The 72,089-nt window shown below is 46.5% G+C and overlaps 1 protein-coding gene across 1 annotated transcript; it reads left to right on the forward strand.

Moving 5' to 3' along the window:
- Window positions 1–20,098: 20,098 nt before the first annotated feature.
- Window positions 20,099–25,873, forward strand: LOC143803955 (uncharacterized). The gene is made up of 4 exons (XM_077281704.1): window positions 20,099–20,349; window positions 20,431–20,587; window positions 20,713–20,894; window positions 25,812–25,873. Exons 1-4 carry the CDS (start codon window positions 20,235–20,237, stop codon window positions 25,871–25,873), a joined length of 516 nt encoding a protein of 171 aa, XP_077137819.1. The 5' UTR covers window positions 20,099–20,234.
- Window positions 25,874–72,089: the final 46,216 nt, after the last annotated feature.

The raw sequence follows: 72,089 nt of genomic DNA on the forward strand, positions 1-72,089 counted from the left end.
ATTGGAGGTGCTGTCTTGCCCTGCGGCCAGTGTATTATCGGAACGTGTCTTTAGTGCTGCAGGTGGTGTACTAACTGACCGTCGCATGCGACTATCCTCCGATAACGTTGACCGGCTTACTTTCCTGAAAATGAACAAGGCCTGGATCTCGCCGGAATTTGCCACTCCTCCTCCTGATTGAATAATTAGGTCACTGTATACGTTATCCAGGTCTCCTGTTGTGTTCATCTTTCTACCACCTGAACTTAAATTCCTGGGCTCCAACACCGCCAGTTGAGGCTCAGACGTGCCGTCTGCACAGTCAAAACATACGACCCAGTGTTATTGGGTTTCAGTAACGTCAGCTGATCCCCAGCTGTGTAGCCGGCAATGTGTCATGCGACCGCCACGCTGACACAACAACTGAAATGTAAGGGAATCTGTCCCCCCCCCCCCAAGGCGTTTGTTACTGAAAGAGCCACCTTGTGCAGCAGTAATGCTGCCCAAGGAAAAGGTAGCTATTTTTGTTTAGCTCCTTGCACACGCAGAACTTAACACTTATAAAATGTGTCCACTGATACCGTAAAACCGTCCCGGAGGTGGGACTTTCCTTCGTAATGTGACGCAGCCCAGCCGTCATTCCTACCCCCCCGGCGCCGCGCACCGGCTCCTCAGCGTTGTTTTATTCCGTCCAGGAGCCTGCGCTGTTATGTTATCCCGTGGCCAGGCACACTTAGCGCTGCCCGTCTTCTGGCATCATTTGGTGTCTGGATGGCTGCGCCTGTGCGGCCGCGCTGGCAGAGAGCCCGCCTCGCAGTGTCTTCTGATTTAATCCCACTGGGGGCCTGGGATCCATGGACATGCGCAGTGCATATCTGAACCTCCACCTCTCACTCATTTCCCTATGGCTTCTTCAGACTGTTCGGTGTCAGCTGGTCCCTAACAGCATGCCACGGCCGTGACACCGCACAGTCTGAAGAAGCCATAGGGAGATGAGTGAGAGGTGGAGGTTCAGATATGCACTGCGCATGTCCATGGATCCCAGGCCCCCAGTGGGATTAAATCAGAAGACACTGCGAGGCGGGCTCTCTGCCAGCGCGGCCGCACAGGCGCAGCCATCCAGACACCAAATGATGCCAGAAGACGGGCAGCGCTAAGTGTGCCTGGCCACGGGATAACATAACAGCGCAGGCTCCTGGACGGAATAAAACAACGCTGAGGAGCCGGTGCGCGGCGCCGGGGGGGTAGGAATGACGGCTGGGCTGCGTCACATTACGAAGGAAAGTCCCACCTCCGGGACGGTTTTACGGTTGCAGGGGACACATTTTATAAGTGTTTAGTTCTGTGTTTGCAAGGAGCATGATGAAAAGAGCCACCTTTTCCTTTTGCATCTTTTGTGCTGCACAAGCTGGCTCTTTCAGCTACAAACGCCTTGGGGGGGGGTTAAAGGTTCCCTTTCGACTTTCTCAGGCTTCGGCCTACATTGTGTTCCTCTGCTTTTCCACCTGTCCCTGGGCTCCAACACCGCTAGTTGTTGCCTGGTAGTGCTGTACGCACAGTCCCAACAGTCGCTCCTCTGTTATTGGGGTTCAGTAACGTCAGCTGTTCCCCTGCTGTGTGTGTGGCAATCCCTCCTACCTCCTCCAACCTCCTCCTCCTCCACCTGTCCCTGGGCTCCAACACCGCCAGTTGCCGTCCAGAAGTGCTGTACGCACAGTCAACAGTCGCTCCTCTGTTATTGGGGTTCAGTAACGTCAGCTGTTCCCCTGCTGTGTGTGTGGCAATCCCTCCTACCTCCTCCTACCTCCTCCAACCTCCTCCTCCTCCACCTGTCCCTGGGCTCCAACACCGCCAGTTGCCGTCCAGAAGTGCTGTACGCACAGTCAACAGTCCCTCCTCTGTTATTGGGGTTCAGTAACGTCAGCTGTTCTCCTGCTGTGTGTGTGGCAATCCCTCCTACCTCCTCCTACCTCCTCCAACCTCCTCCTCCTCCACCTGTCCCTGGGCTCCAACACCGCCAGTTGCCGTCCAGAAGTGCTGTACGCACAGTCAACAGTCCCTCCTCTGTTATTGGGGTTCAGTAACGTCAGCTGTTCCCCTGCTGTGTGTGTGGCAATCCCTCCTACCTCCTCCAACCTCCTCCAACCTCCTCCTCCTCCACCTGTCCCTGGGCTCCAACACCGCCAGTTGCCGTCCAGAAGTGCTGTACGCACAGTCAACAGTCCCTCCTCTGTTATTGGGGTTCAGTAACGTCAGCTGTTCCCCTGCTGTGTGTGTGGCAATCCCTCCTACCTCCTCCAACCTCCTCCAACCTCCTCCTCCTCCACCTGTCCCTGGGCTCCAACACCGCCAGTTGCCGTCCAGAAGTGCTGTACGCACAGTCAACAGTCGCTCCTCTGTTATTGGGGTTCAGTAACGTCAGCTGTTCCCCTGCTGTGTGTGTGGCAATCCCTCCTACCTCCTCCTACCTCCTCCAACCTCCTCCTCCTCCACCTGTCCCTGGGCTCCAACACCGCCAGTTGCCGTCCAGAAGTGCTGTACGCACAGTCAACAGTCCCTCCTCTGTTATTGGGGTTCAGTAACGTCAGCTGTTCCCCTGCTGTGTGTGTGGCAATCCCTCCTACCTCCTCCTACCTCCTCCAACGTCCTCCTCCTCCACCTGTCCCTGGGCTCCAACACCGCCAGTTGCCGTCCAGAAGTGCTGTACGCACAGTCAACAGTCCCTCCTCTGTTATTGGGGTTCAGTAACGTCAGCTGTTCCCCTGCTGTGTGTGTGGCAATCCCTCCTACCTCCTCCAACCTCCTCCTCCTCCACCTGTCCCTGGGCTCCAACACCGCCAGTTGCCGTCCAGAAGTGCTGTACGCACAGTCAACAGTCCCTCCTCTGTTATTGGGGTTCAGTAACGTCAGCTGTTCCCCTGCTGTGTGTGTGGCAATCCCTCCTACCTCCTCCAACCTCCTCCAACCTCCTCCTCCTCCACCTGTCCCTGGGCTCCAACACCGCCAGTTGCCGTCCAGAAGTGCTGTACGCACAGTCAACAGTCGCTCCTCTGTTATTGGGGTTCAGTAACGTCAGCTGTTCCCCTGCTGTGTGTGTGGCAATCCCTCCTACCTCCTCCTACCTCCTCCAACCTCCTCCTCCTCCACCTGTCCCTGGGCTCCAACACCGCCAGTTGCCGTCCAGAAGTGCTGTACGCACAGTCAACAGTCCCTCCTCTGTTATTGGGGTTCAGTAACGTCAGCTGTTCCCCTGCTGTGTGTGTGGCAATCCCTCCTACCTCCTCCTACCTCCTCCAACGTCCTCCTCCTCCACCTGTCCCTGGGCTCCAACACCGCCAGTTGCCGTCCAGAAGTGCTGTACGCACAGTCAACAGTCCCTCCTCTGTTATTGGGGTTCAGTAACGTCAGCTGTTCCCCTGCTGTGTGTGTGGCAATCCCTCCTACCTCCTCCAACCTCCTCCTCCTCCACCTGTCCCTGGGCTCCAACACCGCCAGTTGCCGTCCAGAAGTGCTGTACGCACAGTCAACAGTCCCTCCTCTGTTATTGGGGTTCAGTAACGTCAGCTGTTCCCCTGCTGTGTGTGTGGCAATCCCTCCTACCTCCTCCAACCTCCTCCAACCTCCTCCTCCTCCACCTGTCCCTGGGCTCCAACACCGCCAGTTGCCGTCCAGAAGTGCTGTACGCACAGTCAACAGTCGCTCCTCTGTTATTGGGGTTCAGTAACGTCAGCTGTTCCCCTGCTGTGTGTGTGGCAATCCCTCCTACCTCCTCCTACCTCCTCCAACCTCCTCCTCCTCCACCTGTCCCTGGGCTCCAACACCGCCAGTTGCCGTCCAGAAGTGCTGTACGCACAGTCAACAGTCCCTCCTCTGTTATTGGGGTTCAGTAACGTCAGCTGTTCCCCTGCTGTGTGTGTGGCAATCCCTCCTACCTCCTCCTACCTCCTCCAACCTCCTCCTCCTCCACGTGTCCCTGGGCTCCAACACCGCCAGTTGCCGTCCAGAAGTGCTGTACGCACAGAGCCAAACACCTCGCCAATGTGTTAGTGGGGTTCAGCACCGCCAGCTGTTCCCCTGCTGTGTATACGGCAACGTGTACTGCGACCGCCACGCAGACACAACAAGTTAAATGTAAGGGAACCTGACCCCCCCCCCCCCCAGGCGTTTGTTACTGAAGGAGCCACCTTGTGCAGCAGTAATGATGATGCAAAGGGAAAAAGTGCCTCTTTTCGTGATGCTCCTTGCACATGCTGAACCAAACACTTATGAAATGTGTCCCCACACAGCGTTACACCGTCCGGTAGGTGGAACTTTCCTTTGTCGTGTGACGCAGCACAGCCATCATTTTTACCCCCTTGGCGCCGTGCGCCCCCTCCTCAGCGTTGTTTGAATCTGTCCCGGAGCCTGCGCTGTTAGGTTAGCCCTTGGCCATGCACACATGTTGCGCTGCCCGTCTTCTGACCTCATTTGGTGTCAGGCTGGCTGCGCCTGTGCGGGTGCGCTGGCCGAGATCCCGCCTCGCAGTGTCGTCTAATGTAATCCCACCGCGGGCCTGTGATCCGTGCCCGTGCGCAGTGCATATCCTCTCCTCTCACTCCCCTCCCTACGGCTTCTTCAGACTGTGCGATGTCAGCTGGTCCCTAATAGCATGCCACGGCCGTGACACCGCACAGTCTGAAAAAGCCGTAGGGAGGGGAGTGAGAGGAGAGGATATGCACTGCGCACGGGCACGGATCACAGGCCCGCGGTGGGATTACATGAGACGACACTGCGAGGCGGGATCTCGGCCAGCGCACCCGCACAGGCGCAGCCAGCCTGACACCAAATGAGGTCAGAAGACGGGCAGCGCAACATGTGTGCATAGCCATGGGCTAACCTAACAGCGCAGGCTCCGGGACAGATTCAAACAACGCTGAGGAGGGGGCGAACGGCGACAAGGGGGTAAAAATGATGGCTGTGCTGCGTCACACGACAAAGGAAAGTTCCACCTACCGGACGGTTTAACGCTGTGTGGGGACACATTTCATAAATGTTAGGTTCCGCATGTACAAGGACCATAATTAAAAGAGCTAAGTTTACCTTTTCCAGCATTAGTGCTGTACACAATGGCTCTTTCAGCTACAAACGCCTGGGGGGGGGGGGGTTAAAGGTTTCCTTTCAACTTGCTCGAGTGCAGGCTTCGGCCTACACTCCGCTCCCCCTGCTCCTCCTGCTGACCCTGGGCTCTAACACCGCCAGTTTTTGCCCAGATGTGCTAGCTGCACAGAGAAAAACACCAGCCAATGTGTCAGTGGGGTCCAGCACCGCCAGCTCTTCCCCTGCTGTGTAGCCGGCAACGTGTCCTGCGACCGCCACGCAGACACAAGAACTGAAATTGAAGGGAACCTGTCCCCCCTCCCCCAGGTGTTTCTATGTTTTACAGCTACCTTGAACAGCAGTAATGCTGCATGTGTTCAAGGTGGCTCAGAAACTTATTCTCCTTGCCCATGTTGAAGTGAACACGTCTAAAATGTGTCCTCTGTGACCATTAAAACGTCCCTCAGGTGTGATTTGACTTTGTATTGACACACGCAACAAGCTCCTTGGTAACGCTGCCCGTCTTCTGGCATCATTGTTTGGCTGGCTGCGCTTCTGCGGCCGCCCTGACCCACACAACAGCCCTCGTTGTCTTATTTAATGGGACTGCGAGGGTGTGATTGATGGGCAGGATCAGTGCATCAGTTCGCCTGTCCCTCCTCTCCTTCCGCCTTCTTCGGACTGTGCGGCTTCATGGCCGTGGCATGCGATAAGGGATCAGATGACGCCGCACAGTCTGAAGCGGGTGTAAGGACCCGAGTGTGAGAGGCGAACATATGTGCTGCGCCAGGCCCTGAATTCCAGCCCCGCAGTGTTTTAACAATGTTAAGACACTGCGGGTCTGGGATTCATGGTCATCGCGAACCGCACCGGCCGACATTACATGATGCCAGAAGATGGGCAGCGCTAACGGCGCTAGGCCAGGGGATAACACGACAGCGCAGACTCCTGTACAGCAAATAACAACGCTCGGGAGGCTGCACCCAGCACCAAGGTGGGATTCTTGACACCTGTGCTGCGTCTCATTACAAAGGGAACTCTCGCCTCCATTACACAGTTTGACTGTATAAAGGGCTAAATGTTATACGTGTTCCATTCAGCGTGTGCAAGGAGAGAAATTACAAGAGCAACCTTTGACTTGCGCAGCACTGCTGCTGCATAAGCTGTGGCTCTTCTACTTTGTAACCCCTGAGGGGGGGTTAAAGGTGACTTTTGAAATCGGTTCAATTAGGCTTCGGCCTACACTCTGCTCCACCTGCAGAGCCCGGGCTCCAACAACGCTAGTTGCTGTCCGGAAGTGCTGGCTGCACAGAGCCAAACACCTCGCCAATGTGTCAGTGGGGTCCAGCACCGCCAGCTGTTCCCCTGCTGTGTAGCCGGCAACGTGTCCTGCAAAAGCCACGCAGACACAACACACCCAAAGCTGCCGCCTGTGCAGGCTTCGGCCTACACTCCCCTCCCCCTGCTCCTCCTCCTCCTGCTCCTCCTCCTGCTGTCCCTGGGCTCTAACACACCGCCAGTTTTTGCCCAGATGTGCTAGCTGCACAGAGAAAAACACCAGCCAATGTGTCAGTGGGGTCCAGCACCGCCAGCTGTTCCCCTGCTGTGCAGCCGGCAACGTGTCCTGCAAAAGCCACGCAGACACAAGAACTGAAATTGAAGGGAACCTGTCCCCCCTCCCCCAGGCGTTTTTACGTTATCCAGCCACCTTGTACAGCGGTAATGCTGCATGTGTGCAAGGTGGCTCAGAAACGTATTCTCCTCGCACATGTGGAACTGAAAACACGTCTAAAATGTGTCCTCTGTGTGACCATTTAACCGTCCCGGTGGTGTGACTTTCCTTTGTAATGACACGCTGCAACCCCCTTGGTAGTGCTGCCCGTCTTCTGGCATCATGGTTTGGCTGCCTGCGCCTCTGCGGCCGCCCTGACCCGCACAACGCCCCTCGGTGTCTTATTTATTGGGACTGCGAGGGTGTGATTGATGGGCAGGATCAGTGCATCAGTTCGCCTGTCCCTCCTCTCCTTCCGCCTTCTTCGGACTGTGCGGCTTCATGGCCGTGGCATGCGATAAGGGATCAGATGACGCCGCACAGTCTGAAGCGGGTGTAAGGACCCGAGTGTGAGAGGCGAACATATGTGCTGCGCCAGGCCCTGAATCCCAGCCCCGCAGTGTTTTAACAATGTTAAGACACTGCGGGTCTGGGATTCATGGTCATCGCGAACCGCACCGGCCGACATTACATGATGCCAGAAGATGGGCAGCGCTAACGGCGCTAGGCCAGGGGATAACACGACAGCGCAGACTCCTGTACAGCAAATAACAACGCTCGGGAGGCTGCACCCAGCACCAAGGTGGGATTCTTGACACCTGTGCTGCGTCTCATTACAAAGGGAACTCTCGCCTCCATTACACAGTTTGACTGTATAAAGGGCTAAATGTTATACGTGTTCCATTCAGCGTGTGCAAGGAGAAAAATTACAAGAGCAACCTTTGACTTGCGCAGCACTGCTGCTGCATAAGCTGTGGCTCTTCTACTTTGTAACCCCTGAGGGGGGGTTAAAGGTGACTTTTGAAATCGGTTCAATTAGGCTTCGGCCTACACTCTGCTCCACCTGCAGAGCCCGGGCTCCAACAACGCTAGTTGCTGTCCGGAAGTGCTGGCTGCACAGAGCCAAACACCTCGCCAATGTGTCAGGGGGGTCCAGCACCGCCAGCTGTTCCCCTGCTGTGTAGCCGGCAACGTGTCCTGCAAAAGCCACGCAGACACAACACACCCAAAGCTGCCGCCAGTGCAGGCTTCGGCCTACACTCCCCTCCCCCTGCTCCTCCTCCTCCTGCTCCTCCTCCTGCTGTCCCTGGGCTCTAACACACCGCCAGTTTTTGCCCAGATGTGCTAGCTGCACAGAGAAAAACACCAGCCAATGTGTCAGTGGGGTCCAGCACCGCCAGCTGTTCCCCTGCTGTGCAGCCGGCAACGTGTCCTGCAAAAGCCACGCAGACACAAGAACTGAAATTGAAGGGAACCTGTCCCCCCTCCCCCAGGCGTTTTTACGTTATCCAGCCACCTTGTACAGCGGTAATGCTGCATGTGTGCAAGGTGGCTCAGAAACGTATTCTCCTCGCACATGTGGAACTGAAAACACGTCTAAAATGTGTCCTCTGTGTGACCATTTAACCGTCCCGGTGGTGTGACTTTCCTTTGTAATGACACGCTGCAACCCCCTTGGTAGCGCTGCCCGTCTTCTGGCATCATGGTTTGGCTGCCTGCGCCTCTGCGGCCGCCCTGACCCGCACAACGCCCCTCGGTGTCTTATTTATTGGGACTGCGAGGGTGTGATTGATGGGCAGGATCAGTGCATCAGTTCGCCTGTCCCTCCTCTCCTTCCGCCTTCTTCGGACTGTGCGGCTTCATGGCCGTGGCATGCGATAAGGGATCAGATGACGCCGCACAGTCTGAAGCGGGTGTAAGGACCCGAGTGTGAGAGGCGAACATATGTGCTGCGCCAGGCCCTGAATCCCAGCCCCGCAGTGTTTTAACAATGTTAAGACACTGCGGGGCTGGGATTCATGGTCATCGCGAACCGCACCGGCCGACATTACATGATGCCAGAAGATGGGCAGCGCTAACGGCGCTAGGCCAGGGGATAACACGACAGCGCAGACTCCTGTACAGCAAATAACAACGCTCGGGAGGCTGCACCCAGCACCAAGGTGGGATTCTTGACACCTGTGCTGCGTCTCATTACAAAGGGAACTCTCGCCTCCATTACACAGTTTGACTGTATAAAGGGCTAAATGTTATACGTGTTCCATTCAGCGTGTGCAAGGAGAAAAATTACAAGAGCAACCTTTGACTTGCGCAGCACTGCTGCTGCATAAGCTGTGGCTCTTCTACTTTGTAACCCCTGAGGGGGGGTTAAAGGTGACTTTTGAAATCGGTTCAATTAGGCTTCGGCCTACACTCTGCTCCACCTGCAGAGCCCGGGCTCCAACAACGCTAGTTGCTGTCCGGAAGTGCTGGCTGCACAGAGCCAAACACCTCGCCAATGTGTCAGGGGGGTCCAGCACCGCCAGCTGTTCCCCTGCTGTGTAGCCGGCAACGTGTCCTGCAAAAGCCACGCAGACACAACACACCCAAAGCTGCCGCCAGTGCAGGCTTCGGCCTACACTCCCCTCCCCCTGCTCCTCCTCCTCCTGCTCCTCCTCCTGCTGTCCCTGGGCTCTAACACACCGCCAGTTTTTGCCCAGATGTGCTAGCTGCACAGAGAAAAACACCAGCCAATGTGTCAGTGGGGTCCAGCACCGCCAGCTGTTCCCCTGCTGTGCAGCCGGCAACGTGTCCTGCAAAAGCCACGCAGACACAAGAACTGAAATTGAAGGGAACCTGTCCCCCCTCCCCCAGGCGTTTTTACGTTATCCAGCCACCTTGTACAGCGGTAATGCTGCATGTGTGCAAGGTGGCTCAGAAACGTATTCTCCTCGCACATGTGGAACTGAAAACACGTCTAAAATGTGTCCTCTGTGTGACCATTTAACCGTCCCGGTGGTGTGACTTTCCTTTGTAATGACACGCTGCAACCCCCTTGGTAGCGCTGCCCGTCTTCTGGCATCATGGTTTGGCTGCCTGCGCCTCTGCGGCCGCCCTGACCCGCACAACGCCCCTCGGTGTCTTATTTATTGGGACTGCGAGGGTGTGATTGATGGGCAGGATCAGTGCATCAGTTCGCCTGTCCCTCCTCTCCTTCCGCCTTCTTCGGACTGTGCGGCTTCATGGCCGTGGCATGCGATAAGGGATCAGATGACGCCGCACAGTCTGAAGCGGGTGTAAGGACCCGAGTGTGAGAGGCGAACATATGTGCTGCGCCAGGCCCTGAATCCCAGCCCCGCAGTGTTTTAACAATGTTAAGACACTGCGGGGCTGGGATTCATGGTCATCGCGAACCGCACCGGCCGACATTACATGATGCCAGAAGATGGGCAGCGCTAACGGCGCTAGGCCAGGGGATAACACGACAGCGCAGACTCCTGTACAGCAAATAACAACGCTCGGGAGGCTGCACCCAGCACCAAGGTGGGATTCTTGACACCTGTGCTGCGTCTCATTACAAAGGGAACTCTCGCCTCCATTACACAGTTTGACTGTATAAAGGGCTAAATGTTATACGTGTTCCATTCAGCGTGTGCAAGGAGAGAAATTACAAGAGCAACCTTTGACTTGCGCAGCACTGCTGCTGCATAAGCTGTGGCTCTTCTACTTTGTAACCCCTGAGGGGGGGTTAAAGGTGACTTTTGAAATCGGTTCAATTAGGCTTCGGCCTACACTCTGCTCCACCTGCAGAGCCCGGGCTCCAACAACGCTAGTTGCTGTCCGGAAGTGCTGGCTGCACAGAGCCAAACACCTCGCCAATGTGTCAGTGGGGTCCAGCACCGCCAGCTGTTCCCCTGCTGTGTAGCCGGCAACGTGTCCTGCAAAAGCCACGCAGACACAACACACCCAAAGCTGCCGCCTGTGCAGGCTTCGGCCTACACTCCCCTCCCCCTGCTCCTCCTCCTCCTGCTCCTCCTCCTGCTGTCCCTGGGCTCTAACACACCGCCAGTTTTTGCCCAGATGTGCTAGCTGCACAGAGAAAAACACCAGCCAATGTGTCAGTGGGGTCCAGCACCGCCAGCTGTTCCCCTGCTGTGCAGCCGGCAACGTGTCCTGCAAAAGCCACGCAGACACAAGAACTGAAATTGAAGGGAACCTGTCCCCCCTCCCCCAGGCGTTTTTACGTTATCCAGCCACCTTGTACAGCGGTAATGCTGCATGTGTGCAAGGTGGCTCAGAAACGTATTCTCCTCGCACATGTGGAACTGAAAACACGTCTAAAATGTGTCCTCTGTGTGACCATTTAACCGTCCCGGTGGTGTGACTTTCCTTTGTAATGACACGCTGCAACCCCCTTGGTAGTGCTGCCCGTCTTCTGGCATCATGGTTTGGCTGCCTGCGCCTCTGCGGCCGCCCTGACCCGCACAACGCCCCTCGGTGTCTTATTTATTGGGACTGCGAGGGTGTGATTGATGGGCAGGATCAGTGCATCAGTTCGCCTGTCCCTCCTCTCCTTCCGCCTTCTTCGGACTGTGCGGCTTCATGGCCGTGGCATGCGATAAGGGATCAGATGACGCCGCACAGTCTGAAGCGGGTGTAAGGACCCGAGTGTGAGAGGCGAACATATGTGCTGCGCCAGGCCCTGAATCCCAGCCCCGCAGTGTTTTAACAATGTTAAGACACTGCGGGTCTGGGATTCATGGTCATCGCGAACCGCACCGGCCGACATTACATGATGCCAGAAGATGGGCAGCGCTAACGGCGCTAGGCCAGGGGATAACACGACAGCGCAGACTCCTGTACAGCAAATAACAACGCTCGGGAGGCTGCACCCAGCACCAAGGTGGGATTCTTGACACCTGTGCTGCGTCTCATTACAAAGGGAACTCTCGCCTCCATTACACAGTTTGACTGTATAAAGGGCTAAATGTTATACGTGTTCCATTCAGCGTGTGCAAGGAGAAAAATTACAAGAGCAACCTTTGACTTGCGCAGCACTGCTGCTGCATAAGCTGTGGCTCTTCTACTTTGTAACCCCTGAGGGGGGGTTAAAGGTGACTTTTGAAATCGGTTCAATTAGGCTTCGGCCTACACTCTGCTCCACCTGCAGAGCCCGGGCTCCAACAACGCTAGTTGCTGTCCGGAAGTGCTGGCTGCACAGAGCCAAACACCTCGCCAATGTGTCAGGGGGGTCCAGCACCGCCAGCTGTTCCCCTGCTGTGTAGCCGGCAACGTGTCCTGCAAAAGCCACGCAGACACAACACACCCAAAGCTGCCGCCAGTGCAGGCTTCGGCCTACACTCCCCTCCCCCTGCTCCTCCTCCTCCTGCTCCTCCTCCTGCTGTCCCTGGGCTCTAACACACCGCCAGTTTTTGCCCAGATGTGCTAGCTGCACAGAGAAAAACACCAGCCAATGTGTCAGTGGGGTCCAGCACCGCCAGCTGTTCCCCTGCTGTGCAGCCGGCAACGTGTCCTGCAAAAGCCACGCAGACACAAGAACTGAAATTGAAGGGAACCTGTCCCCCCTCCCCCAGGCGTTTTTACGTTATCCAGCCACCTTGTACAGCGGTAATGCTGCATGTGTGCAAGGTGGCTCAGAAACGTATTCTCCTCGCACATGTGGAACTGAAAACACGTCTAAAATGTGTCCTCTGTGTGACCATTTAACCGTCCCGGTGGTGTGACTTTCCTTTGTAATGACACGCTGCAACCCCCTTGGTAGCGCTGCCCGTCTTCTGGCATCATGGTTTGGCTGCCTGCGCCTCTGCGGCCGCCCTGACCCGCACAACGCCCCTCGGTGTCTTATTTATTGGGACTGCGAGGGTGTGATTGATGGGCAGGATCAGTGCATCAGTTCGCCTGTCCCTCCTCTCCTTCCGCCTTCTTCGGACTGTGCGGCTTCATGGCCGTGGCATGCGATAAGGGATCAGATGACGCCGCACAGTCTGAAGCGGGTGTAAGGACCCGAGTGTGAGAGGCGAACATATGTGCTGCGCCAGGCCCTGAATCCCAGCCCCGCAGTGTTTTAACAATGTTAAGACACTGCGGGGCTGGGATTCATGGTCATCGCGAACCGCACCGGCCGACATTACATGATGCCAGAAGATGGGCAGCGCTAACGGCGCTAGGCCAGGGGATAACACGACAGCGCAGACTCCTGTACAGCAAATAACAACGCTCGGGAGGCTGCACCCAGCACCAAGGTGGGATTCTTGACACCTGTGCTGCGTCTCATTACAAAGGGAACTCTCGCCTCCATTACACAGTTTGACTGTATAAAGGGCTAAATGTTATACGTGTTCCATTCAGCGTGTGCAAGGAGAGAAATTACAAGAGCAACCTTTGACTTGCGCAGCACTGCTGCTGCATAAGCTGTGGCTCTTCTACTTTGTAACCCCTGAGGGGGGGTTAAAGGTGACTTTTGAAATCGGTTCAATTAGGCTTCGGCCTACACTCTGCTCCACCTGCAGAGCCCGGGCTCCAACAACGCTAGTTGCTGTCCGGAAGTGCTGGCTGCACAGAGCCAAACACCTCGCCAATGTGTCAGTGGGGTCCAGCACCGCCAGCTGTTCCCCTGCTGTGTAGCCGGCAACGTGTCCTGCAAAAGCCACGCAGACACAACACACCCAAAGCTGCCGCCTGTGCAGGCTTCGGCCTACACTCCCCTCCCCCTGCTCCTCCTCCTCCTGCTCCTCCTCCTGCTGTCCCTGGGCTCTAACACACCGCCAGTTTTTGCCCAGATGTGCTAGCTGCACAGAGAAAAACACCAGCCAATGTGTCAGTGGGGTCCAGCACCGCCAGCTGTTCCCCTGCTGTGCAGCCGGCAACGTGTCCTGCAAAAGCCACGCAGACACAAGAACTGAAATTGAAGGGAACCTGTCCCCCCTCCCCCAGGCGTTTTTACGTTATCCAGCCACCTTGTACAGCGGTAATGCTGCATGTGTGCAAGGTGGCTCAGAAACGTATTCTCCTCGCACATGTGGAACTGAAAACACGTCTAAAATGTGTCCTCTGTGTGACCATTTAACCGTCCCGGTGGTGTGACTTTCCTTTGTAATGACACGCTGCAACCCCCTTGGTAGCGCTGCCCGTCTTCTGGCATCATGGTTTGGCTGCCTGCGCCTCTGCGGCCGCCCTGACCCGCACAACGCCCCTCGGTGTCTTATTTATTGGGACTGCGAGGGTGTGATTGATGGGCAGGATCAGTGCATCAGTTCGCCTGTCCCTCCTCTCCTTCCGCCTTCTTCGGACTGTGCGGCTTCATGGCCGTGGCATGCGATAAGGGATCAGATGACGCCGCACAGTCTGAAGCGGGTGTAAGGACCCGAGTGTGAGAGGCGAACATATGTGCTGCGCCAGGCCCTGAATCCCAGCCCCGCAGTGTTTTAACAATGTTAAGACACTGCGGGGCTGGGATTCATGGTCATCGCGAACCGCACCGGCCGACATTACATGATGCCAGAAGATGGGCAGCGCTAACGGCGCTAGGCCAGGGGATAACACGACAGCGCAGACTCCTGTACAGCAAATAACAACGCTCGGGAGGCTGCACCCAGCACCAAGGTGGGATTCTTGACACCTGTGCTGCGTCTCATTACAAAGGGAACTCTCGCCTCCATTACACAGTTTGACTGTATAAAGGGCTAAATGTTATACGTGTTCCATTCAGCGTGTGCAAGGAGAAAAATTACAAGAGCAACCTTTGACTTGCGCAGCACTGCTGCTGCATAAGCTGTGGCTCTTCTACTTTGTAACCCCTGAGGGGGGGTTAAAGGTGACTTTTGAAATCGGTTCAATTAGGCTTCGGCCTACACTCTGCTCCACCTGCAGAGCCCGGGCTCCAACAACGCTAGTTGCTGTCCGGAAGTGCTGGCTGCACAGAGCCAAACACCTCGCCAATGTGTCAGGGGGGTCCAGCACCGCCAGCTGTTCCCCTGCTGTGTAGCCGGCAACGTGTCCTGCAAAAGCCACGCAGACACAACACACCCAAAGCTGCCGCCAGTGCAGGCTTCGGCCTACACTCCCCTCCCCCTGCTCCTCCTCCTCCTGCTCCTCCTCCTGCTGTCCCTGGGCTCTAACACACCGCCAGTTTTTGCCCAGATGTGCTAGCTGCACAGAGAAAAACACCAGCCAATGTGTCAGTGGGGTCCAGCACCGCCAGCTGTTCCCCTGCTGTGCAGCCGGCAACGTGTCCTGCAAAAGCCACGCAGACACAAGAACTGAAATTGAAGGGAACCTGTCCCCCCTCCCCCAGGCGTTTTTACGTTATCCAGCCACCTTGTACAGCGGTAATGCTGCATGTGTGCAAGGTGGCTCAGAAACGTATTCTCCTCGCACATGTGGAACTGAAAACACGTCTAAAATGTGTCCTCTGTGTGACCATTTAACCGTCCCGGTGGTGTGACTTTCCTTTGTAATGACACGCTGCAACCCCCTTGGTAGCGCTGCCCGTCTTCTGGCATCATGGTTTGGCTGCCTGCGCCTCTGCGGCCGCCCTGACCCGCACAACGCCCCTCGGTGTCTTATTTATTGGGACTGCGAGGGTGTGATTGATGGGCAGGATCAGTGCATCAGTTCGCCTGTCCCTCCTCTCCTTCCGCCTTCTTCGGACTGTGCGGCTTCATGGCCGTGGCATGCGATAAGGGATCAGATGACGCCGCACAGTCTGAAGCGGGTGTAAGGACCCGAGTGTGAGAGGCGAACATATGTGCTGCGCCAGGCCCTGAATCCCAGCCCCGCAGTGTTTTAACAATGTTAAGACACTGCGGGTCTGGGATTCATGGTCATCGCGAACCGCACCGGCCGACATTACATGATGCCAGAAGATGGGCAGCGCTAACGGCGCTAGGCCAGGGGATAACACGACAGCGCAGACTCCTGTACAGCAAATAACAACGCTCGGGAGGCTGCACCCAGCACCAAGGTGGGATTCTTGACACCTGTGCTGCGTCTCATTACAAAGGGAACTCTCGCCTCCATTACACAGTTTGACTGTATAAAGGGCTAAATGTTATACGTGTTCCATTCAGCGTGTGCAAGGAGAGAAATTACAAGAGCAACCTTTGACTTGCGCAGCACTGCTGCTGCATAAGCTGTGGCTCTTCTACTTTGTAACCCCTGAGGGGGGGTTAAAGGTGACTTTTGAAATCGGTTCAATTAGGCTTCGGCCTACACTCTGCTCCACCTGCAGAGCCCGGGCTCCAACAACGCTAGTTGCTGTCCGGAAGTGCTGGCTGCACAGAGCCAAACACCTCGCCAATGTGTCAGTGGGGTCCAGCACCGCCAGCTGTTCCCCTGCTGTGTAGCCGGCAACGTGTCCTGCAAAAGCCACGCAGACACAACACACCCAAAGCTGCCGCCTGTGCAGGCTTCGGCCTACACTCCCCTCCCCCTGCTCCTCCTCCTCCTGCTCCTCCTCCTGCTGTCCCTGGGCTCTAACACACCGCCAGTTTTTGCCCAGATGTGCTAGCTGCACAGAGAAAAACACCAGCCAATGTGTCAGTGGGGTCCAGCACCGCCAGCTGTTCCCCTGCTGTGCAGCCGGCAACGTGTCCTGCAAAAGCCACGCAGACACAAGAACTGAAATTGAAGGGAACCTGTCCCCCCTCCCCCAGGCGTTTTTACGTTATCCAGCCACCTTGTACAGCGGTAATGCTGCATGTGTGCAAGGTGGCTCAGAAACGTATTCTCCTCGCACATGTGGAACTGAAAACACGTCTAAAATGTGTCCTCTGTGTGACCATTTAACCGTCCCGGTGGTGTGACTTTCCTTTGTAATGACACGCTGCAACCCCCTTGGTAGCGCTGCCCGTCTTCTGGCATCATGGTTTGGCTGCCTGCGCCTCTGCGGCCGCCCTGACCCACACAACGCCCCTCGGTGTCTTATTTATTGGGACTGCGAGGGTGTGATTGATGGGCAGGATCAGTGCATCAGTTCGCCTGTCCCTCCTCTCCTTCCGCCTTCTTCGGACTGTGCGGCTTCATGGCCGTGGCATGCGATAAGGGATCAGATGACGCCGCACAGTCTGAAGCGGGTGTAAGGACCCGAGTGTGAGAGGCGAACATATGTGCTGCGCCAGGCCCTGAATCCCAGCCCCGCAGTGTTTTAACAATGTTAAGACACTGCGGGGCTGGGATTCATGGTCATCGCGAACCGCACCGGCCGACATTACATGATGCCAGAAGATGGGCAGCGCTAACGGCGCTAGGCCAGGGGATAACACGACAGCGCAGACTCCTGTACAGCAAATAACAACGCTCGGGAGGCTGCACCCAGCACCAAGGTGGGATTCTTGACACCTGTGCTGCGTCTCATTACAAAGGGAACTCTCGCCTCCATTACACAGTTTGACTGTATAAAGGGCTAAATGTTATACGTGTTTCATTCAGCGTGTGCAAGGAGCGAAATTAAAAGAGCAACCTTTGACTTGTGCAGCACTACTGCTGCATAAGCTGTGGCTCTTCTACTTTCTAACCCCTGAGGGGGGGTTAAAGGTTACCTTTGAAATTGGTTCAAGTAGGCTTCGGCCTACACTCTGCTCCCCCTGCAGAGCCCGGGCTACAACACCGCTCGTTGCTGTCCGGAAGTGCTGGCTGCACAGAGCCAAACACCTCGCCAATGTGTCAGTGGGGTCCAGCACCGCCAGCTGTTCCCCTGCTGTGCAGCCGGCAACGTGTCCTGCAAAAGCCACGCAGACACTTGCTCTTGTACCTTCTGCTCCACATCCTGGTTCCAGTACCGTCAGCTGGTTCCGGGCAGAGCCTTTGGCTTAGGTGCCTCCCTCTGGGTATCCGAGTTCCACCAACGTCAGGTGGTCCTTGGTAGTGCTTTCAGGCACGGGTACCTCCTGCTTAGTAACCGGGTTCCAGTAACGTCAGCTGGTCCTCGGTAGTTCCATTGGCTCTTGGACCTTCGGCTACCCATCCGGGTTCCAGCACCGTCAGCTGGTTCTCGGCAGTGTCTTTTGCTCTTGTACCTTCTGCTCCCCATCCTGGTTCCAGTACCGTCAGCTGGTTCCGGGCAGAGCCTTTGGCTTAGGTGCCTCCCTCTGGGTATCCGAGTTCCACCAACGTCAGGTGGTCCTTGGTAGTGCTTTCAGGCACGGGTACCTCCTGCTTAGTAACCGGGTTCCAGTAACGTCAGCTGGTCCTCGGTAGTTCCATTGGCTCTTGGACCTTCGGGTAGCCATCCGAGTTCCAGTTCCATCAGCTGGTTCTCGGCATTTTCTCAGCCTTCTTGTACCTTCTGCTACATTTCCAAGTTCAAGAGACTAAACACGATGACCCGGAAGAACACCCCTAAGATGACGACGACACCAGAGACGACAACCACCGTGATGACGACGACCCTGGAGACGATGACCCTGAAGACCACCCCGATGACGACGACCCCGGAGACCACCCCGATGACGACGACCCCGGAGACGACGACCCTGGAGACGACGACGACCTGGAAGACCGAGAAGCAGAAGAACAAGAGGCTGCAGAACAAAGAGCAGAAGGACATTAAGCATAACACAAAATATCAGAGCAAAAAAATATTATGTAAATTATAAGCAGAAGAAGACTAAGCAGTGTATGGGGGTGAGTCCGTTCCTCCTCGTGGTGCCCCTGGATAAAGCCTGATGCTGCAGGCCAAACTGAACGCGGACAAATGTAACTGGTTTGTGACAGGCAGAACGGAAGGTGTAATCTTCAAACTTTTATAGATAACAACTACGGGAATGCCTGTCACAAATAAGAATATGATGAAGAAGTTGAATATGATGAAGATAATAGTAAAATAAAAAGAATATGAACAATGTAACCCAAAAAATAATAGGTAGAAGATGAAGAAGAAGATGAATAAGGTGAAGAAGTTGATGTCAAAGAAGCTGATGATGAGGATAATTAAGAAGAAAGCGTGGGAGAAGTAAAAAAGAAGGTGAAGGGCGTGGAAGTAGTGAAACATCAATATCTGACATAAAAAAAAAAAAAAATAACATAGTCAAATTCTTTCTAACGCCGAACTTCATAAAAAAAAATTAAAAATCCTGCTATTCTATTACATTGGGCTAAACCTCTGTCCCTTTAATATCTCCGCCACGTCCCCCAATACATCCTACATTATTCTTAGTTGTTTTCCTTCATGTAGAATGAACCTACAAGTTTATAAAGGGTTTATTTTAATTCCGATATTTTCGTCCCATTGACTTGCATTGGGATCGGGTATCGGTATCGGATTGGATCCGATATTTTGACGGTATCGGCCGATACTTTCCGATACCGATACTTTCCGATATCGGAAAGTATCGCTCAACACTAGTTATAATTAGTGTTGAGCGATACCGTCCGATACTTGAAAGTATCGGTATCGGAAAGTATCGGCCGATACCGGCAAAGTATCGGATCCAATCCGATACCGATACCCGATACCAATACAAGTCAATGGGACTCATGTATCGGACGGTATTCCTGATGGTTCCCAGGGTCTGAAGGAGAGGAAACTCTCCTTCAGGCCCTGGGAACCATATAAATGTGTAAAAGAAAGAATTAAAATAAAAAATATCGCTATACTCACCTGTCCGACGCAGCCGGGACTTCAGCGAGGGAACCGGCAGCGTTGTTTGTTTAAAATTCGCGCTATTACTTGGTTACGTGAATTCCCGGCTTGTGATTGGTCAGGTCGGCCATGTTGCCGGGACGCGGACCAATCACAGCAAGCCGTGACGAAATTACGTCACGGCTTGCTGTGATTGGTCCGCGTCCCGGCAATATGGCCGCCCTGACCAATCACAAGCCGTGACGTCACGGGAGGCTGGACACGCGCTCATTTTAAAATGGGCGCGTGTCCAGCCTCCCGTGACGTCACGGCTTGTGATTGGTTGCGCCGCGGTCAACCAATCACAAGCCGGGAGGCTGGACGCGCTCATTTTAAAATGGGCGCGTGTCCAGCCTCCCGTGACGTCACGGCTTGTGATTGGTTGCGCCGCGGTCAACCAATCACAAGCCGGGAGGCTGGACGCGCTCATTTTAAAATGGGCGCGTGTCCAGCCTCCCGTGACGTCACGGCTTGTGATTGGTCAGGGCGGCCATATTGCCGGGACGCGGACCAATCACAGCAAGCCGTGACGTAATTTCGTCACGGCTTGCTGTGATTGGTCCGCGTCCCGGCAACGTGGCCGACCTGACCAATCACAAGCCGGGAATTCACGTAACCAAGTAATAGCGCGAATTTTAAACAAACAACGCTGCCGGTTCCCTCGCTGAAGTCCCGGCTGCGTCGGACAGGTGAGTATAGCGATATTTTTTATTTTAATTCTCTCTTTTACACATTTTAACATTAATGTTGTTGCGATACCCGATACCCGATACCACAAGAGTATCGGAATCCCGGTATCGGAATTCCGATACAGCAAGTATCGGCCGATACCCGATACTTGCAGCATCGGAATGCTCAACACTAGTTATAATCTTTCCCTTTTTATTCTTTTTTTTTTTTTGTTAAAAGGCTTCACAGCGTGCTCCCGAACAGGATGAGGAAGAGGAGGAGGGCATAGATGTGGACACCCTCATCCAAGCGGTCCAAAGTCGGGAGCCGCTATGGAAGATGTCGGACCGCCGCCATGCTGACCAGTACATCACCCGACGGCTATGGGAGGAAGTGTGCAATGCTGTTATTGATAACTGGGAGGAACTCGATGCTGGGGCCCAGGATCTAGCACGTAAGTATTCACAGTTCATTAACGTGTGTTAGCATGATTTAATGTGTTGTATAGTAACCAATTTTTGCTTTCTCTTTCCAGGTAACAGGGTTATCGTGCGGTGGCGGTCACTGAGGGATCGCTTTAAGAGGGAGTTCAATAAGGAGATGCAGGCCCCGAGTGGATCTAGAGGACGCAGGAGCAGGTATAAGCATTCCAGAGCCATGTCGTTCCTCCGGTCGACGCTGCTGAGCAGAAGGTAAATATTCAACACCACAAGTTTTCAGTCAAACTGTTAAAATGTGTAACCTTCTATTTTTTTTGGCAGTAAGGGCAATTGTAATATCAAGATACTAATTTTTTTGTTTGTTTCTTCTTTAACAGTACTGTCAGCAGCACTCGGGAGCCTGCATCAGAGTTGCACCCCTCTGGAGCGATCCCTCAGGGGTCCGCCACCGGGGACCACGTCGACCCTTCTGTGTCTGCACCTTCCCTTTTGTGTGATCCCTCGGCCCAATCCACCAGCGCTGGAGCAGCAGGGTGGACTTCGTCACTTGAAGCTGCAGGTGATGAGATGGAGTTCCCTTTACCCCACCCCTCTGACACTGCCGCAACATCTAGACCACCTTTGGGGTCAGGACGGCAGCGCCAGAGAGGTCAGGAAAGGAGCTATGCGCCTGAATTTTTGCATTTGAATGCAGCCTTCCAGAATGCCATCAAGCTTTTGGGTGAGCAAACGTCTGCTGGTTACAATATGCTTCACAAAAGCATATTGGAACTCAGCAGTCATCTGGATAGGATGCAGTCAGATGCAAACCAGTCACCAAGACACTGCTTTTTTCAGTCAGTCCTCAGCCACATGGAGAATCTAACTCCTGACCTGCAGATGCATGTGATGCAAGGCTGCCACACTTCCCTAGTGCAGGCGATGTCCCAAGCCCCTCCACCCACCCTTCATGTTTCAACACCTTTCCCCTCTCAAGTCGCCGTCTATCCTCCCGTCCATCCTCCTCCCGTCCATCCTCCTCCCGTCCATCCTTCTCCCGTCCATCCTACTCCTTCGCCATACCTTTCTTCCCCCCTCAGTATTTCCCAGTTCCTACCTTCCCCTTTCCATTCTTCCCCTTTAACTTCACCGTTCCCAATCCCACCAACACCTTCACCATACCTCCCACAGACCACATCTGTACCTCAACTCCCTGCCCAACCTCATGTTTTCACCACCCATTCCACTTCTGTTCCTCCCCGTGATGTCCTGTCCCCCCTATCGACGTGGCCCGCCCTGTCAGCCCCTCCGCTACTATCTCCACCCCAAATTATGAGAACCTTTAAAAACTTTATGTAAATAAATAAAACTTTTTGTGGTTTAAAAACAATTTTATTGTCTCTCTTTTAAAAAAAAAAAAAAAAAAAAAACTGTATTAAAACCATCCAAGGTTATGGTAATAGTAAACATTACAAAATGTTTAAAGGGTACCGGTACAAAACATACAAAATACTGCAAGGTTAACCAAACAAAAAAATGGTATTTTTACAAGTTTGAAAAAATTTTTTTTTACACCATTTCATACTTCCAGTCAACTGATCCTGCAGGAGACATGAAGTAGTCTGCAAAATTGTCCCGCATTCTGGAGACTGCTACTGGACTGCGAAAAGTTGTGTTGTGGTAGTCCGGCAAGGTGCTTTCTGACACATTATCCTCTAGGGAAACATGTTCTTTTGATAAAACAAAATTGTGAAGTTACCACGCAAGCCTTCACCACATCATCGACAGTTTCAGTCTGCAGTTTAATGGCAGTCAGTAGCACTCTCCATTTGGCAGTTAGGATGCCAAAAGCACATTCCACTACTCTGCGTGCTCTGGTTAAACGGTAATTGAAAATTTTCTTCCTCTGGGTCAGTCCACTACTTCCAAAGGGTTTAAGCAAATGTGGGGAAAGCTGGAAGGCATCATCTCCAACGCACACAAATGGTAACGGTGGACCGGTGGTTCCAGGGAGAGGTCTAGGGGGCGGAAAGTCAAATGTCTCTCCATACAACCGACGCCCCATTGGTGAACTTTTAAAAATCTGTGAGTCATTTGCGCGTCCATACGCACCGATATCCACAGCGATGAACTTGCAGTGTGCGTCGGCTATGGCCATCAATACAATTGAAAAGTACTTTTTGTAGTTGTAAAATTCAGATCCAGAGCCAGAAGGTTTTACAATCCTTATATGCTTCCCATCGACTGCCCCGACACAATTTGGGAATTGGCATATTTGTTCAAAATTGTGGGCAATCTCCAGCCACCTCTCCTGTGATGGCTTTGGAATATATTCCTCTTGTAAGCACTCCCACAATGCCCGGCAGGTATCTCTGATGATCCCGGAGATGGTGGATATCCCAAGCCTAAACTGGAAATGTAGGGATGAGAACGACTCTCCAGTTGCAGGGAATCTGTTAACAAAAGGAAAAGACAATAATTAATATAAACTTCAAAAAACATCATTACAGTTATAAGTCTGATGAATGAGAATAATTTAAAAAATAAATAAATAAATAACTTACCGAATAGTCACCATGAGACGCTCCGCTGGTGATATGGAGAAGCGCATCTGGGTGTCTCGTCTCCGTATAGAGTCTTCCACACGACCCAATAAAATTTCGAAATTTTCGGCCTTCATCCTCACATAGTTGAAGAACTTCTGAGGGTTTTCCCTCAGTTCAATGTAAAGTGTTGAATAAACACCACGGGTCATGCGTTGGGCTGGATCCACAGCCTTCTCTTCCGCCGCTGCCGCAGGATCCGCAGGCTTTCCTCCTCATTGTCCCGAACGATGACTGCCAACCGATTTGCCTCAAAAGTAAAATCCGCACATATCTTCACTATGTTTGCCAGTACTTGCTCCATCGCTGCCACTTTCTCTAATAAACCCTTTCAAAGATGTGATGTAAATACACAGTATATATAGTTTTCCAGTAGTTTCCAGTAGCCAATCACATTGAGATCCTCCCCTTCTAAAAAACGGATCCGTCAAAAAACGGTTCCAACGGATGAAAAAACGGACGCGACGGTTCCTACGGATCCGTTTTTGTGACGGATCAATATAACTGATCCGTCAAAAAAACGGATCCGTCGGAACCATTTTCCCAACAATTTTTACGGATCCGTCGATCCGTCACGATGTCTGAGGTGACTGACGCCAAACAACTGAAGTGTGAAAGAGGCCTTCGCTATATGGCAAGACTTGGGAGGAACAGAGTGGAATTTGCCAACAGTGCCCCGTCCCTTCCGAGTCTCACCGTATAGCTAAGCATTACTGTACAGCCACATTTGGGGTATTTCTACATTCAGCAGATATTGTGGGACAAATTTTGGTGCAATTTTTACCCATTTCCCAGTGTGAAAATGTTAATTTTGGGACTAAAACAAAATTTTGGTGGTAAAAATGTAATTATTTTTTTCTTCATTGCCCAATGATATAAAATTCTGTGACCCACCTGTGATGTCAATATAATCACTGCACCCCTAGGCCCTAGGTGAATTCATTGAGAGGTGTAGTTTGTAAAATGTTTTTTTTTATGGGGGGTTCTGCTGTTCTGGCACATCAAGGGCTCTACCAATGTGACATGGCACCATCAAACCATTACAGCAAAATGTGAACTCCAATATGGCGCTTTTCCATTCTGAGCTTTGTATTGTGCCTCAGAAGTAGTTTTTGACAACATACAGAGTATTGGCATACGCAGAAGAAATTGAACAACAAATTTTGGGGTCCATTTTCTCCTGCTATCCTTGTGAAAATAAAAATATGGGGCTAAAATAACATTTTTGTGGCAAAAATTTGATTTTTTATTTTCACGGCTCTACGTTATAAACTTCTGTTAATCAGCTGGGGGTTTAAGGTGCTCACCACACATGTAGATACATTCCCTGAGGGGTCTAGCTTCCAAAATGGTGTTACTTGTGGGGGTTTTCCACTGTTTAGGCACATCAGGGGCTCTCAAAACAAGACATGACACCAGCAGACTTTTCCATCAAAGTTTGCGTTCCAAAATGTCACTCCTTTTCTGAGCCCTGGGGTAAGAGTAGTTTACCCATTACTTATGGGGTTCATGCATACTAAGGAGAAATTGCACAACAAATTTTGGGGTCTGTTTTTTACGCTATCCTTGTGAAAATAAAAAAAATTGGAGCTAAATAACATTTTTATGGGGAAAATGTGATTTTTTTATTTTTATGACTCAATGTTTATAAACTTTTGTGAAGCATCTGGGGGTCAAGGTGCTCACCACACATCTAGTAAAGTTCCCTGAGGGGTCTCGTTTCAAAAATGGTGTCAGTGGGTGGTTTCCACTGTTTGGTCACATCAGGGGCTCTCCAATCATGGCATTCATCCGCTATTCAAGCAAATTTTACATTTTTGTGGGGGAAATTGTGATTTTTTTTATATTCACGACCCAATGTTATACATTTCTGTGAAGCATATGGGGGATTAAGGTGCTCAACACACATCTAGATAAGTTCCCTGAAGGGTCTAATTTCCAAAATGGTCTCTTTTGTGGGCAGTTTACACTGTTTAGGCACATTAGGGGCTCTCCAAACGCAGCATGGCATCCGCTAATTATTCCAGCAAAGTTTACATTCAAAAAGTCAAATGGCACTCCTTACCTTCAGAAGACTGCAGTGTGCCCAAACAGTGGTTTTCCCCCACACATGTTGTATCAGCATGCCCAGGAGAAATTGCTTAAAACATTTTGGGGTCCATTTTTTCCTGCTATCCTTGCAAAAATACATAAATTTTGGTCTAAAGTAAAACTTTTGTGACAAAAAGTTAAATGTTAATTTTTTCATTCCACATTCCAAAAATAAACTTCTTGAATGTGGTTTTGAGCATCTTGAGGGGTGCAGTTTTTAGAATGGTGTCACTTTTGGGTATTTTCCATCACGTAGGCCCCTCAAAGTCATTTCAAATATGTGGTCCCTAAAAAATGTAGTTTTGCAAATATGCTGGAAAAATTAGAAATTGCTGGTCAACTTTAAACCCTAAAAACTTCTGTGACAGTGTCATTGGTGAAGTGATGGAGGTGAGATACATATCACTGCGCATGATGGTGTCAGTGATGTGAAACCAGAGTATTTTCCTCCAGCACACTACGTGTTGAGAAGATTAAATGAAAGTTATGTTATCGGCTGGTTTTAGTGGACCTCCATAGAGCGGGTGGGAGATGGTCCACTGTATCTCCACCTGCAGTGTCCTGACAGGACCTGTGTGATGTTGAGATCATGTGATCAATCACATGATGGAGGAGTCACATGGTCTGGGCTTAGATGGCTGACTGTCAGAGATTCCAGTGTTCAGTGGTTGCCTGTAGAGAGAACGCTCTAGGAAGTTGTGTGCTCAATCTGAACCATGGACATTGCGGCGAGTGAGCGGGCTGATCCCCGCTAGGAAAAGAACTGTGTTTTTTTTGTTTCTTTGCTTTGCTGTTTTTCTCAGAGGGCTGTGTTTACTTTCCCTGCTTGGTTTCTGCTGCTACAATAAACCAAGCCTTTTCTTAAAGAGACAGTGTTTCCAGCTGAATGAGCCGCTCTGCTACAAGTGGTGTTAGAAGTGCGGGCAGTTTCCCAGCAAACACGTGTGGCGGCCACAAGCCAGCGTAGATGTCAGGCAAGATGGAAGACCTGCTCAAACATCTGCAAGCACAGCAGCAACACCAGCTACAACATCAGCAGCAATTACAGCAGCAACAGATGGTGCAACAAGAGACCAGTAAGTTGCTTATGCAACAAATGCAGCAGCAGCAGTAACACCAGCAGTAGATTGACTTACTGGCATAGGCGGTTCATGGAAGGCCGACAGCCCCTCACCCAAGTCCAGGTGACGACACATACGTTCAGAAGACGGTAAGATGAGCCATGCAAAACATGACCAAGGGGGATGATGGGGAGGCCTTTTTGATGGTGTCCGAGTGGATGGCGGAGTGTGAGAAGCTACTACCAGAGAAGTGTGGACTATCAACCCAGTGAGGGGCCGCAGGCTTGTCCCATGTCAATAAATGGGGTGCTGGTGACAGGACTCTTAGACTCAGGGAGTTTGGTGACCCTGATAAGGGCCACACTTCCCCATCAGTTGATCTCGGGGAAACACGTGGGTGTACATTGTATCCACAGGGATGCCAAAGACTTTCCCTTCACCAAACTGTCAGTTAAAACAAGTTGGGGTACAAAGCCCCATGAGGTCGGAGTGGTCGAAGGTTTGCTGCACCCCATGATAATCGGAAGGGACTTCAGCCTTTTCTGTGACTTGTGGGGGAAGGCGGAGATATCAAAGGATGCTGACAGGAGCCAGCTCAACCCTGTTGAAATCCCATCACAGTCGGAGATGGAAGTGTTACCCTTGTGTGTCCTGGCTGGTGATGAGGAAGGATGAGATGGTGACCAGTGAGACTGAAATTCCTGAACTGGGGGTTTCTGGTGGGAATTTTGGGACTGCCCAAATGCAGGACTTGACCTTGATAAATGTACGGGAAAATGTCGCTGTTATAAATAAGGTTGCCCAAGAGCCGAGGGTTGACACCAGGTTCCCGTACTTTGCGATCAATGGTGAGTTGCTATATCAGGTCACTAAACAGAGAGGGGATGTATTAGAGCAGCTATTAGTCCCAGGACCCTATAGACGTAGAGTACTAGATCTGGCCCATGCTCATATCTTGAGGAGCTCCTAGGTGTAGATAAGATCCAAGAACGAGTCCTTCTGAGGTTTTACTGGCCTAGGTGTCACAGGGATATTGTTAATTTCTGCCGATCCTGCCCTACCTATCAGCTAACTGCCCCCATATCCCATTTCCACAGTCCCTTAGTTCCGTTACCCATAATTGAAGTCCCATTTGACCAGATTGCCATGGACATGGTCGGGCCCTTAGTGAAGTTTGCCAGGGGTCATCAATACAACCTGGTGGTAATGGACAATGCTACACGGTACCCGGAAGCAGTACCACTGAGAAACTCCTCTGCCTGGAGTATAGCACAAGAGCTAGTCCATATTTTCTCCCAATGGGCCTGCCAAAGAACATCCATGTACCAGGGGACACCGTTTATGTTCAAGGTAATGAGGGAGTTGTGTAAGGCTCTCCAGATTACCCAACTTAGGACGTCAGTGTAACATCCGCTGACAGATGTCCTGGTGGAGAGGTTCAATAAGACCTTGAAGTCCATGCTGAAGTAGGTCATGGAGAATGATTGCCGAGATTGGGGTTGTCTCTTACCATACCTATTGTTCTCCATCAGGGAAGTCCCAAAGGCCTCTACGGGGTTCTCACCGTTCGAGCTGTTATACGGATGGCACCCCCCAGGGACTTCTAGATGTTGCCAAGGAGACTTGGGAAGCAGCAGTTGCACCCCACCGGAGCATCATCAAGTATGTGGCCCAAATGCAGGACCAAATCGCAAGGGTAATGCCGATTGTAAAGGAGAGTCTCCTTCAGGCACAAGAAGCCCAGGCGTGGGTCTACAACCAGGGCCATGAGGCTGAGAGAGTTTAGCCCTGGAGACTGGGTGCTCATGTTGATCCCCACTATGGCAAGAAAATTGCTGGCCAAGTGGCAAGGCCCATACGAGGTGGTCGAGAAGTTCAGTGATTCAGCAACCAGGGAGAAGGAAGCCCTACTGAGATTACCATATCAGCCTGCTCAAACCATGGTGGGACAAGGATCCTGTAGAAGCAATGTGCCTAGGAGCCCATTCTGAAGCCAAGGTCGAGGATGTCACACTGGCAGATACACTGTTGCCAGCCCAGAAACAACAGTGCCGTGAGCTGCTTCAGTGGAACCGAGACATGTTTTCGAAGTTACCAGGATGTATGCAGGTGGTGGAGCATGAGATCCTGACTGAACCACATGTAAGGGTGAACCAAAGGCCTTGTCGGATTCCTGAAGCTCGCCGCGAGGTGATCTCCCAGGAGGTGAAGAGAATGTTGAGCCTGGGTGTCATCAAGGAGTCAAAGAGCGGCTGGTTCAGCCCTACTGTCCTGGTGCAGAAGCCAAATAGAGAGTGGCACTTCTGTAACAATAACCGGAAGCTCAATGAGGTGTCCAAGTTCGACGCGTATCCAATGCCCTGGGTCAATGAGCTTATTGAGAGGTTAGGGTCAGCCAGGTACATCATCACCCTGGCAAATTCTCCTGTCTCCAAGTGCTAAGGAGAAGACGGCCTTTTCTACACCTGATGGGTGCTTTCAGTATACCCAAATGCTATGTCCAGGTGTTCCAGGACTTCACTTTCCATGTGGAGCACAGGCCAGGGAGGTTGCATGGGAACTCAAATGCCCTGTCCAGAGTCCCCTGCTTAGCCAGTAAAAGTGCCAAAACCCCCAGCTTTGGGCAGAGGGGAATATGTGACAGAGTCACCAGTGAAGTGATGGAGGGGAGATATGTGTCACTGCGCATAATGGTGTCAGTGATGTGAAACCAGAGTAGTTTCCTCCAGGACACTATGTGTTGAGAGGATTAAATGAGAGTTATGTTATGGGCTGCTTTTAATGGACCTTCATAGAGAGGGTGGGAGGCGGTTCACCGTATCTCCACCTGCAGTGTCCTTGGGGCTGTGTTTACTTTCCCAGCTTGGTTTATGCTGCTACAATAAACCAAGCCTTTTCTTAAATGGACAATGTTCCAGTTATACCTCTGTGTCCAGCCGAGTCTCTCTACCACACTTCCTAACAAAAAAAAAATTAAAATTGCTCTGATGTAAAGATGACATGCGAGAAATGTTATTTACTAACTATTTAGTGTGCTATACCTCTCTGATTTAAGGACATAAAAATTAAAGTTTGAAAATTTCTGGCATAGCGCCTTTGTTGCGGGTAATGCTTGACAGCGTCAATCTCATGTTATTCCTTTGACTTGTGGCTGGGGCCAGTTCAGAAGCAATGGGATTAATTCTGCTCATTTACGTTTCTATCTGCTGTCAGCACTGGATGGGGCTTTTACAATATAAAAGCCTGAGAGTCAGTTGCCACTTCCAGTCAATGTTTGTGCTACATGATTTTACATGTGTGTTGTGCTTCTGGTGTTTCATCTTGAATTATCCTGTTCCATGACCTTGCCTAATTTATTGATATTTCTCCTGCCTGACAGTTTTGTACATCCCGTACCTCCTGGATATGACCCAGCTACCTGACTATCATTCTTGTGAGCTTGCGCCAGCGAACAGCAGCTGACTCTGTGGCCCTAGCCCAGGCACTCCTTTGTAATTCCAGATCCCTGTACATGGGTTTAAGGGTGAAGGCCAGGGCAACCCATTGGTTCTAGGAAGCAGAGTAGCTTGTGCCAAACCTGTTCATGTTAGCCATTTTGTAGCTGCCAGCAGACTATAAACAGTGCTTCTGCAACACAGAGGCTTTTTAATTTAATTTCAAAAGATCCACTCATTTCTTATTCTAAGGCACTGGGCAACAATATAGGCATAGTAAAGGAGGCACCATGAACTTTAAGGCTACCATCACACTAGCAGTATTTGGTCAGTATTTTACATTAGTATTTGTAAGCCAAAACCAGGAGTGGGTGATAAATGCAGAAGTGGTGCATATGTTTCTGTTATACTTTTCCTCTAATTGTTCCACTCCTGGTTTTGGCTTACAAATACTGATGTAAAATACTGACCAAATACTGCTAGTGTGACGGCAGCCTAAGAGTCACAACAGGGGCGTAACGACCGCGGTCGCAGCGGTCGCCATTGCGACCGGGCCCCGCAGGTCAGGGGCCCCGGGCCGGCAGGTCAGGGCAGGGCCGGGCTGGACATCGGGCACTTCTGGCAAATGCCAGAAGAGCCGATGCCAGTAGTGGGCCGCTGCACTGTTCCTCCCCCCCCCGCCGCCGCCGCCGCCGCCGCCGCATTTAACTATACCGGCGTCTATGACACCGGTATAGTTCAATGCAATGATGGAGGAGAGCGTCACCTGACGCTCCCTCTCCCATCATTCCCCGCTCTGCCTCTGACAGTACACTGCGGGTGCGCGATGACGTCATATCATCGCGCACCTGCAGTGTCCTGGGCAGACTGCAGCCGCCAGGAGCAGCGCGGGCAAAAGGAAAGGTGAGGAGAGTTTTTTTTTTTCTTTTTCACCGGACTGTGGGGCCATTATCGGGGGGGGGGGGGGAGATGAGATGCGGGCTGTGCTCTATATACCCCTGTGCTGGCTGTGCTCTATATACCCCTGTGCTGGCTGTGCTCTATATACCCCTGTGCTGGCTGTGCTGCATATACCCCTGTGCGGGCTCTGCTGTATATATCCCTGTGCGGGCTGTGCTGTATATATCCCTGTGCGGGCTGTGCTGTATATATCCCTGTGCTGGCTGTGCTCTATATACCCCTGTGCTGGCTGTGCTCTATATACCCCTGTGCTGGCTGTGCTCTATATACCCCTGTGCTGGCTGTGCTGCATATACCCCTGTGCGGGCTCTGCTGTATATACCCCTGTGTGGGCTCTGCTGTATATATCCCTGTGCGGGCTGTGCTCTATATACCCCTGTGCTGGCTGTGCTGTATATACCCCTGTGCGGGCTCTGCTGTATATACCCCTGTGCGGGCTGTGCTCTATATACCCCTGTGCGGGCTGTGCTCTATATACCCCTGTGCGGGCTCTGCTGTATATACCCCTGTGCGGGCTCTGCTGTATATACCCCTGTGCGGGCTCTGCTGTATATACCCCTGTGCGGGCTCTGCTGTATATACCCCTGTGCGGGCTGTGCTGTATATACCCCTGTGCGGGCTGTGCTCTATATACCCCTGTGCGGGCTGTGCTCTATATACCCCTGTGCTGGCTGTGCTCTATATACCCCTGTGCCGGCTGTGCTGTATATACCCCTGTGCCGGCTGTGCTGTATATACCCCTGTGCTGGCTGTGCTGTATATACCCCTGTGCGGGCTCTGCTGTATATACCCCTGTGCGGGCTCTGCTGTATATACCCCTGTGCGGGCTTTGCTGTATATACCCCTGTGCGGGCTGTGCTGTATATACCCCTGTGCGGGCTGTGCTGTATATACCCCTGTGTGGGCTCTGCTGTATATATCCCTGTGCGGGCTGTGCTCTATATACCCCTGTGCTGGCTGTGCTGTATATACCCCTGTGCGGGCTGTGCTGTATATACCCCTGTGCGGGCTGTGCTCTATATACCCCTGTGCGGGCTGTGCTCTATATACCCCTGTGCTGGCTGTGCTCTATATACCCCTGTGCCGGCTGTGCTGTATATACCCCTGTGCCGGCTGTGCTGTATATACCCCTGTGCCGGCTGTGCTGTATATACCCCTGTGCGGGCTCTGCTGTATATACCCCTGTGCGGGCTCTGCTGTATATACCCCTGTGCGGGCTTTGCTGTATATACCCCTGTGCGGGCTGTGCTGTATATACCCCTGTGTGGGCTCTGCTGTATATATCCCTGTGCGGGCTGTGCTCTATATACCCCTGTGCTGGCTGTGCTGTATATACCCCTGTGCGGGCTCTGCTGTATATACCCCTGTGCGGGCTGTGCTCTATATACCCCTGTGCGGGCTGTGCTCTATATACCCCTGTGCGGGCTCTGCTGTATATACCCCTGTGCGGGCTGTGCTGTATATACCCCTGTGCGGGCTCTGCTGTATATACCCCTGTGCGGGCTCTGCTGTATATACCCCTGTGCGGGCTCTGCTGTATATACCCCTGTGCGGGCTGTGCTCTATATACCCCTGTGCGGGCTGTGCTCTATATACCCCTGTGCGGGCTGTGCTCTATATACCCCTGTGCTGGCTGTGCTCTATATACCCCTGTGCCGGCTGTGCTGTATATACCCCTGTGCTGGCTGTGCTGTATATACCCCTGTGCGGGCTTTGCTGTACATACCACTGTGCGGGCTGTGCTGTATATACCACTGTGCGGGCTGTGCTGGATATACCACTGTGCGGGCTGTGCTGGATATACCACTGTGCGGGCTGTGCTGGATATACCACTGTGCGGGCTGTGCTGGATATACCACTGTGCGGGCTGTGCTGGATATACCACTGTGCGGGCTGTGCTGGCACCCAACACCATGTTGCAGTGCAGGAGATTCCTGCAACAGTCCGAGGCGTATCTAGGGGAAGGGGGTGGGGGGGCGTCACGGAGGTAGGGGGGGGGGCCCCATTTGGAAGTTCGCACCGGGGCCCATAACTTTGTAGTTACGCCACTGAGTCACAATGTTGGTTGCAGGAAGTAAGATAAGAATAGGTTGCATATGAAAGGGAGCAAAAATATTTGGTCATAAAAAAGTCATCAAGAGAAGTCATCATGGAGATCAGGGTTAAATGGAAAAGAAACAGAATAATCAATTCCAATCAAAGAGAAAGTCTCCTACATATTCTGTAGACCATCTGTGTACTATGATAGCATTATTATATAATGGGGCTTGTCAGTTATATTGAGCCTCATCTGAAATAACAAGTGATTAGGTGTTTCTGTATTCCACTTTTTGTTCCTTCTTTTTAATATTTAATATTGTAATTTAATAAGTAATTTGGTGATTTTTTATAGAATGTGTTTAAATCTATTTTGTTAGCAAGTATAATCATTTTTAACTGATTCTGCATGGTAGGAGTAGTGGCATTCATTCTAATCTGTGTAGGACACTATAGTACCTTGTATCAAATCAATTTATTTAAAAAAAAACAATAAAAAAATAATTGATTCAAAATAAAAATAATTAGCTATACAGCAATGAATGTTATATCCCAAAATGGATGTTCAACTCTTGCACCCTGTGGGCCACTAGTGAGTACAAGAGTAAGAAATAGAGATGATAGGACCTTTTGAGACTTAAACTTCTAAGTTCAGCTAATTTTTCTCAAAAATCCAATTAGCGGCAAATAAATTCACTCGAAGTTCAGGCAGAGGAGAATCCATGGAAGTCATGATGTTTTTTCGGCACATGTGAATCCGGTGTCTATTTGCTGTAGTTATTCTGTAAAATGGTAGACTTAGGCCAGCGTCACACTGGCGTGTTTTACGGACGTGTGAGAGGCGTAGAAAATACGGATTGCATACGGTACCATGAATCTCTATGGCCCAGCTCCTATCTGCCGTATTTTACGGATCCGTATTATACGGTCTTGTACGGCCGTAGAAAATCGCAGCATGCTACGTTTGTCAGCGTATTGCGCAAAAAATAGGCCAATGAAAGTCTATGGGGCTAGAAAATTATGGATTACACACGGACCATGAGTGTGACTTGCGAGAAATACGCAGCGGTGTTCTCTAGAAAAGCCGGCAATTCAGTGGGGTGTACAGTAAAATCACACTGACAGAATAGAATAGAATAGGTAGAATAAATGCGTACACATAGAATAGGTATATATATATATATATATATATATATATATATATATATATATATATGTCAGTGAGACACATATATATATATATAAATATATTTATATATATATTTATATTTCATTCAGCGCTAGATAGCCGAAAAGCCGGTAATTCAATTGCCAGCTTTTCCTCTCTCCTTCACAAACCCGACATGATATGAAACATGGTTTACATACAGTAAACCATCTCATATCCCTTCTTTTATTACATATTCCTCTTTACTAATGTAAGAAGTGTCTCTGTGTAAAATGTGGGGTCTCTAGCTAATAAATTAAAGGGTTAAATCCCAGAAAAAATTGGCGTGGGCTCCCGCGCAATTTCTCCGCCAGAGCGGGAAAGCCAGTGACTGAGGGCAGATATTAATAGCCTAGAGAGGAACCATGGTTATTGGCCCCCCCTGGCTAAAAACATCTGCCCCCAGCCACCCCAGAAAAGGCACATCTGTAAAGATGCGCCTATTCTGGCACTTAGCCTCTCTTTTCCCACTCCCGTGTAGCGGTGGGATATGGGGTAATGAAGGGTTAATGTCACCTTCCTATTGTAAGGTGACATTAAGCCAGGTTAATAATGGAGAGGCGTCAATTATGACGCCTATCCATTATTAATCCAATAGTATGAAATGGTTAATAAAACACACGCACATTATTAAAAAGTATTTTAATGAAATAAAGACACATGTTTTAATATTTTATTATACTCTTAATCCACCTGAAGACCCTTGTCACCTGAATTAAAGTTAAACAAAACAAACAACAATATTCCATACCTTCCGTCGTTCAGTCTTGTCCCACGCTGTAAATCCATCTGAAGGGGTTAAATCATTTTACACCCAGGAGCTCTGCTAATGCAGCTGTGCTCCTGTCTGTAAAAATTGGTGAATGAATGGAGTGCAGGGGAATGTCCTGTAGTTACCTCGAGTCGCGGTGATGCGCCTCCTGCTGGATGAACTCATATGAACTCGAGCCTGGGAACTTTTCAGAATATTTTCCCAGCTACTTACCGAAAGCAAAATGTCAGCATGGTTTTGGCTGTGCGATCAGAGATCTGCGGGGAAAGAGAAAGGCTATGGGACAACTGTGAGATATGTTGGGGAAGCTCATGCAGCAGTCTGTGACACATAGTAGTATACTATACTACAACGTGTAAAATTGTAACAACCTTTTTGAGACATTCACGCTACTAAAATCACACTTTTCACATTGAACACGACATGTGGATTGCAGGAAATTCAAATTTGATTAGTGTCAAATTGATTAGATCATCTGTAGTAAACATTATTAATATTAATTATAGTAAATCCAATAGAAACAAAGTTGATTTTTCTTTTATTTAAAGTAGGTATCTAGAATATAACGGCTTTTTCATACATTTTTATATATGAAATTCATATTTAGACTGTTTTACCACTTTTATATAATTATTATACATGCATTCATCCTTGGGGAATATAAAGAAAAAATGCACATATTGTTAGGGCTGGCGGAACGCACCGAGTAAATAAAGTGATAGTAAAGGTGCGTTCGCAGCCCGGGGTCCACCGTGTAGGAATGGAACCTGCTGCTAGTTAATGGCGGCACTATATGGCGGTACAATGCCAAAATAGACACGAGTTCCGTCACCCGGTCTGTATAGGAGCGAACTCTGTTGCTTTACAGAGTTGCAGGGAATCAAGGAAATGCTGTGCCCTGTTAGCAGTCACAGGGTGCAGCAAATGAATACTAGTGGGATCCCTGCAATTCACCCCCACTATGCTGGTGATTGATCCCGCTCTGACCCTCGGTGGCTTTTGAGCCCACGCATGAGGATGCCCTGAGTCAGATGCTGGGATCAAGTGGGAGTTCCCACCCTACACTGACCGATTGTCAGGAGTAATTGAAGGTTAGCCGCACAGAGTGCGTACAGCGCTGCACTGGCGGTTACTGCTGGTTAGACGCAGTACAGATAGTTCTCTTGTGTGAAGATTAGCCCTGTCAGGCGCTAATTAACTCCAACATTCGCGAGCATTCAACATCACTAGGAATGGGAATGATTAAGGAGTAATCACCAGAAAACAAACAAACAAACACACGCGCGCACGCACACGCGCACACACACACACACACACCCGCAAACCTTTTATAGTAGTAGCGCTACAGGACCTTCCAGATGGTCCAATAGGAGCCGCAACAGGACCTGAGCATGTGACCCCCGACCTCCAATGGGAGGTTGTCCTGTGCGCATGCTCAATATGGGAAAAGCTGGACTTAGTCCCAGAAATGCCTGCTCGCTGCTGATCAGTGCTGGCTACAAAGGCAGAGCCTGGAAGGGCAGCAGTAACCAAGCACACAGTATCAGCTTGAGCCAGACACTGAGATCTACATCTCTGCTGAGCAGGTTCCACTGCGGCTGGAGAAGAATGGGAGACTGCAGTAGACATGGTTTGAGATTCCCCCTGTGCAGTGGCAGGAACTCGACACCAAACACATATTCCACTCTTTCTAAAAGTTTTTTAGTATTTTCACTAAAAATGTTTACAATTGGTTTCAGGGTCACTTTGGTAATGACTATGTAACAAATTAAGGTCATTACAATGTTCAAAGTTAACATGTCTGACTCGCACATCTGACATAGGCAAAGTGATTCATTCTTGACAGGTTAGTGCTATGATGTAGACACAACAAAGCAATCCACAAGCAAAAGGACAGAAAAGCAGATTTATTTATTTTTTTTTACCTCAGACAATAGTCCAAATTATGAAAAGGCTCAAAGTACTTACATTTTATTTAGGCTATTCATTTCATTTTAACTAATAATATCAATGTTACTAATGAAAAGATTGCTTAATCCAAAGCTTTATAATAAATAATGTTTGTCATTTTGGCCAGCAAAGAAGGCAAATCTAATTATTAAGAAATACATTCTGTCTCTCGTCAACCAGTGTGTGCTACTAAGTATGTTACTGTTCTATTTTAACAGTTTGCACTTTGATGAACACATGGCATATTTGTTATGTTGATGTGGGCATGCCATTCTGGATCTGACCCCTGGCCTGGCTGACCACCCATCTCATTTCTGACCCCTGCAGATGTGTTCTTCTTGTCCATTCAAGATAATTCTCAAAGTACTTCTTTGTGACTTTTTAGTTTGCACTCTGTAAGATTCAGTTCTTCCACGGTGACTCTCATTGTGCACATGTCTTGCAGAATTCAAAATAATTTACATTGTGTGCAATATTAAATAAATAGTATTTTGATGATTACTTTTATTACTGAACAACTACAGTGCTGTTGGTCAGTCCAAAAGGTTAATAAGCATGTATAATTAAGAAAGTAAAAAGTGAGGTTTTGTCTTTTTTAAGAGAATATTTATGTATGAATAATTATTGGGAAATTGTTAGTGTGTAGAATTATTAGGCAACTAAAGGAAAAACATACATTTTCCATCTCAATTGTTTATTTTCATCTGTTAAGATGAGAATAATAACCAAACAACCAAAAATCTACAAAAATATCTTTCTAACAATTAAGAAGAAAACATATCAGTGACCAATATAGCCAGCCTTCACATTTTTGTGACCCTGTTTACCATTTGCAACAAAACTTTTGATCGTTCTATGATCACGCCCCAATTAGCAATTTCAAGAGTGCTGAATCCCCCTGTAAGACTCGTAACAATTTTTGACTTTTCAGAGTCAGTTAAAACTTTTTTTGGCCCATTTTGACTGAGGAAAACAAGCTGCCTAATAATTCAGCACACCTTAAAAAAGGGTGTTGTATCCTTAGACCATACATACCTCATTGCACAATTACACATCACCTGATCTGCTTTTTTTACATTTTTACAGCTTAACCCCTTCTCGACCTGTGATGCCACGTAGGGGTCATGAAAGTCGGTGCCAATCCGACCTGTGACGCCTATGTGGCGTCATGGAGGGATCGCGTCCCTGCAGATCGGGTGAAAGGGTTAACTCCAATTTCACCCGATCTGCAGGGACAGGGGGAGTGGTACTTCAGCCCAGGGGGGGTGGCTTCACCCCCCGTGGCTACGATCGCTCTGATTGGCTGTTGAAAGTGAAACAACCAATCAGAGCGATTTGTAATATTTCACCTATGAAAATGGTGAAATATTACAATCCAGCCATGGCCGATGCTGCAATATCATCGGCCATGGCTGGAAACCCTGATCTGCCCCCCCCACCGATCGCCTCCCCAGTCCTCCGTCCTGTGCTCCGCTCCCATCCGTCTGCCTGTCTGCTCCTCCATCCTCCTGTCTGCTCCCCTGTGCTCCGATCCCACCCCCCAGTGCTCCAATCCCCCCGTGCTCCAATCACCCCCCTCATACTTACCGAGCCTCCCGGTGTCCGTCCGTCTGTTCCATGGGCGCCGCCGGCAGATTCGTTCTAAGTACATTTTGATCACTGTGATAAAACCTATCACAGTGATAAAAAAAAAATAGTAAATGAACCCCCCTTTATCACCCCCATAGGTAGGGACAATAATAAAAATAAAGAAAATATATTTACTTTTATTTTTCCACTAGGGTTAGGGTTAGAACTAGAACTAGGGTTAGGGCTAGGGTTAGGGCTAGGGTTAGGGTTAGAGCTAGGGTTAGGGTTAGAATTAGGGTTAGAATTAGAATTAGGGTTAGAAATAGGCTATGTGCACATGGTGCGGATTTGGCTGCGGATCTGTGGCGGATTGGCCGCTGCGGATTCGTAGCAGTTTTCCATCAAGTTTACAGTACCATGTAAACCTATGGAAAACCAAATCCGCTGTGCCCATGGTGCGGAAAATACAGCGTGGAAATGCTGCATTGTATTTTCCGCAGCATGTCAATTCTTTGTGCGGATTCCGCAGAGTTTTACACCTGTTCCTCAATAGGAATCCGCAGGTGAAATCAGCACAAATAAACACTGGAAATCCGCTGTAAATCCGCAGGTAAAATGCAGTGCCTTTTACCTGCGGAGTTTTCAAAAATGGTGCGGAAAAATCTCACACGAATCCGCAACGTGGGCACATAGCCTTAGGGTTAGGGTTGGAATTAGGGCTAGGGTTGTAAATAGGGTTAAGATTAGGCTTCTGTTTAGGGTTATGGTTAGAGGTGTGTTGGGGTTAGGGTTGTGGTTAGGGTTGGGATTAGGGTTGGGATTAGGGTTAGGATTAGGGTTGGGATTAGGGTTAGGTGTGTGTCGGGGTTAAGGTTGTGGTTAGGGGTGTGTTGGGGTAAGGGTTGTGATTAGGGTTATGGCTAGAGTTGGGATTAGGGTTAGGGGTGTGTTGGGGTTAGTGTTGGAGTTAGAATTTAGGGGTTTCCACTGTTTAGGCACATCAGGGGTCTCCAAATGCAACATGGCGCCACCATTGATTCCAGCCAATCTTCCATTCAAAAAGTCAAATGGTGCTCCCTCCCTTCCGAGCCCTGATGTGCGCCCAAACAGTGGTTTACCCCCACATATGGAGTACCAGCATACTCAGGACAACCTGGGCAACAACTATTGGGGTCCAATTTCTCCTTTTACCCTTGCGAAAATAAAAAAATTTCTTGCTAAAACATAATTTTTGAGGAAAGAAAAATGATTTTTTATTTTCACGACTCTGCATTGTAAACTTTTGTGAAGCACGTGGGGGTCCAAAGTGCTCACCACATGTCTAGATAATTCCTTGGGGATTCTAGTATCCAAAATGGGGTCACTTGTGGGGGGTTTCTACTGTTTAGGCACATCAGGGGCTCTGCAAATGCATCGTGATGCCCGCAGACCATTCCATCAAAGTCTGCATTCCAAAACATCACTACTTCGCTTCTGAGCCCCGACGTGTGCCCAAACAGTGGTTCCCCCCCACATATGGGGTATCAGCGTACTCAGGACAAACTGAACAACAACTTTTGGGGTCCAATTTCTCCTGTTACTCTTGTCAAAAAAAAATTGAGGGCTAAAAATTTATTTTTAAGGAAAGAAAATTATTTTTTATTTTCACGGCTCTGCGTTATAAACTTCTGTGAAGCACTTGGGGGTTTAAAGTGGTCACCACACATCTAGATTAGTTCCATGGGAGGTCTAGTTTCCAAAATGGGGTCCCATGTGGGGGAGCTCCAATGTTTAGGCATACAGGGGCTCTCCAAACACGACATGGTGTCCGCTAACGATTGGAGCTAATTTTCCATTCAAAAAGTCAAATGTTGCACATGTGGAAATGAACAAATTGAGGCTAAAATAATTTTTTTGTGAAAAAAAAGTACTTTTTCATTTTTACGGATCAATTTGTGAAGCACTGGGGGTTCAAAGTGCTCACTAATCCTCTAGAGAAGTTCCTTGAGGGGTCTAGTTTCCAAAATGGGGTCACTTGTGGGGGAGCTCCAATGTTTAGGCACACATGGTGTCCGCTAAAGATTGGAGCCAATTTTTCATTGAAAAAGTCAAATGGCGCTCCTTCCCTTCCGAGCCCTGTCGTGCGCCCAAACAGTGTTTCCCCCCCCCATATGGGGTATCAGTGTACTCAGGACAAATTGTACAATAACTTTTGGGGTCCAGTTTCTCTTTTTACCCTTGGGAAAATTAAATAAATGTTGCTAAAAGATCATTTTTGTGACTAAAAAGTTAAATGTTAATTTTTTCCTTCCATGTTGTTTCTGCTGCTGTGTAGCACCTGAAGGGTTAATAAACTTTTTGAATGTGGTTTTGAGCACCTTGAGGGGTGCAATTTTTAGAATGGTTTCTTTTTTGGGTATTGTCAGCCATATAGACCCCTCAAACTGACTTCAAATGTGAGGTGGTCCCTAAAAAAAATGGTTTTGTAGTCTTCGTAGTAAAAATGAGAAATCGCTGGTCAAATTATAACCCTTATAACTTCCTAGCAAAAAAAAATTTGTTTCCAAAATTGTGCTGATGTAAAGTACACATGTGAGTAATGTTATTTATTAACTATTTTGTGTCACATAGCTCTCTCGTTTAACAGAATAAAAATTCAAAATTTGAAAATTGCGAAATTTTCAAATTTTTTGCCAAATTTCCATTTTTTTCACAAATAAATGCAAAAATTATCGACCTAAATTTACCACTAAAATGAAGCCCAATATGTCACGAAAAAACAATCTCAGAACCGCTAGGATCCGTTCAAGCGTTCCTGAGTTATTACCTCATAAAGGGACACTGGTCAGAATTGCAAAAAAGGCCAGGTCATTAAGGTCAAAATAGGCTGGGTCATGAAGGGGTTAAAGTTGGAAAATCTGCATAAAAATTTTGGTAAAAATTTTCAATCTATCTATATAATCATCTAAGGGGTACTTCCGTCTGTCTGTTTGTCTGTCTGTAACGGAAATCCTGCGTCACTGATTGACCAATCAGTAACAGGCTTAGTCCGGCTGCAAATTGGCCCCTCCCTGCTCTCCTCCAGTCAGTGCCCCCTCCCTACTCCCCTCCAGTCAGCGCTAGTGTGTCTCCCCATCCCGGACCAACTTTTTATTATTGATGCTGCCTATGCAGCATCAATAGTAAAAAGATATAATGTTAAAAATAATGAAAAAAAAATAAAAATCATGCTATTCTCACCTTCTGTCGCCTCCGCAGCTTTCCCGCTCTTCCCAATGCTCTCGTCAGCTTCCATTCCCAGAGATGCATTGCGAAATTACCCAGATGATGTAGCGGTCTTGTGAGACCGCTATGTTTTCTAGGTAATTTCGCAATGCATCACTGAGAACGGAAGCTGCAGGCCGCATCGCGATGAGTGGGACAGATTCGGTGGATGACGGAAGGTGAGCATATAACTATTTTTTATTTTAATTCTTTTTTTCACAGGGATGTGGTGCCCACATTGCTGTAAACTACGGTGGCTGTGTTACATACTACGTGGATTGTGCTATATACTATGTGGCCTGTGTTATATGCTACGTGGGCTGTGCTATATACTATGTGGCTGCTATATATTACGTGGCTGCTATATACTACGTGACTGCTATATAGTACTTGGCTGTGCTAAATACTACGTGGCTGTCTGTGTTATATACTACGTGGCTGCTATATATTACGTGGCTGTGCTATATACTACGTGGGCTGTGTTATATACTACGTGGCTGCTATATACTACATCGCTGTTCTATATACTACATGGCTGCTATATATTACGTGGCTGCTATATACTACGTGACTGCTATATACTACATGGCTGTGCTATATACTACGTGGCTGTCTGTGCTATATACTACATGGCTGCTATATATAACATCGCTGTGCTATATACTCTGTGGACCTGTGTTATATACTACGTGGCTGCTATATACTACATTGTTGTGCTATATACTACGTGGCTGTGCTATATACTCAAACTGCCTATGCAGCATCAATAGTAAAAAGATATAATGTTAAAAATAAGAAAAAAAAATAAAAATCATGCTATTCTCACCTTCTGTCACCTCCGCAGCTTTCCCGCTCTTCCCAATGCTCTCGGCAGCTTCCGTTCCCAGAGATGCATTGCGAAATTACCCAGATGATCTAGCGGTCTTGTGAGACCGCTTTGTTATCTGGGTAATTTGGCAATGCATCACTGAGAATGGAAGCTGCGGGCCACATCGCGATGAGTGGGACAGATTCGGTGGATGACCGAAGGTGAGCATATAACTATTTTTTATTTTAATTCTTTTTTTCACAGGGATATGGTGCCCACACTGCTGTAAACTACGGTGACTGTGTTATATACTACGTGGTTGTGCTATATACTATGTGGCCTGTGTTATATGCTACGTGGGCTGTGTTATATACTATGTGGCTGCTATATATTACGTGGCTGCTATATACTATGTGACTGCTATATAGTACGTGGCTGTGCTAAATACTATGTGGCTGTCTGTGTTATATACTACGTGGCTGCTATATATTACGTGGCTGTGCTATATACTACGTGGGCTATGTTATATACTACGTGGCTGCTATATACTACATTGCTGTGCTATATACTATGTGGCTGCTATATACTATGTGACTGCTATATACTACGTGGCTGTGCTATATACTACGTGGCTGTCTGTGCTATATACTACATGGCTGCTATATATTACATCGCTGTGCTATATACTCTGTGGACCTGTGTTATATACTACGTGGCTGCTATATACTACATTGCTGTGCTATATACTACGTGGCTGTGCTATATACTACGTGGCTGTGCTATATACTACGCGGCTGGCTGTGACCAATTAGCGATATTGCCACGGGACTTAAACACCGCTTCGCTGATTGGTCACGCCCGGCTAGCTGATTGGTCTCACGGAATTTAACCCCCACTCACAGCGCGACGTACATACATACATACATATTCTAGAATACCCGATGCATTAGAATCGGGCCACCATCTAGTTGTCTAATAATTGTGCACACAGTGCAGTGACTATTTAAATTATTATATAATCATAGTCAATAGATTCTCTAAAGAAGTTTTGTGTAGGGATTAGCTGACCTGTGGAAGTTTGGGTTTGGTAGAACTTGAGTTTGGGTACCTAAACATGACCCAAACTTGACTCCGGAAGCGAATCTCATATAAGTCAATGGGGATCCGATCTTTGGTGCTGTAAAATGTTCATAATAAGGGCTAGGGGGCTGCAAAAGGAAGCATAATGGGGGCAGGAGCAGGACAAATGACCTGCACTCAAATGTGAATAGAAAAATTACTTAAAATAATATAGAATTTAAAAAAATAATAATCTTGAAGCAGGAGTGAAGGAGTGGAGCAGTGCCTTGCGTGTGTATTTTACCGCACTTGTAAATAAATAAATTAATGAAAAACAACATGATGACCATCATATTTTTAATAACAATCCAAGGGAAAGCAGGCATCTGTGTGCTAGTCCTATTAAGCTGGTAAGGGGCCAATATTCATGGACCTTCCCAGCCTATTAATATCAGCCCCCAGCTGTCTGCTCTGCATTTGCTGGTTATTAAAAATGGCAGAAACTTAACAAAATATGTGCAGTTCCCTCTATTTTTTGTAATCAGCTGATATTAATAGTCTGGGAATGGAAATGTATATTGGCCCCTTCCCAATCTAATAAGATCAGCCATCAGCAGCTCCAGAAATGGCTCATCCATCCTTTAATGTGCCAATTCTGGCGCTTAGCCTCGATTCTTCCCGATTGCCCTTGTACGGTGGCAATCGGGATAATTGGATTATAGGGTTGATGTCAGCTGTGTAATGCTTGCTGACATCATGCCCACGGTTAGTAATGGAGAGGCATCTATCAGACACCACCATTACTAACCCAGTAAGGAAAAAGAGAAGTAAACACACAGAAATATATCTTTATTTGAGAAAAAAAACAATGTCCCTCTCTAATTTTTTGAAAAAAAAAATCCACAAGGTCTGACATAATCCGAGTGGAGGTCCCATGACAATCCCCGTCTTCTTCATCCAGTGTATGGAGTTCCATTCAGAGAACGAAGCTCTATAGGCTGAAGCAGCAGCCACTGCTGGGTCATGCGCTATACTCCATGAGTCCCGGCTGCTGTGATCTAAGGTGACGTCAGTAAGGTTAGCTCACTTGCCAGCAGCCGGTCCTCATGAGGGTAGCATGACTGTTGGACTGATGAGTGAACCTGTAAGTTTAAATAAAAAAACACACAAAGCAAAGTAATTTATTTGAACAAAACACTCACCATGCTCTTTTACCCATTTATTAATGTAAAAATAAAAGTTAAAAATAAAAGTTATACTCACTTGTTTGCCGATAACACATAATGCTGATACTGCTACATCTTGTTGCATTGCTGAGCGGTGACATCAGTGATGCTGCCGCTCAGCCTGGCAACCAGCTCACTCTGAGCTGAGAGTGAGAACGTGGCAATTTGTCACAGGCGGTGATTAAAGTTACTGTCGGTCACATGTACCCACGATCTCATGCTCAGCTCAGGGTGAACTGGTTGTCTTGCTAAGCGGTAACAATATTGCTCAGCAATGCAACTAGATATAGCAGAGTTAGGGATCCTCATTACGGATTACACTGGTCAACAGCATTTTTGGTGCCAAAGATATTTCATCGAATTTAGGGTATTTTTGGGGTGCTGATTCTGAATATGTCATCAGTTTTGCCAGATTGGCTCAAGTTTTTGAGATTTTTGGTATCTTATTTATAGCACTTGTTGGTAAATGCGACGCATCATCTCATTAATTTCTTTGGATTAGTACTTGAACTGAGCAGTTCTCAATATAGTTTTGTGTTAATTAGTGTTCTAAAAGTTTGTTCATAGCTTGATTTTTGCACTAACTTTATGTTGTTGTCTGTTTTCCAGTGAAAAGCATGAACTCATCAAGAAGAAGTTGTCTTAACGATCCAGACTCATTCTGTTACATTTGTGGTGAATACACACTGCCAAAACATAGAAGAAACATAACAGACTTCGTAAAAAAAGTGTATTTTGCCTATTTTGGGGTTATGCTTGGGGACCAAGACAAGTTTTGGGCACCACACATAGTGTGCAAAGCATATATCGAATTATTACGAAAATGGAGCAAAGGACAAAGAAAAAGCTTCAAATTTGGTGTTCCAATGGTGTGGAGAGAGCCAAAAAATCATCATGATGACTGTTATTTATGGTAAACACAGGTACAGGCACATCTTCACAATGAGGGATAGGCCTTCTTGCAGATTCCATGTTACTCCCATTTTCATTTCTTATGCTTATTGAATCCTTGCACTTGCACTGCACAGAAATAACAGTCATCATGTGATTTTTTGGCTCTCTCCACACCATTGGAACACCAAATTTGAAGGTGAGTATAAATTAGATTTTTTTCTTTTTCTTTTTGTGTTAATAAAAGGGTAAAAGAGAAGATTTGTTGGGGAGTGTGTTATTCAATTAAACCCTTTACCCCGAGGGTGGTTTGCACGTTAATGACCAGGCCAATTTTACCAATTCTGACCACTGTCCATTTATGAGGTTATAACTCTGGAATGCTTCAATGGATCCTGGTGATTCTGCCACTGTTTTCTCGTGACATATCGTAGTTCATAACATTGGTAAAATGTCTTTGATATGACTTGCATTTATTTGTGAAAAAAACTGAAATTTGTCAAACATTTTGAAAATGTCGCAATTTTCCAAATTTGAATTTTCATGCCCTTAAATCACACTTCACACAAAATACTTAATAAGTAACATTTCCCACATGTCTACTTTACATCAGCACAATTTTGGAACCAACATTTTTTGTTTTGCTAAGGACTTATAAGTTATAAGGGTTAAAAGTTGACCAGCGATTTCTCATTTTTACAACACCATTTTTTTAGGGACCACATGATATTTGAAGTCACTTTGAGGGGTCTATATGATAGAAAATACCCAAAAGTGACACCATTCTAAAAACTGCACCCATAAAGGTGCTCAAAACCACATTCTAGAAGTTTATTAACTCTTTAGGTGCTTCACAGGAATTTTTGGAATGTTTAAAAAATGAACATTTAACTTTTTTCACAAAAAATGTACTTCAGATCCAATTTTTTTATTTTCCCAAGGGTAACAGGAGAAATTGGACCCCAAAAGTTGTTGTCCAATTTGTCCTGAGTACGCTGATACCCCATATCTGGGAGGAACCACTGTTTGGGCGAATGGCAGAGCTCGGAAGGGAAGGAGCGCCGTTTGACTTTTTCAAACTAAAATTGGCTGGAATTGAGATCGGATGCCATGTCGCGTTTGGCGAGCCTCTGATGTGCCTAAACACTGGAAACCCCCCATAAGTGACCCCATTTTGGAAACTAGACTCTATAAGGAACTTATCTAGATGTGAGTTGAGCACTTTGAACCCCCAAGTGCTTCACAGAAGTTTATAACGTAGAGCCGTAAAATTAAAAAATCACATTTTGTCCCGAGTACACAGATACCCTATATGTAGGGGTAAATCACTGTTTGGGCACACTGCTGAGCTCGGAAGGGAAGGAGCACCGTTTGACTTTTTCAATGCAGAATTGGCAGGAATTGAGATCGGATGCCATGTCACATTTGGAGAGCCCCTGATGTGCCTAAACAGTGGAAGCTCCCCAATTCTAACTCCAACCCTAACCCCAACTCACCCCTAACCCTAATCCCAGCCCTAATCATAACCCTAACCACAAACCTAACTCTATCACACCACAAACCTTAATCCCAACCCTAATCCCAACCCTATCCCTGATCCCAACCCTAACCCTAATCCAAACCCTAACCCTAACTTTAGCCACAACCCTAACTCTAACTTTAGCCCCAACCCTAACCCTAACTTTAGCCCCAACCCTAACTCTAACTTTAGCCCAACCCTAACCGTAACCCTAATGGGAAAATGGAAATAAATACTTTTTTTATTTCATTATTTTTCCCTAAGGGGGGTGATAAAGAGGGGTTTTTCGATCGCTTTTTATTACAATTTTTGGGAGGCAGAATGAACAAAAACAAGCAATTCATGAATTTCTTTTGTGTGGGGCTTTTATACCGTTCCGCGTGTGGTAGAATTGAAAAGGCAGTTTTATTCTTCAGGTCAATACGATTACAGCGATACCTCACTTATATTTTTTTAATGTTTTGGCTCTTTAATACAATAAAAACTATTTTATATAATAAATAATTATTTTTGCATCACTTTATTCTGAAAGCTATATTTTTTTTATTTTTTAGCTGATGACACTGCATGGCAGCTTGTTTTTTGTGGGACAAGATGATGTTTTCAGCAGTACCATGTTTATTTATGTCTGTCTTTTTGATCACGTGTTATTCCACTTTTTGTTCGGCGGTATGATGATAAAGCATTGTTTTTTGCCTCGGTTTTTTTTATGGTGTTCACTGAAGGGGTTAACTAGTGGGACAGTTTTATAGGTCGGGTTACGGAAGCGGCGATACTAAATATGTGCACTTTTACTGCTTTTTTTATTTACATAAACAAATTTATTTATTGGAACAATATTTATTTAATTTTTTTCTTTATTTAGTAATTTTAAAAAATATATTTTTATATAATTTATATAATCTGATTTTCTGGATTTTACTTTTGATATTCTATCTCTCAATGTCAAAAATAACCTACATTTAAAATTATAGATTGTTCATGTCTTTGTCAGTGGGCAAATTTACAAAATCGACAAGGGATCAAATACTTATTTCCCCCACTGTAGCTATTACTGAACAATTGAGGGTCATACTAGTACTGAAAGTCAACATTAACATTCAATTGTCACTCAGACATGTGATATTGGATCATTTTCCCCAATTAAAAAAATTACAAAGTCTAATATTCTCTACTTATTTGATTGATTTGGTTCAATTTATCTTCTCTTACATTTGTGTTAAAATGTCATGTAGTTTAATGTCAAATTTATGCAGAAAGCGGTAACTTTCTGAAAGACTCACAAACTTTCAAGCACCTCTGTAAACAAATGGTAGCTACTTCTAGCCTGTTCATGGGCTATAAACTTTTGGGCAGTCTACACGTTACTCTGCACTGAAATTCCAAAACATCAATGCAGTGCAAGTAATTTGCATGTGGGAGGGGTGGAGTCGGGTGTAAGGCACAGCCAGACTCCCAGTAGAGAAGATAAATGATTTATTACCATTTTAGTGTCTTGATTTTTGTATACACAGCGCTGAACCAGCACAACCAACAGTATTATAGGCATTGACAGTGCATCCTCCTCCAGACAAATTGATCATGTATTCACTGTGTATAGGGACAAAACAGGAGCTACTGGGTCCTTGGAGACAGTGTTAACTCTGCTATGCAGCCAGGTGGCAAAATTTCCCCTGTAATTGGGGCCAACATTCCAGCGCCAGGAACAGGGGAAATCAGCAATAAAAAGAGTGTATATGTAAGGCTATGGGACTCAATGGAGTTTTTACTATTGCAACCACTAGGTGTAGCAGAGGCAGGTAGCGTAAACATGGGAAGACGGAGTTCAGTACACAGGAGTCGCAGTATGGTATTGGAGGGTTAGAAGTCAGAAGGTAGCCAGATGTCAGTATACAGGAAACAGACATTTGGATGGAGCAGCAACGTGTAGCGTAGTCAGTGGATCGCCAGGGGTCAGTACATGGTAAACACCAAGGCTGTGTTTAAGTAGGGTGTCTTTTCACTGCATGAGCCAGTCAGGAAAGCACAGGGTGGAGCAGATCAGAAAAAAATGGTATCTGGATTAGAAAGTAACTGTCTAGGAGGCTGAATAGCTCAAGTGGAACAGCTTCTGCCTGGTGCACAGGAGTTACTGGGTTCTGACATCATATTTTAAAATGCCCAACAAATGTTTTTGAAGACCTCATGAGTAGCACATTGTGTAAAATACATAAAAAATTCAGAAAAATAGAGCATAAAAAAGCATCAATAAATAAAACAAATTAACAAAATAAATACCTCTTGTGAAGTATAGCCAATTCTTATGGACAAGCTGTGAGTTGAGGAAGTCAATGAGTCCAAGGTCAAAAGCATGGAGGGTACATCATAAACAGAGGAGATAGACAAATGCATAGTTAGGTCACAGCCCGGGATCAGAATTCCAAGGTCAGAATGCGTCGAGGCAAAAGGGATTATGCAGAAGAAAAAAACAATTTCTGGCAACAAAGACCAGAATATCAGAGTACAAAGCTCGGAGCAACACACTTCTAAGCTGAAAGCTATGACCAGCAATAGTCCCTGCATAGCCAGCCAGCTAAATAGCCAAACAATCATCCTGAAATGGTGACACATGGAGGATTCTCAGCAGTCCCGGCCTAAGTGGACTGCAAGGAAATCTTATACATCTTATACACAAAACTGACATCTCTGCATGCCTCTACATACTATAGGATGACCAAGCTGTGACTCACAATGCTGACAGCCCAGCTCACCCCTGAAATCCATAAGGATGATGATCTATCACTCATTGCGTCTGTAGGACACAGTGAGCAGCAGGATCGTGACAGTAACCCCTTTTCTAGGGGTGCCAGTGGACCCCCCAGGTTTTCCAGGAAATTTCAAATGGAAGGCCCTATCTGATTGGCCATCACATTTTGAGCTGGGACCCAGGATCTCACCTTAGGTCCATATCAAATCCAGTGGATGAAGTATTAGAGGGAATTTCGGACTCATCGAGAATCCATGATACTCTGCACCTCATACTCCAAGTCACCATCAACCAAAACTGGAGGAGGCAGGGGTGAGAGAGACACTACCGTAGGGACAAACTCCTTTAATAGGAATCTATGGGGAACATTAGAGATCCAAAGAGACGGAGTAAGCTTTAATCTAAAAGCCACCAGATTGATTACTTACAGAATCTCATGTGAATTTAGGAGGACCCAGCTTTGCTGATGGCACTTTAAGTTTAATATTTTTATATGACAACCAAACCTTATCACATAACTTAAAGGCAGGATCCACCAAACATTTTCTATTGGCCTTCCATTTTTTGCCGAATCTGAGTGGCTCCAATATTCTTTTGAACCTTCGCCCAGACACCCCAAGTTTGTGTATGGCAACCTTTACCCCAGGACATTCAGAACTAATCCTATAATATTCTCCAAAATGGAGATGAAATTCAGAATTTCAGAAAAAAGGTGAGATTCCAATAGAATGTTTGAACCGACCATCAACGGCAAATTCAGCGAGAGGTAAGAATGAGGTCCTGCTGAGCTACAATAAAGTACTTTAAATTTTGTTCCAAAGATTGATTTGTCCTCTCAGTCTGTCCATTGGTTTCAGGGTTGTAGGCAAAGAAGAATGACAAGTCAATCCAAAGCCAAAAATTGGACTTTATAGATCACTGCTTTCAACTGTGAGGAAACCATGGAAACTACCATCCCTGAAGAAGAATGGAGGATGGAGGTTCTGGAGGAGAAACTGAATCAATACTGCAAGCAATAGCACAGCTACTGGGGGGCACAGGGGGTGGTCGTCCAGGGCCCCGTACTCTGAGGGAGCCCTCCGGGAGCTATGCTACTGTAACTGTATCGGCGTGCACAGCGCGCTGATACAGTTATATTCTGCGGCAGAGCAGGGAGAATTGCAGAGTCAGCTGTATCGGCAGGATGCCAATACAGCTGACCGCAGTGATGGGAGAGGGAGCTTACACTCCCTCTCCCATCATCCCCCTGTCAGCGTCTGATATCACTGATGCTGACACTGACAGCGGGCGCAATGACATCACTACCCAGCACCTGCAGTCGGAGATGAGTGGGAGCAGGGAGCAGCGCAGGAACCAGGAGGAAGAGAGGTGAGTATTTAGTTTATGGGGCTACATTACACTACAGAGGGTGGCTATGGGGGTGCATTATACTACAGAGGGTGGATATCGGGGTGCATTATACTACAGAGGGTGGCTATAGGGCTGCATTATACTACAAAGGGTGGCTATGGGGGTGCATTATACTACAGAGGGTGGCTATGGGGTGCATTATACTACAGAGGGTGGCTATGGGGGTGCATTATACTACAGAGGGTGGCTATAGGGCTGCATTATACTACAGAGGGTGGCTATGGGGGTGCATTACATTATAAAGGATGCCTATGGGGGTGCAATTACACTACAGAGGCTGCCTATGGGGGTGCATTACATTATAGAGGCTGCCTATGGGGGTGCATTACATTATAGAGGCTGCCTATGGGAGTGCATTACATTATAGAGGATGCATATGGGGTGCATTACACTGCAGAGGCTGCCTATGGGGGTGCATTACATTATAGAGGCTGCCTATGGAGGAGATTACACTATAGCGACTGCTTATAGGGGTACATTACACTACAGAGGTTGCTTATTGGGGTGCATTACACTATAAAGTCTGCCTATGGGGAGTTCAGTATACTATAGAGTCTGCCTATTGGGAGTGCATTATACAGTATAGAGTCTACCTATGTGGAGTGCATTATACACTGCTCAAAAAAATAAAGGGAACACTAAAATCCCACATCCTAGATATCACTGAATGAAATATTCCAGTTGTAAATCTTTATTCATTACATAGTGGAATGTGTTGAGAACAATAAAACCTAAAAATTATCAACGTAAATCACAACCAATATGGCACGGAGGTCTGGAGTTGGAATGATGCTCAAAATCAAAGTGGAAAATGAAGTTACAGGCTGATCAAACGTCAGTGGAAATGTCTCAAGACAAGGAATGATGCTCAGTAGTGTGTGTGGCCTCCACGTGCCTGTATGACCTCCCTACAATGCCAGGGCATGCTCCTGATGAGGCAGCGGATGGTCTCCTGAGGGATCTCCTCCAAAACCTGGACTAAAGCATGTGACATTGGTGGAAGCTGCGAGACATGATGTCCCAGATCTGTTCAATCGGATTCAGGTCTGGGGAATGGGCAGGCCAATCCATAGCTTCAATGCCTTCATCTTGCAGGAACTGCTGACACACTCCAGCCACATGAGGTCTCATGTGAGGTCTCACAAGGGGTCTGAGGATCTCATCTGGGTACCTAATGGCAGTCAGGCTACCTCTGGCGAGCACATGGAGGGCTGTGCGGCCCTCCAAAGAAATGCCACCCCACATCATTACTGACCTACTGCCAAACCGATCATAGTGAAGGATGTTGCAGGCAGCAGATCACTCTCCATGGCTTCTCCTTACTCTGTCACATCTGTCACATGTGCTCAGTGTAAACCTGCTTTCATCTGTGAAGAGCACAGGGCGCCAGTGGAAAATTTGCCAATCCTGGTGTTCTGTGGCAAATGCCAAGTGTCCTGCATGGTGTTGGGCTGAGCACAACCCCCATCTGTGGACATTGACCACTCAGACCATCCTCGTGGAGTCAGTTTCTAACCGTTTGTGCAGACATGCACATTTGTGGCCTGCTGGAGGTCATTTTGCAGGGCTCTGGCAGTGCTCCTCCTGTTCATCCTTGCACAAAGGCTGAGGTAGCAGTCCTGCTGCCCCTCCACGCCTCCTGTTGTACTTGTCAGTCTCCTGGTAGCGCCTCCAGCCTCTGGACACTACGCTAACAGACACAGCAAACCTTCTTGCCACAGCTCGCATTGATGTGCCATCCTGGAAGAGCTGCACTACCTGAGCCACTTGTGTGGGTTGTAGAGTCTGTCTGACGCTACCATGAGTGTGAAAGCACAATCAACATTCAAAAGTGACCAAAACATCAGCCAGAAAGCATTGGTACTGAGATGTGGTCAGTGGTCCCCACCTGCAGAACCACTCCATTATTGAGTGTGTCTTGTTAATTGCCAATAATTTCCATCTGTTGTCTATTCCATCTGCACAACAGCATGTAAAATTGATTGTCAAACAGTGTTGCTTCCTAAGTGGACAGTTTGATTTCACAGAAGTTTGATTTACTTGGAGTTATATTCTATTGTTTAAGTGTTATCTTTATTTTTTGAGCAGTGTACTATATGGAGCCCTATGGGGAGGGCATTATACTTTATATAGAGTCTGCCTATGAGGAGTGCATTATACAATATGGAGGCCTATGGGGAGTGCATTATACTATATAGAGTCTGCCTATGGGGAGTGCATTATACTATATGGAGACGGTGGATCTATGGGGAGTGCATTATACTATTTGGAGATAGTGGACCTATGAGGAGTGCATTATACAATATGGAGACCTATGGGGAGTGCATTATACTATGTGAAAACTTATGGGTAGTGCATTATACTATATTGAGGACTATCTGGTGTATTATGTTATGTGGAGGCTTTCTAGGGGGCCATCATACAGTGTGGAGATTACAGTGAGGAGGCCATCATACAGCATTGGAGCCATTAAACAGTTTGGGGGCCACTATGGGAGTCTGGTACAAGATGTGACCCAGAGCAGACCTCATGTGAGGGGTCTCCTCACCCCTCCAGGCTCATGCCTGGAGGTTCATCCTTCCCTTCATCTTATTCATCTCAAGACATACAGCCAGGTCTAATGCCTAGGCTTTTTCCCTTGGCTTCTACAGCCAAGATAGCGAAAGACTTTTACATTTTCTTTCTTAACCCTGGGTCTTGCGCTGTCCGGATTCACCGGTGCTTCCCCAGCATTAGGTCTCACTGAAGTGCACAAAAGAACCTATTGCCCCGCATGTTGTAGAAATTGAGGGTCTCCCACCTCACTGCAAATTATCCATTAATTACTTTAATTATATTTCTGCACGGACCGCGACAAGCAGTGAAATGGATGCAGGACACCAGGTCTGTAAATACGCTTACTATGCATCTCCTCTTCTACTCACATGCACCAAAAGACTTTGAACTCTCTTATAATTACCTGCAAGTACTGCTTCTAACTAATACAGGATCTTAAAGCTCCAGTACCTCAATTCTGTGTCAGAATCTAATCCTGAACTGTATTTGCCATGGATTCTCCATGTGAACTGTAAACCATTCCTACATGTTACATCTCCCCATTCTGCTGAAGTAAAGCAGCTGTTATCCCCGAGACCTGTTCTCTGTGGTTATTCAATCGGCTGTGGACACTGCGTGGGGGTGGATAACAGGGAACGGAATAGCTCCATACCAGGGCTATTGCACCTGTCCTTTTATAACCCCTGATGATGTCAAATGGTCAGTCAATCAAAGTAATGCCACTACCGAGATGGCTACAGCATTACAGTGACTCGTAGGCAATCACTGCATGCTTATTGGCTGTGTAACAGGTGCCAAAACTACAGGGCATGGGTTTGAGTTTCAAATTTGAACACTAGCTAATGCTAGCCAAGTGCCGGGCACATCTGAGCTCCCAGATACTCAAGTGATATCCGAGTATCACTGAGCATGTTCTCTAAGCCCTAGTCACAATCTTCACTATTGACCATGCCTAATATGTAATCTTTAACCCCTTCGTGACATGCGCCGTACTAGTACGGCGCTGCCGGCACTGCATTAGTGCCAGCCGCAGTACTAGTACGGCGCCCCGATCACCGCGGTCTCACGCTGAGCGCCGCGGTGATCGGGTGCGGGTGTCAGCTGTATATGACAGCTGACACCCGGCAGCAATGCCCACGATCGGCGCTGTCGCCGATCGCGGGCATTTAACCCCTCTGATGCCGCTGTCAATAGTGACAGCGGCATAGAGGGGGATCGCGCAGGGACGGGGGCTCCCTGCGCTCTCCCACCGGAGCAGCGCGATGAGATCGCGCTGCTCCGGTGACCTGGAAGGAGTCCCCGGATCCAAGATGGCCGCGGGACTCCTTCCGGGTCATAAGATGACCCTGCTTGCCGGCGTCTGCTGAGAATCCTCATAGCAGGCGCCGGCAAGCCCCTGCAATGTGCCTGGCACATCGGTGATCAGACCGAGTGCTATGCACACGGTCTGATCACCGATCTGTGCTGTCCCCTCCTGGGACAAAGTAAAAAAGTAAAAAAAAAATTTTTCCAAGTGTGTAAAAAAAAAAAAAAAAAAAATTCCTAAATAAAGAAAAAAAAAAATAAATATATTCCCATAAATACATTTCTTTATCTAAATAAAAAAAACACCACACAATAAAAGTACACATATTTAGTATCGCCGCGTCCGTAACAACCCCACCTATAAAACTATATCACTAGTTAACCCCTTCAGTGAACACCGTAAAAAAAAAAAAAAAAAAACGAGGCAAAAAACAACGCTTTATTCTCATACCGCCAAACAAAAAGTGGAATAACACGCGATCAAAAAGACGGATATAAATAACCATGGTACCGCTGAAAACGTCATCTTGTCCCGCAAAAAAAAAGCCGCCACACAGCATCATCAGCAGAAAAATAAAAAAGTTATAGCTCTCAGAATAAAGCGATGCAAAAACAATTATTTTTTATATAAAATAGTTTTTATTGTGTAAAAGCGCCAAAACATAAAAAAATTACATAAATGAGGTATCGCTGTAATCGTACTGACCCGAAGAATAAAACTGCTTTATCCTTTTTACCAAACGCGGAACGGTATAAACGCACCCCCTAAAAGAATTTCAGGAATTGCTGGTTTTTGTTCATTCCGCCTCCCAAAAATCGGAATAAAAAGCGATCAAAAAATGTCATGTACCCGAAAATGGTACCAGCAAAAACGTCAACTCGTCCCGCAAAAAACAAGATCTCACATGACTCTGTGGACCAAAATATGGAAAAATTATAGCTCTCAAAATGTGGTGATGCAAAAACTATTGTTTGCAATAAAAAGCGTCTTTTAGTGTGTGACGGCTGCCAACCATAAAAATCCGCCCAAAAAACGCTATATAAGTAAATCAAATCCCCCTTCATCACCCCCTTAGTTAGGAAAAATAATAAAATTTTAAAAAATATATTTATTTCCATTTTCCCGTTAGGCTACTTTCACACTAGCGTCGGTACGGGGCCGTCGCGCTGCGTCGGCCCGACATACCGACGCATACTGTGCAAGCGCCGCACAACGGGGGCAGCGGATGCTGTTTTTCCACGCATCCGCTGCCCCATTGTGAGGTGCGGGGAGGTGGGGGCAGAGTTCCAGCAGCGCATGCGCGGTCGGAAATGGTGGACCGTCGGCACAAAAAAAGTTACATGTAACGTTTGTTGCTGCCGGCTGTCCGCCACAACACGACGCAACCGTCGCACGACGCTTGCGACGTGTGTCAATACGTCGCTAATGTTAGTCTATGGGGAAAAAACGCATCCTGCAGATGACTTTGCAGGATGCGTTTTTTCGCCAAAACGACGCATTGCGACGTATGCAAAAAAACGCTAGTGTGAAAGTAGCGCTAGGGTTAGGACTAGGGTTAGGGTTGGGGTTAGGGTTTCAGTTAGAATTGGGGAGTTTTCACTGTTTAGGCACATCAGGGGCTCTCCAAACGCGACATGGCGTCCGATCTCAACGCGTTTGTTTGCGTTAAAAACGCATGCGTTTTTATAGAAAAAAAACAGAACACACTGAAAAGTCACCCACCACCATCAAGGTGATAAAGGGATCCAAACCCTAACCCTAACCCTACCCCTAAACTCATCCCTAACCGTTTAATGAACATTTTCTGACAGTCATAGTGCCACGTATTTCAGTGCCACGTATTTCAGTGCCACGTATTTCAGTGCCACGTATTTCAGTGCCACGTATTTCAGTGCCACGATATTTCAGTGCCACGATATTTCAGTGCCACGTATTTAAGTGCCACGGTATTTCAGTGAAATACGTGGCACTGAAATATCGTGGCATTTACGTGAAATACGTGGCACTTAAATACGTGGCACTTAAATACGTGGCACTTAAATACGTGGCACTTAAATACGTGGCACTTAAATATCGTGGCATGTACATGAAATACGTGGCACTTATATACGTGGCACTTATATACGTGGCACTTATATACGTGGCACTTATATACGTGGCACTTATATACGTGGCCACTGAAATATCGTGGCACTTATATACGTATATACGTATATACGTATATAAACGTATTTCAGTGCCACGTATTTCAGGTTAGGGGTAGGGGTAGGGTTAGGGGTAGGGTTAGGGTTTTTTGGTTTTTTCTTGTTTTCTTGTGTTTTTCTATAAAAACGCATGCGTCTAAAAAAACGCATGCGTTTTACCGCGATTACATGCCTTTTTTCACACATGCGTTTTTAAAAAAAACGCAAGTGTGAAACCAGCCTTATCCTTGGGAAAATAAAAACATGGGGGCTAAAATATAATTTTCGTGGAAAAAAATATATTTTTTATTTTCGCGGCTCTGCGTTATAAACTGTAGTGAAGCACTTGGGGGTTCAAAGTTCTCACAACACATCTAGATAAGTTCCGTGGGGGGTCTACTTTCCAATATGGGGTCACTTGTGGGGGGTTTCTACTGTTTAGGTACATCAGGGGCTCTGCAAATGCAACATGACACCTGCAGACCAATCCATCTAAGTCTGCATTTCAAACGGCGCTCCTTCCCTTCCGAGCTCTGCCGTGCGCCCAAACAGTGGTTTATCCCCATATATGAAGTATCAGCGTACTCAGGACAAATTGGACAACTTTTGTTGTCCAATTTCTCCTGTTACCCTTGGGAAAATAAAAATGTGGGGGCTAAAATATAATTTTCGTGGAAAAAAAAAAAATTTTTATTTTCATGGCTCTGCGTGATAAACTGTAGTGAAACACTTGTTGGTTCAAAGTTCTCACAACACATCTAGATAAGTTCCGTGGGGGGTCTAGTTTCCAATATGGGGTCACTTGTGGGGGGTTTCTACTGTTTAGGTACATCAGGGGCTCTGCAAATGCAACATGACACCTGCAGACCAATCCATCTAAGTCTGCATTTCAAACGGCGCTCCTTCCCTTCCGAGCTCTGCCGTGCGCCCAAACAGTGGTTCCCCCCAATGTATGGGGTATCAGCGTACTCAGGACAAATTGGACAATAACTTTTGTGGTCCAATTTCTCCTGTTACCCTTGGGGGAAAAAAAATTGCGGGCTAAAACATCATTTTGTGGAAAGAAAAAATGATTTTTTGATTTTCACAGCGCTACATTCTAAACTTTAGTGAAACAACTGGGGGTTAAAAGTGCTCACCACACATCTAAATAAGTTCCTTAGGGGGTCTTCTTTCCAAAATGGTGTCACTTGTGGGGGTTTCCACTGTTTAGGCACGTCAGGGGCTCTCCAAACACGACATGGGTTCCGATCTCAATTCCAGCCAATTTTGCATTGAAAAGTCAAATGGCGCTCCTTCCCTTCCGAGCTCTGCCATGCGCCCAAACAGTGGTTTATCCCCATATATGAAGTATCAGCGTACTCAGGACAAATTGCACAACAACTTTTGGGGTCCAATTTATCCTGCTACCCTTGGGAAAATAAAAAAATTGGGGCAAAAATATCATTTTTTGTGAAAATTAATATTAATTTTTTTTTACGGCTCTACATTATAAACTTCTGTGAAGCACTTGGAGGTTCAAAGTGCTCACCACACATCTAGATTAGTTCCTTAGAGGGTCTACTTTCCAAAATGGTGTCACTTGTGGGGGTTTCCACTGTTTAGGCACGTCAGGGGCTCTCCAAACACGACATGGGTTCCGATCTCAATTCCAGCCAATTTTGCATTGAAAAGTCAAATGGCGCTCCTTCCCTTCCGAGCTCTGCCATGCGCCCAAACAGTGGTTTATCCCCATATATGAAGTATCAGCGTACTCAGGACAAATTGCACAACAACTTTTGGGGTCCAATTTATCCTGCTACCCTTGGGAAAATAAAAAATTTGGGGCAAAAAGATCATTTTTTGTGAAAATTAATATTAATTTTTTTTACGGCTCCACATTATAAACTTCTGTGAAGCACTTGGAGGTTCAAAGTGCTCACCACACATCTAGATTAGTTCCTTAGAGGGTCTACTTTCCAAAATGGTGTCACTTGTAGGGGTTTCCACTGTTTAGGCACGTCAGGGGCTCTCCAAACACGACATGGGTTCCGATCTCAATTCCAGCCAATTTTGCATTGAAAAGTCAAATGGCGCTCCTTCCCTTCCGAGCTCTGCCATGTGCCCAATCAATGGTTTACCCCAACATGTGGGGTATCGGCGTACTCAGGACAAATTGTACAACAACTTTTTTGGTCCAATTTCTCCTGTTACCCTTGGTAAAATAAAACAAATTGGATCTGAAGTAAAAATTTTGTGAAAAAAAAGTTAAATGTTCAATTTTTTTTAAACATTCCAAAAATTCCTGTGAAGCACCTGAAGGGTTAATAAACTTTTTGAATGTGGTTTAGAGTACCTTGAGGGGTGCAGTTTTTAGAATGGTGTCACTTTTGGACATTTTCTGTCATATAGACCCCTCAAAGTCACTTCAAGTGTGAGGTGGTCCGTAAAAAAAATGGTTTTGCAAATTTTGTTGCAAAAATGAGAAATCGCTGGTCAACTTTTAACCCTTATAACTCCCTAACAAAAAAAAATTATGTTTCCAAAATTGTGCTGATGTAAAGCAGACATGTGGGAAATGTTGTTTATTAACTATATTATGTGATATAACTCTCTAATTTAAGGGCATAAAAACGAAAAATTTGAAAATTGCTAAATTTTCATAATTTTCGACAAATTTCTGTTTTTTTCACAAATAAATGCAAGTCATATCGAAGAAGTTTTACCACTATCATAAAGTACAATATGTCACGAGAAAACAATCTCAGAATCACCAGGATCCGTTGAAGCGTTTCAGAGTTATGACCTCATAAAGTGACAGTGGTCAGAATTGTAAAAATGGGCCGTGTCACTTAGGTGAAAACAGGCTTTGGGGTGAAGGGGTTAAGAAACAACAATTAAAAATATCAACACTTTCCTCCTTTAATGGAATTTGTCACTAGGTTTTTGCTACCTCACCTGAGACCAGCATAATGTATGAAAAGAGGCCCTGATTCCAATGATGTATCACTTAGTTTACTGGGTGCAGAAGTTGTGACACATTTTTAGATGTAGCATGAAGCAGAGCTAAAAAATCTAGCCCCGCCCACAACACAGCTTTCTATGCTTGCTGTCTATTGACGGTAAGTTGCTTATCAGTGGAGGGGCATGGTCGATCTAAAAGACATGTGAGCTCCACTCTTGACAATGACAATGTCCTTCACTGTAAATATACAAAAATACACAGCCTGATAAGTGACACATCCCTGAATTCAGTATTTTAACACCTACACCATGCTGTCCTCAGATTACATAGTAAAATCCTGAATTTGGTATTTCACCCTCTAAATCATGCTGTCCTGAAATTGCATTGTAAAAACCTGCAGACAGAATCCCTTTAATTTTATTTCTACCTTTTTAAATATTAGAATTTTGTCATAATGACCAGAGTGAACGCGGCCAGATTATTTTTGTCTAGTACTTGTTTAAACAATCATCCACATTGTTACTGGTAAAGTATTTATTAATTGTACAATTAGTAGTTACAGCACACATATACTGTATTTAAGAATTTTAGTGGGTATTACTGGATACTGAGTACAGTCAATCATTGCATCTACATTTTTTCGTTCCACTTCTCTAATATTGAGAAATACCTGACTTCACATTGAGACAGGAAAGAAGGAGCTCATTTCATTTAAACTTGAAGCACAATGTTTTCTAAACATTAAAATTCAGTAATTGTTAAGACAGGAAATATTACATCTAACCAGTATATGTACTTTACCAGTGTGAAAGTCATTACTGATAATTTGGCTGACAAATCAAACATATACATGAGCCAGCAGCAGAAAATAACAGGGGGTAAGTAACACAGCTGAAAAAAAGAGTGTAAAATAATACTGCTACGCAGCTAAAAATAAACTACAGAGTATCAGATCTTAGAAAACATAACATATTTTCTTGAAGAATCGAAATATAAGACAGCAAGGGGAATTCTTTTCCAAACCGTCCTACTTTTATCCAAGAGATCTAAAGAAGTAAAATGAAAATTTCCTGGCATCCTGGGGCATTAAAATAATCTGTGTCTTCTTGTGAAACCACATTGGTAAAAGGATGGAACAGAAGGACTTTGAGAACTTTGCTGTAATATTAAGAAGCATTTCCCCCAGGAAACAAGCCTTTGTTTATTTGTGGAGAACTTTACTGCTGATTTCTGAAGAATAGAACTTCCTTGGTGAAGGCAGCAGCCAGAATACTGACAAATCTAAATATTCTACTGTAGTCTTGCTTTAACTTAGTGTATCTTACTTTGGAAGATACTGCTGAAACCGTGAAGTTTAAAGGGAAATTATCAGGACCCTGTCAGAACCGGCGCCCTGCCACGGCTGAGCAGGGTGACTCACCCACACTGCGTGAGAGCCCGGGGTCAGATGGCACAGGGAAAGATCAGGCAGACAGGAACTGCGCAGCGTGCTGAAGGTAGCAGAAAGTAGAAGGACCTACGATCATGTGACCACAGGGGGCGGGGCTTAGAGTCCTGCTACTGGAGATAAGTGCAGGATTCTACAGGCACCCTGAAATAGGGGAAAGGAAAACGCAAGTCGTACAAACGGGGGGTCAGACACGGAGAGGGCGGCGCGGTACAGAAGAGGCGAGCAGAGAATAGTCAGAATGTAAGCCAGTAGTCATACACAGAGATAGCAGCGCAGTACAAAAGGGACAGACAGAACTCTAAACGGGGACAGAACCAGATCAGAACCAGACAAGCATAAATTAGCACAGGCATAAAGCGCAGGCACAAAACACAGGCACCACAGGGTCACACACACTCAGCTAAGAGTCAGAGTATAAGCGACAGAGGATGGCTCCACAATGAGGCTATAAAAAGCCTTCCAGAATCCCAGAGCGAGGCCATCCAAGTTAACCCTAAAACCACCTAATCCCAGAAACTCAGCAGACCATGACAGAAATGTTCTATTTTAATTAACCCCTTTCTGTAATCGGACGTACTATTCCGACCATGTGGGGTGGGCCCTACTTCTCAAGGACGGAACAGTACGTCCAGCGCGATCGGCCGCGCTCACGGGGGGAGCGCGGCCGATCGCGGCCGGTTGTCAGCTGAATATCGCAGCTGACATCCGACACTATATGCCAGGAGCGGTCACGGACCGCCCCCGGCACATTAACCCCCGGCACACTGCGATCAAACATGATCGCAGTGTGCCGGCGGTATAGGGAAGCATCACGCAGGGAGGGGGCTCCCTGCGGGCTTCCCTGAGACGATCGGTACAAGGCGATCTGCTCACCTTGTACCTAGCGTCTCCTCCCTGCAGTCCCCGGATTCAAAATGGCCACGAGGCTGCATCCGGGTCCTGCAGGGAGGTGACGTCACAGCGCCTGCTCAGAGCAGGCACCGGGAAGCCTCCCTGCTGTGCTGTGTGATCGCCGATCTGACACAGTGCACAGCAAAGTGTCAGATTGGCGATCTGTCACTTTACTGTGATGTCCCCCCATGGGGCAAAGTAAAAATGTAAAAAAATAAATAAATTCCTAAATAAATAATAATAAAAAAAAATATTGTTCCAATAAATACATTCCTTTAGCTAAATAAAAATAAAAAAACAATAAAAGTAGACATATTTAGTATTGCCGCGTCCGTAACGACCCGAAATATAAAACTGTCCCACTAGTTAACCCCTTCAGTGATCACCGTAAAAAAAAAAAAACAAGGCAAGAAACAGCGCTTTATTATCATACCGCCGAACAAAAAGTGGAATAACATGCGATCAAAAAGATGGAAATAAATAACCATGGTACCGCTGAAAGTGTCATCTTGTCCCGCAAAAAACGAGCTGCCATACAGCATCATCAGCAAAAAAATTAAAAAGTTATAGTGCGATGCAAATATAATTATTTTTTCTATAAAATAGTTTTTATCGTATAAAAGCGCCAAAACATAAAAAAATGATATAAATGAGGTATCGCTGTAATCGTACTGACCCGAAGAATAAAACTGCTTTATCAATTTTACCAAACGCGGAATGGTATAAGTGCCCCCCCCAAAAGAAATTCATGAATAGCTGGATTTTGGTCATTCTGCCTCACAAAAATCGGAATAAAAAGCGATCAAAAAATGTCACATGCCCGAAAATGTTACTAATAAAAACGTCAACTCGTCCCGCAAAAAAGAAGACCTCAGATGACTCTGTGGACCAAAATATGGAAAATTATAGCACTCAAAATGTGGTAACGCAAAAAACATTTTTTGCAATAAAAAGCATCTTTTAGTGTGTGACGGCTGCCAATCATAAAAATCCGCTAGAAAACCCGCTATAAATAGTAAATCAAACCCCCCCTTCATCACCCCCTTAGTTATGAAAAATTAAAAAAATGTATTTATTTCCATTTTCCCATTAGGGCTAGGGTTAGGGCTAGGGCTAGGGTTAGGGCTAGGGTTAGGGTTAGGGCTAAAGTTAGGGTTGGGGCTAAAGTTAGGGTTAGGGTTTGGATTACATTTACAGTTGGGAATAGGGTTGGGATTAGGGTTAGGGGTGTGTCAGGGTTAGGGGTGTGGTTAGGGTTAGGGGTGTGTTTGGATTAAGGCTTCAGTTATAATTGGGGGGTTTCCACTGTTTAGGCACATCAGGGGCTCTCCAAATGCGACATTGCGTCCGATCTCAATTCCACCCTTCAGAGCTCTCCCGTGCGCACAAACAGGGGTTTACCCCAACATATGGGGTATCAGCGTACTCAGGACACATTGGACAACAACTTTTGGGGTCCAATTTCTCCTGTTACTCTTGGGAAAATACAAAACTGGGGGCTAAAAAATAATTTTTGTGTACAAAAAAATATTTTTTATTTTCATGGCTCTGCACTATAAACTATAGTGAAACACTTTAGGGTTCAAAGTTCTCACAACACATCTAGATAAGTCCAATGTTGAAGAGAAAAATGATGTGCACTCACCGGTCCCATAAATTAGTTTCTTTTATTCGGACATTTGGCAGTTACAGACAGGGAGAAAAGTGTGGATAAAAGGATGACAGCTGTTTCGCACCAATGTGCTTCTACAGGTCCCAATTGATTGGGACCTGTAGAAGCACATTGGTACGAAACAGCTGTCATCCTTTTATCCACACGTTTCTCCCTGTCTGTAACTGCCAAATGTCCGAATAAAAGAAACTAATTTATGGGACCGGTGAGTGCACATCATTTTTCTCTTCAACATTGGACTATGGTTTTGTTTATGGATGTAGCACCCGGGATGGATCAAATGGTTTTTTAAGGCATTGATAAAACAGCTGTAAGGTGCTATAAGATTTATGGGCTTATGAAAAGCAGCGGTGCAGATTCTTTTTTTTTTTTCTTCATTACTGGACATCTAGATAAGTTCCTTGGGGGGTCTAGTTTCCAATATGGGGTCACTTATGGGGGGTTTCTACTGTTTAGTTACATCAAGGGCTCTGCAAATGCAACGTGACGCCTGCAGACCAATCCATCTAAGTCTGCATTCCAAATGGCGCTCCTTCCCTTCTGAGCTCTGCCATGCGCCCAAACGGTGGTTCCCCCCCACATATTGGGTATCAGAGTACTCAGGACAAATTGGACAACACCTTATTTGGTTCAATTTACACTGTTTCCCTTGGAAAAATACAAAACTGGGGGCTAAAAAATAATTTTTGTGGGAAAAAAAAGGATTTTTTATTTTCATGGCTCTGCATTATAAACTGTAGTGAATCACTTGGGGGTTCAATGTTTTCACAGCATATCTAGATAAGTTCCTTGGGGGGTCTAGTTTCCAATATGGGGTTAATTGTGGGGGGTTTCTGTGGTTTAGGTACATAAGGGGCTCTGCAAATGCAACGTGACGCCTGCAGACCATTCCATCTAAGTCTGCATTCCAAATGACGCTCCTTCCCTTCCGAGCTCTCCCATGCGCCCAAACAGTGGTTCCCTCCACATATGGGGTATCAGCGTACTCAGGACAAATTGGACAACAACTTTTGGGGTTAAATTTACACTGTTTCCCTTGGAAATATACAAAACTGGGGGCTAAAAAATAATTTTTGTGGAAAAAAAAGGATTTTTTATTTTCATGGCTCTGCGTTATAAACTGTAGTGAAACACTTGGGAGTTCAAAGTTCTCACAACACATCTAGATAAGTTCCAATCTAGTTTCCAATATGGGGTCACTTGTGGGGCGTTTCTACGGTTTAGGTACATTAGGGGCTCTGCAAATGCAACGTGATGCCTGCAGACCATTCCATCTAAGTCTGCATTACAAATGGCCCTCCTTCCATTCCGAGCTCTCCCATGCGCCCAAACAGTGGTTCCCTCCACATATGGGGTATCAGCGTACTCAGGACAAATTGGACAACTTTTAGGGTCCAATTTCTCCTGTTACTCTTGGGAAAATACAAAACTGGGGGCTAAAAAATAATTTTTGTGGGGAAAAAATTTTTTATTTTCACGGCTGTGCGTTATAAACTGTAGTGAAACACTTGGGGGTTCAAAGCTCTCACAACACATCTAGATGAGTTCCTTAGGGGGTCTACTTTCCAAAATGGTGTAACTTGTGGGGGGTTTCAATGTTTAGGCACATCAGTGGCTCTCCAAACGCAACATGGGGTCCCATCTCAATTCCAGTCAATTTTGCATTGAAAAGTCAAATGGCGCTCCTTCCCTTCCGAGCTCTGCCATGCGCCCAAACCGTGGTTTACCCCCACATATGAGGTATCAGCGTACTTAGGACAAATTGGACAACAACTTTTGGAGTCCAATTTCTTCTCTTACCCTTGGGAAAATAAAAAATTGGGGGCGAAAAATCATTTTTGTGAAAAAATATGATTTTTTATTTTTACGGCTCTGCATTATAAACTTCTGTGAATCACTTAATGGGTTAAAGTGCTCACCACACAGCTAGATAAGTTCCTTAGGGGGTCTACTTTCCAAAATGGTGTCACTTGTGGGGGGTTTCAATGTTTAGACACATCAGGGGCTCTCCAAACGCAACATGGTGTCCCATCTGAATTCCAGTCAATTTTGCATTGAAAAGTCAATTGGCGCTCCTTCGCTTCCGAGCTCTGCCGTGCGCCCAAACAGTGGTTTACTCCCACATATGGGGTATCGGCGTACTCAGGACAAATTGTACAACAACTTTTGCGGTCCATTTTCTCCTGTTACCTTTGGTAAAATAGAACAAATTGGAGCTGAAGTAAATTTTTTGTGTAAAAAAAGTTAAATGTTCATTTTTATTTAAACACTCCAAAAATTCCTGTGAAACACCTGAAGGGTTAATAAACTTCTTAAATGTGGTTTTGAGCACCTTGAGGGGTGCAGTTTTTAGAATGGTGTCAAACTTGGGTATTTTCCATCATATAAATCCCTCAAAATGACTTCAAATGAGATGTGGTCCCTAAAAAAAAATGGTGTTGTAAAAATTACAAATTGCTGGTCAATTTTTAACCCTTATAACTCCCTAACTAAAAAAAAATTTGGGTTTCAAAATTGTGCTGATGTAAAGTAGACATGTGGGAAATGTTACTTATTAAGTATTTTGTGTGACATATCTCTGTGATTTAATTGTATAAAAGATGGAAAATTGTGAAATTTTCAAAATTTTCGCCAAATTTCTGTTTTTTTCACAAATAAACGCAGGTAATATCAAAGAAATGTTACCACTATAATGAAGTACAATATTTCACGAGAAAACAATGTCAGAATCACCGGGATCTGTTGAAGCGTTCCAGAGTTATAACCTCATAAAGGGACAGTGGTCAGAATTGTAAAAATTGGCCCGGTCATTAACGTGCAAACAACCCTTGGGGGTAAAGGGGTTAATGGTAGTTGATTTTTTACATGCAAATGTAATTATTCTACTTTCAAATGGTTGTAAGTGACCATTGCATTGTTAAAGCTTCACTTGAGTATTTTTGTGAAGGTGCAGCAAAAAAGTACAAAACCTTTAAAGCAGCACAAAGAAGAAAATTAACCTGTAAATCAGTTTGTTTGTTTTTTGTATTATATTTTAAATCCCATACTAACGTGGCCGTTCCAGAGCTGCAATAGGACCATGCTTACTGACAAATTGTGGCCAACGACTGGCTGGATAAGCCACATGTCAGTAAAGTCAATTTTCAATTCAGCATTGTAAATACAGACCAGTGTTAGTAGTAATTCTGGATTGATAAAGATTGTAAGCCAAAATTTTTTTGAAAGCCTGGAAAACTGTTTTAAGAGCCTTAACTTGCCTGAACCAGACAAGATGAAACAAACTGTGGAGAATTCAGTTTGGCCCTTGTATTTTTTTTTTGAGGTTTAAAAACCCTGATTAGTGTGCTTGTGAAGCTGCCTGGCAGGCATCTTAACATGTCATTACAATTATTAATTAATCGCCTTTTCCAGTATAGGTAAATTCAGTTTTGTCACTTCCTGAACCCATGAAAGGCTTACCCGAGTCATTTCCACTAGGCTACTTGATCAACAGGCAACTGTTTTCGCAAGTACCTACAAAGTAGTTGTGTTGCAATCCTCATGTGATGGTCTTATTTGATCTACATATTTCATCAAAAAATGAGGCACATTGAGGCTAGCATGTACAGTTCTCAGCTGTGTAGATCTTAATCCTGCAGTGGGATCAGGTAAATTAAACTGCATCATGATTTATGTATTTTTGCCTCTGCTTGTTTTCTCACAATGCTCCTCTTTCCTCTTTCCCATCGTCATTAGACTTCAATATGCTCTAGAACTACACCATGTTCCAAATTATTATGCAAATGATATTTTTCTCGGATTTTCCTAAATGGTCGGTATAAATGACAGTCTAATAAAAGTCATCACTGTTAGAGTATACATCGAATTTTATTGAAGAAACCTTCCAATGATAACAGTATAAACTCCAAAATGAATACAAACTCAAAATGCATTGTTCCAAATTATTAGGCACATCCGAATTTCTAAACAATTGATATGTTTTAAAGAACTGAAAATGCTCATTTGTGGAATTTGCAGCATTAGAAGGTCACATTCACACATTCACTGAACAAAAAAGCTATTTAACTCAAAAACATCCTAACAGGCCAAGTTACATGTTAACATAGGAACAGTTTTTTTATATCACCTTCACAATTCTTGCATCCATTGAACTGGTGAGTTTTTGGAGAGTGTCTGCTTGTATTTCTTTGCATGAAGTCAGAATAGCCTCCCTGAGCTGCTGTTTTGATGTGAACTGCCTCCCACCCTCATAGATCTTTTGCTTGATGATACTTCAAAGGTTCTCTATAGGGTTGAGGTCAGGGGAAGATGGTGGCCACACTATGAGTTTATCTCCTTTTATGCCAATAGCAACCAATGACTCAGAGGTATTCTTTGCAGCATGAGGTGGTGCATTGTCATGCATGAAGATGATTTTGCTCCTGAAGGCACGTTTCTGCTTTTTATACCATGGAAGAAAGTTGTCAGTCAGAAACTCTATATACTTTGCAGAGGTCATTTTCACACCTTCATGAACCTTAAAGTGCCCTACCAGCTGTTTCCCCACGATTCACGCCCAAAACATGACTCCTCCACCTCCTTGCTGACGTCGCAGCCTTGTTGGGACATGGTGGCCATCGACCAACCATCCACTACTCCATCCATCTGAACCATCCAGGGTTGCTTGACACTCATCAGTAAACAAGACTGTTTGAAAATTAGTCTTCAAGTATGTCTGAGCCCACTGCAACCGTTTCTGCTTGTGAACACTGTTTAGAGGTGGCCGATTAGTAGGTTTATGAACTAAAGCAAGCCTTTGAAGGATCCTACACCTTGAGGTTCAAGAGAATCCAGAGGCACCAGCAGCTTTAAATATCTGTTTGCTAGTTTGTAATGGCTTTTTAGCAGCTGCTCTCTTAATCCTATGAACTTGCCTGGCTGAAACCTTCCTCATTATGCCTTTATCAGCACGAACACGTCTGTGCTCAGAATCAGCCACAAATTTCTTAACAGTACGATGATCACGCTTAAGTTTTCGGGAAATATCTAATGTTTTCATCGCTTGACCAAGGCATTGCACTATTTTATGCTTTGCGGCAGCAGAGAGATCCTTTTTCTTTCCCATGTTACTTGAAAACTGTGGCCTGCTTAATAATGTGGAACATCATTTTTAACTAGTTTTCCTTTCATTAGAATCACCTGGAAAACTAAGTATCACATGTGTTTAACATTGATTTCAGTGATCCATTGAGCCCCAAGACACAATACCATCCATGAGTTTATTTGAAAAACAAAACAATTAAATATTTATGACACTTAAATCCAATTTGCATAATACTTTGGAACACGGTGTAAACACTCACTGTGCCGGTGGTCTGTCTTGTCTTGAAAAAGATGGATTTGAGTTGTATCTAGTGTGGATCATAGGTTGTGGATCAGTGGATGATAAGTTCAGGAAGTGGGGTGAGGTGAAAAATTGGCTGAAAAGTGGAGAAACAAAACTGTATTTGTCTTATAAGATATTCTACAATTTTTTTATATTAATTTGATTTTTCTAAATTTTGTTGACAGTACATTGCCTATTTAAGTTATAGCCATGAATGAAAAATTCAGATTCAGTTGCATCTCTTGTATAAAATTAAAAGTTGTGCCCAATTCACAAAAAAATCTTCCACCTGATTAATATCATTAAAAGTACAGAAAAGTGTATTCATTTCAGTTATTAACTAAATTTTAACCCTTTTTTAGCAATATTCCTCAAAATAAATCATGCATGATTCATTAAACTTACCGTATACACTCACCGGCCACTTTATTAGGTACACCATGCTAGTAACGGGTTGGACCCCCTTTTGCCTTCAGAACTGCCTCAATTCTTCGTGGCATAGATTCAACAAGGTGCTGGAAGCATTCCTCAGAGATTTTGGTCCATATTGACATGATGGCATCACACAGTTGCCGCAGATTTGTCGGCTGCACATCCCAAAGATGCTCCATACAAGGCAGGATGGATCCATGCTTTCATGTTGTTTACGCCAAATTCTGACCCTACCATCCGAATGTCGCAGCAGAAATCGAGACTCATCAGACCAAGCAACGTTTTTCCAATCTTCTACTGTCCAATTTCGATGAGCTTGTACAAATTGTAGCCTCAGTTTCCTGTTCTTAGCTGAAAGGAGTGGTACCTGGTGTGGTCTTCTGCTGCTGTAGCCCATCTGCCTCAAAGTTCGACGCACTGTGCGTTCAGAGATGCTCTTAGGCCTACCTTGGTTGTAACGGGTGGCGATTTGAGTCACTGTTGCCTTTCTATCAGCTCAAACCAGTCTGCCCATTCTCCTCTGACCTCTGGCATCAACAAGGCATTTCCGCCCACAGAACTGCCGCTCACTGTATTTTTTTTCTTTTTCGGACCATTCTCTGTAAACCCTAGAGATGGTTGTGCGTGAAAATCCCAGTAGATCAGCAGTTTCTGAAATACTCAGACCAGCCCTTCTGGCACCAACAACCATGCCACGTTCAAAGGCACTCAAATCACCTTTCTTCCCCATACTGATGCTCGGTTTGAACTGCAGGAGATTGTCTTGACCATGTCTACATGCCTAAATGCACTGAGTTGCCGCCATGTGATTGGCTGATTAGAAATTAAGTGTTAACAAGAAGTTGGACAGGTGTACCTAATAAAGTGGTCAGTGAGTGTATACTCGAGTATAAGCCGAAATTTTCAGCCCATTCTTTTATGCTGAAAGTGCATCTCTCGGCTTATACTCAAGTCATTGTCCCAGGGGGTAGGCGGGGGAGGGGGAGCGGCGGCTGTGACATACTCACCTGCTCCCCGTGTGGTCCCTGGCAGCTTCCCTGATGGTCTCCGGGTGCTGACAGCTTCTTCCAGCATTGAGCGGTCATGTGGTACCACTCAATACAGTAATGAATATGGACGCGACTCCACTCCCATAGGGGTGGAGCCGCACATTCATTACTGTAATGAGAGGTACCAGTGACCGCTCAATGCTGGAAGAAGCTGTCAGCGCCTGGAGAAGACCATCAGGGTTAGCTGCCAGGGACCGCAGCGGGAGCAAGTGAGTATAATGGGGAGGGTGAGCAGCATTGCACAATATTCACCTCTCCTTGTTCCACCGCTGGGCTCCGTCTTCCATGTCCTCTACTGTGACGCTCAGGTCAGAGTACACGATGACGTGGTTAGTGCGAGCCCTCTGCCTGAACGTCAGTGCAGAGGATGCTGAAGATGGAGCCCAGCACTGGAACGAGGACAGGTGAATATTGCAAGTGCTGGGGGCCTGAGCGACGAGAGGTGAGTATGTCATTTTTTTTTATCGCAGCAACAGCATATGGGGCAAATATCTCTATGGAGCATCTTATGGGGCCATAATCACCATTTGTGCAACATTAAACGGGGCAAATATCTCTATGGAGCATCTTATGGGGCCATAATCACCATTTGTGCAGCATTATATGGGGCAAATATCTCTATGGAGCATCTTATGGGGCCATAATCACCATTTGTGCAGCATTATATGGGGCAAATATCTCTATGGAACATCTTATGGGGCCATGATCACCATTTGTGCAGCATTATATGGGGCAAATATCCCTATGGAGCATCTTATGGGGCCATAATCAACATTTGTGCAGCATTATATGGGGCAAATGTCTCTATGGAGCATCTTATGGGGCTATAATCAACATTTGTGCTGCATTATATAGGTCAAATGTCTCTATGGAGAATCTTATGGGGTCATAATCAGCATTTGTGCTGCATTATATGGGGCAAATATCTCTATGGAGCATCTTATGGGGCCATAATCAACATTTGTGCAGCATTTTATGGAGCAAATATCTCTATGGAGCATCTTATGAGGTCCTTATTAACCTTTATGCAGCATTGTATGGGGCAAATGTGTCTATGGAGCATCTTATGGGGCCATTATTAACCTTTGTGCAGCATTATATGGGGCATATTTTAATATGGAGCATCTTATGGGGCCCATCATGAACTGTATGGAGCATTATATGGGGCTCCTGATTCAATATTGATATTCAAAAACCCTTTACCTACTGATATCACAATTAATTTTACTTTTATTGGTATCTATTTTTATTTTTGAAATTTATCAGTAGCAGCTGCATTTTCCACCCTAGGCTTATACTCAAGTCATTAAGTTTTCACTGTTTTTTGTGGCAAAGTTAGGG

The sequence above is a fragment of the Ranitomeya variabilis genome, chromosome 2, assembly GCF_051348905.1.
Source record: "Ranitomeya variabilis isolate aRanVar5 chromosome 2, aRanVar5.hap1, whole genome shotgun sequence".
In the NCBI taxonomy this organism is placed as follows: Eukaryota; Metazoa; Chordata; class Amphibia; order Anura; family Dendrobatidae; genus Ranitomeya; species Ranitomeya variabilis.

Coding starts and splice junctions, on each gene's coding strand:
- LOC143803955 (XM_077281704.1), top strand. CDS start 20,235: ATGTCGGACCGCCGCCATGCTGACCAGTACATCACCCGACGGCTATGG. Junction 20,588..20,712: donor TCGACGCTGCTGAGCAGAAG/GTAAATATTCAA, acceptor CTTCTTTAACAG/TACTGTCAGCAGCACTCGGG. Junction 20,895..25,811: donor TTCGTCACTTGAAGCTGCAG/GTGATGAGATGG, acceptor TGTTTTTCTCAG/AGGGCTGTGTTTACTTTCCC.